The following is a 72,089-nucleotide window of genomic DNA, read 5'->3' as shown; positions in this document are numbered from 1 at the left end:
TGCACAACGCTTTGAAACATGGCATACACAATGCAAGATGGGCTTACACCAATACAAGTGGACCTCAGCCACACTCACATAGGAGGCCATAAGATGAAAATGAAGTGCCTCGAAACGCGTGCACACGGGCACGCAAACTGAGGCAATGGCATATGCAATGCAATGGCATGGAAAATGATATGCAAACATGCTAATGGGATTTCAGCACTGGAATGTGGGGGAAAACAGCCCCGAAATGAGGCGAAAGCACACCCGATGCATGGAATAGTCCCGAAACATGAATTAGGCGCATAGAATGAACTACAGCTATACAAAGCATGCATAATTGGTACATGGAATGAAAATACAGAAGCAAGGCAGCCCCAAAATTAGCATTTTACTAGTACAAATCATGGCCAAACAGCAAGCAAAGATAGGGCAACAATGGCATGCAAAAATGGCCCTAAACATGAGATTATGAAGCAACTCACAGCTGCTGACTCCAAATGGGTTAGGGCCCTTCAACAACATTGAAGAGGGGCCCAAAATATGCACATTTACAGAACTGTAAAAACCCTAAAAACAAACATAGATATTGCTAAGCTCTTATGCAAGAAAAAGGGCCAAAAGGTGGCCAAAGAGGCAAGTGGTATATGCAAAGCCCAAACTGAAAAATTCCCTTCTACAACATTGAAGAGGGACCAAAAATAAGCATATTTACAGAACTGTAAAAAACCCAAAATAGTATACAAACATGCTAGAAATGCAATGCAAAATGAGGCTCAAAAGAGGCTATAACACAAAGTATACAAAATGTTCATCAAACAGCCAAAGACCCTTAATGAAACATAAATAATGGGCCAAAATAAGACTATTTCTAGGCCTGTAAAAAGACCAAAAACAGAAGCATAATAGGCTGCCAAAGCATGCAAGAAAATGGCATTCAAGAGGGGTAATGAAGCAAGTGCAAGCTACTATCCTCAAATAGCAAGAGGTCCTCAATCAAACATGAAGAGGACCTCAAAATATGATGATTTACAGTTTGGGTCGGAGCCCAAAACAGCAAGCAAAAGGGGCTAATAAAACTTGCAAAAAAGAGCTAGAAAGAGGGTAAAGTGTACTCACCCTTGCAGCTTAGCAAAACAGCCCCTTTTCTGGACCAAAACCAGCTCCTTTAGCCTCTGAAAATGGCCTCCAAGATCCTTAGAGTGATGGTGGAGTTGTTAGGATAGGAGGTGGTGTGTAATGGAGCAAGAACAAGACCCTTTTGGACCCTCTAATTCACACAAATGTAGAGAGAGAGGGAGATATAGAGAGGGAGTGATATGTGTCTTCTATATCAGATTTTTCTAACCTCCTAAAGGGGAAGAGAGGCTCTCTTTATATAGAGAAACCAAAGGGGCAAAGCTTCTCTTAGAAGCTTTGACCAAAAAGGCCAAGCTTCTCTTAGAAGCTTGGAGCAAAAGGGTCAAGCTTCTTGGAGAAGCTAGGCAAAGGGGTCAAGAAGTTCAAGCTTCTTGGAGAAGCTAAACAAAAAAGGTTCAAAAGGGTCAAGCTTCTTGGAGAAGCTTTAAAAGGGTCAAAAGGTTCAAGCTTCTTGGAGAAGCTAGAAAAGGTCAAAAGGTTCAAGCTTCTTGGAGAAGCTAAAAAAAGGTCAAGCTTCTTGGAGAAGCTAGAAGGGGTCAAGCTTCTTGGAGAAGCTAAAAAAAAGGTTCAAGAGGGTCAAGCTCCCTCAAGAAAAGGTCTCGGCCAGGACAAGTGGCCGACTGATCTAAAACAGTGGCCGGCCGGCCAAACACAATGCCGACCGGCAACAAAAGGTGCCGACCGGCAGAAAAGATTGCCGATGGCAGTAAAAAACAGCCGGTGGCCTCTAGCCACTGCCGGTGGTGTGTGGGGATGCCTCACAAGGCATTCCCTGCCCCTCCAAGGCAAAACACAAGTGTTTAGTGCAAAACCAGACACAAAACGGTCAAGTTCGGAGATCCTGAGGCAGGGCGCGTAGCCGAGACCTCCGGGAACTCCAAACGAACACAAACAAGGATGATCACCGAGTGTTCAAACGATGACGTCCAAGTCTTAAGGACGGTCAAAAATGGGGTGTCTACAGTAACCAATTACCATAATGATTGTAAATGAATTTCAACCTCATGACCTATCCACCGGTCATTCGATCCCATCAACATGATGAACGAATCCTCAATACTGAGTACACAACTCATTTTCCCAAAACATATACAATGTTTACATTAAATCCATGCTTTCAAAACATACACAATGTTTTCATAGTCTCAAAACATATACAATGCTTTCATCTCACATTAATATAATCAAAATTCCAATACTTGTTCAAACATTAACAAACAAGTCCAGATACTTCTTACGGACTTCCAACTCACGTTCCCAAGTTGCTTTCTCAACCTTGTGATGTTTTCACAATACCTTAACCAAGGGGATCGTCTTGCCTTGCAAGACTTGGTCCCGGGTATCCAAGACTCTTACCGGTCTCTGCTCATACGAGGCATCCTCATCTACCTCTAAGTTGGTCTAATCTAACACGTGCGATGGGTTCGGTTCATACTTTCAAAGCATGCTAATATGAAACACATCACGAATGCCAGAAAGTCGTGGCTGCAAGGCCAAACGATAAGTTACCTCCCCAATCTGCTCAAGGATCTCAAAAGGCCCAATGAATTAAGAGGATAACTTCACACTCTTTCCAAACCTCATCAAACCCCTCCTAGGTGATATCTTTAAAAAGACATGATCTCCCACCTTAAAAGACAAAGGTCTCCTTCCATAGTCGGCATAACTTTTCTAGCAACTCTGAGCCGTAACCAACCTCTTACGAATAAGTGCAACTTTTTCCATCGTCTCCCGAGCTAACTCTAGACCCAACATAAGTGCATCACCTACCTTAGCCCAACACACAAGAGATCTACACGGTCAATACAAGACCTCAAATGGTGCCATGCCAATACTCGATTAGAAACTATTATTATAAGCAAATTCCACTAAGGGAAAATGTCTCTCTTATGAACCCTTAAAGTCAATGACATATTCTCGAAGCATATTCTCAAGGATTTGAATAGTGCGCTTGGACTGCCCGTCAGTCTGAGGATGATACGCATTGCTAAAGGTCAATGTAATGCTCAAGGCACTCTGTAAGCTCTGCCACAATCGAGCCGTGAAACGTGAATCTCTATCCGAAACAATCGTTACTAGGACCCCATGCAATCTTACTATGTCCCTAATGTAAAGGTCAGTAAGATAATCTATTGAGTCATTTACGCACATAGGTATAAAGTGCGTTGACTTAGTCAATCGATCAACTACCACCCAAATAGAATCACTACCCCATTGCGTCCTCGGAAGGCCCACAACAAAATCCATTATGACATACTCCCACTTTTACTCGACCATAAGCAAAGGTTGTAACAAACCCACTGGCCTCTAATGCTCAGCTTTCACTTATTGATAAGTAAGGCATTTTGACACAAACACGGCCATATCCTTCTTTATTCTCCTCCACCAAAATTGGCGACAAAGGTCGTGATACATCTTTGTGCCTCCTGGATGCACCACAAGGCGTGAATGGTAGAACTCTCAGAGTACTTCCTCTCGACAAGACTTTGGCACGAAAAGATGATCAAGGTATCTAACAATCGAGTCGGAGTATATGTTCAAGCCTCTTTCTAACTTCCCACTGGAGATCTTTTCTTGGAGGGATTCTCCCTCAAGGTCACTCTCTTGTGCTTCCATCACTCGGTTCACAAGTGTAGGTTGTGCAACTATCTAAAACAAAGCTGCAGACTCAACAGACTCGCCAAGATGTAAGTCAAACTCCCCAATAGCACCCAACATCTCCCATTCCTAGAAGGCAATACAAGCTACACTGCTAATAGACTTTCTACTCAAGGCATTGGCCACAACATTGGCCTTCTCCAGATGGTAATGTAATTCAAAATCATAATCATCTATGAACTCCATCAACCTCCTATGCCTCAAATTCAAGTCTTTCTGTGTAAATAGATATTTCAAACTCTTGTGATTAGAAAACACTTTAAACTTCTCACCGTATAGATAATGCCTCCAAATCTTTAAAACAAAGATCATCACCGCTAACTCTAGGTCATGAGTAAGGTAGTTTCTTTCATTTGTTTTCAACTGCCGTGAGCCATAGGCCACTACCTTTCTCTCTTATATCAAAACACAACCCAAACCTTTCCGTGAGGCATCACAATACACCGAATAGCCCAAACTCCTCTCCAGAATAATCAATACTGGAGCAGTGGTAAGTTTGACCTTAAACTCTTGGAACGACTTCTCACAAGTCTCATTCCACACAAACTTAACTCCTTTCCTCGTCAGTCTAGTCAATGGTGAGGCTAGCCTAGAGAAGTCCTTCGCAAATCTACGATAATACCCGGCCAACCCTAAAAAACTACAGATCTCGAAAGCATTCTTAGGTTGTTCCCAATCTTGAACTGTCTTTATTTTGGATGAATCTACAGTCACCCATTCCTCAGATACCAAATAACCTAAGAACTTAACTTTTTTCAACCAGAACTCACATTTTTCAAACTTAACATACAGTTTGTGGGCTCTAAGCAACTCAAGTACTATCCGCAAATGTTCTTCGTTCTCTTTCTTGGAGAGTGAGTAAATCAAGATGTCTTCTACAAAAACGACCACAAAACAGTCTAAAAACTCATAGAAGATCCGGTTCATTAAATCTATAAACACAGCCAGTGCATTGGTTAGCCCAAAGGGCATCACTAGGAACTCATAATGGCCATACCGCGTATGGAATGCCGTCTTCGGGATATCCTCCTCCCTTACTCTCAACTGGTGATAACCTAATCTCAGGTCTATCTTAGAGAAACAACATGACCCCTTTAATTGATCAAACAAATCATTTATACGAGGCATTGGGTTCTTATTCTTAACAGTTACCCGGTTCAGCTTTCGATAATCTATATAAAGTCGCAACACACCATATTTCTTTTTAGCAAAGAGAGTCGGTGCTTCCCAATATGAAGTATTAGGGTGAATAAAACCCTTTATCCAACAATTCTTGGAGTTGAATCTTCACCTCACTCAACTCAGTAGGTGCAAACCTATACGGTGCCATGGAAATCGGTGCCATGCCAGGCACTAAATCAATAGAGAACACGATCTCTCTATAAGGCAGAAAACTAATAAGATCCTCGGAGAAAACATCTAGATATTCACAAAACCACCTTTGGCAACTCAATTTGGACTTCATTACACTCACTACCCAAGAAATTGGCAAGAAGGCAACTAAGTTCACTCCACCCATGCGGATCATACACCGGTGATAAGACTCTATCAACCCGGTCCCCCAAGAAATAAAAGCAATCACCGCTTAAGTTACATACAATAACCTTCTTCAAAATCTATGACAACCCGATATGAAGACAACTAGTCCATACCCAAAATAACATTAAAGCTAGACATGTCAATCAACACAAATGAAAAAGGAAGTCAGTGACCAATAACCTCTATATCACAACCCCGACACCCCTGCTTCAAAATTATCTCACTACCAATAGGTGACTCTACACAGATAGAAGATGCTAACCGAGCCAACTCTAATCCCAAAACTGATGCAAATGCAGACGAGATAAATGAATGGGATGCACTCGTATCAATCAACAAATTAGCAACTGAATTGCAAAACAAAAAGGTACCCCTCACTATTGAAGGGGCCGGTATAAGATCTAGCAGGGTAACAGCATACACACGCTCTGAAGGTCTCTACTCTACCTGCTCACGCCTCGGAGTATAAGCCTGATGCACTGACTGAACCGAGGCTCCCTAGTTGGCCCTTGAGGCTTGTGCTGACTGTGCCAGTTTATGTCTGTCTCGAACTAGAAGCACCGAGTGTGCCACCCAACTGAGGGCAAAATCTCTTCATATACACCGCTTGCCCACACTGATAACAAGTGAGCAGTCGTCCTCTCCCCTAACTTTGGCTCTGAGAGCGAGTCGAAGACGGTGCAGATTGTTGCCCTTCTCCTCTCTACAGGCAAGCTGGAGACTTGTGGCTGTAATAACTCCGACCTACGATTAATGCTAAACCATGATTATTTATGCCTAACAGTAATTTAGAAGGAATCCGGAACTAGATTGCATATGTATTGCATTATTTTTGTGTTTTTATCTGTTTGCCATAAAATGATCTGTTCATGTTTTGACTTTAAACTGTGAATTGAAGGTCTTATCGGCGTCCGAGTCAGAAATTGACTTGACATATGTGCTAGTTAGGATTTATAAAATTTTATGGTAGGTTTAATTAAAATTCGATTCGGAACGATTAAATTAAATTAAATAATGCTAGGTTAAACATAGGTTAGTTGAATGCAAGTAATTACATTTTTGCCCCTAAGTGGGCCATTTTGTTCAATCTTGATTAGGAGCTTTTGATACATATCTTAGCCATTCTTTCTTAGACCAATTCGAGAGAGAGAGGGAGAATAGGAGAATTTGAGTTCAACAAGAGATTTAGCTTGGAGACTTAGAAGAAATTAAATAAGAATTGCATATTTGAGCTCCTACACCTAGAATTCAAGACCTAAGGTAGAGATTTCATCCCCTTGAACTTGAATTTGAATTGTTTCTTTCATGGTTCATGGTTAATTAGTGTCTAAAGCTAGGAATTGGGTTAAAATGTTGAATTGAGGATTAATTCATGCATGCAAGCATGTTTCATAGCATTTTGAAGGACGGGTTTCAAGAATTTCCTCATGCATGTGTTGAGTCTATTCTGATTTTGGAAACACAATGAGTTTCATGTGATTTGGTAGCATTTGATCATGTTTTGAAGAGCTTTAGCTCAAAAATGTACTTGCATGTGATGTTCATCAATTGATTTTGAATTTAAGTTGAGTTTGTGCGAAATTGGTTTACTCTTGGGCCATGATTTCTTGAAATGATCTTTTAAACATGTTATTCTATGAGTTATTAAGTGTTTTCCAAAGTTTTGGGCCCAGAAAATTGAGTTTGATGCTTCAAGGGTCGAATTTGAGCTTGGTGATCAAATCTGGAATTTCCAGAAATTTGATCCACGCTCGAGCGTGCACTCTGAGTACGTGCACTTCGCTCGAGCGATAATGTTTACGCTCGAGCGTGAAATGCATATACCCAGAAGTTCTTGTGTTTTATAGTCCGCTCGAGCGAGGGAATCCATGCTCGAGCGAGGTTCTGAGTCTCACGCTCGAGCGTAGGTCGAGCGCCCGTCGAGCGTAAAAAACATGCATCCAGTACTTTTGTCAAGGTTTACAGGCCGCTCGAGCGAGGAAGTCCGCTCGAGCGAGGAAGTCCACGCTTGAGCGGGGCTTCATTGTCTGCATGTCCGCTCGAGCAAGGGAAGCCACGCTCGAGCGTGGACCTTATTTTCAGCAAATCTTGAGAAATGTTTTCCAATACATTCTTGCATCCTCATTCCATCCTAGACATTTCTAAGCCATGTTTAAGACTCCATAATGAGGATTAAGGGTTAGAAACACACTAAGAGCAAACGACATAAGTTATGTACAATTCGAACGTGTATTTCAAATGTGTGTTCGTATGTGTGTTCATGTAGGTCACGCGCCTCAGAACAAGTGAAGGAACGCCTTACCATCTAGTTAAGGCTACTAATCATCTGTGAGTAATAACTTTGTAAAGTTATGTTCAATGTTAAGTATTTTCTGAATATTATGATACGAAGCAATTAGTTCTCTGAAATGCTATGCTATGTTTGAAATGAATAAATGGTTGTCCAAGATTCTAAAAGTTATTCATGGCATCCTTAGCATCATATAATATGCGTCCCTTTATGGGTCATCAGGTCCCTTTATGGGTCATCAGAAACGTCTTTATGCACCTGAGTCATCAGAATGCCTTCGAGGCCGTCCCTTTATGGGCCATCAGATTTGCTAACGCTAAGGGATGTACCACGTATGATTATATGCAAAATCTAAATATGGAAATTGTTGTCCCAGATAGGCAACCCAAGATGGGGGGTGAATTGGGTTATTAAAAATTTCACAATATTAAAATTAACACAATATTCAGAATTTTAATAAATAAAAAAAAACAGAATAATAATTATCAATATAAAAGTAAGAGAGATAGGGAGAGAAAATCAAACACTGCGATTTATAGTGGTTCGGCACGCCAGGCCTACATCCACTCCCCAAGGAACCTCCTTGAGAATTTCTTTACTATCAATTGAACAAATACACCACCAAGCTTGTGGATTTGGTACATGACTTATTCTTATCTATTGAGCCTCACTCAACAATAAAAGCCTTACCCTTACAAAATCTCTCACAAAAATAAGGAATAAGAATAAGTGGTACTTAAACCCTCTTTTACAATAACTCTCTCACAAAGAGTAGATATGAAAATGTAAGAACAAAGGCTAGACTTAGATCTGAAAGTGAAAGAGCATAATACAATTTGGAGCTCACAGAAAATTTTCTCTTCAAGTTCTAGATTTTTCTCCACACACAACACTTCTATTGATATACAAAAATATATCCGTTGGACGCTCCTTGCTGACGTCATGGCTTACATAAGCACGCTCTTTAATTTTAAACATTCAGCACATGTTAATAAGGAAAAAGATGAAAATAATTAGTAAGAGTAACTTTTTCTTTTCCCTTTTTGTTTAGTCAAAAATGCAGCCACCGTTTTAGACAATTTTGATATAAAACCCAACTTTCAACCAAGCAAATAATTTGCTTCAACTTTTTTCTTCTTGTTTCATTAGTATATATATATATATGTGTGTGTGTGTGTGTGTGTGTGTGTGTGTGTGTGACATAATATAAATTTCAAATATGAGCCACCGACTTGTAGACAATTTGAATCACATCTTTGAATTCAAATAGGGAATTGATTTTGATCCATCATTATGGACTCCTTGAAGTCAAGACCTACATGATATTGTGTATATTTTCTTATGTAAGCAAAATCAAAGCATTTTGCAATTTTTCTTTTGTATAAAAATTTTTTTGTTCACTTTTTCAAACTTTACAGATAAATCACCAAGGTTTGAATATATAATCTAATCAATCACTTTTGAATATAATATCATGTATATATATATGCATATATATAAGATGCAATAAATTTGTCAAACTTTTACACTTACCTTTTCTTATTTATTATAGTAATATATATATGATACAAAACCTACCGTCAAAAGATTTGCTCATCTTTTTCTTTTTATAATAATATATATACATATATATATATATATATATGAAGGTATGATTTGTTTTCAAACACCACTTGAGTAAGTTTCACTTTGCATGCAAAATAATTTTGCCATATACCATTTATCATATGTGATCTTATCAAAAGAAAACAAATTATCAATATCACATATGTCAAAATAATACAACTAATTGATTTGTCAAAAGATAAATAGTAAAGTTTTCAAAAATATTTTTATTTAAATAATATTTAACAAATATATATATTTTAAAAAGATAATATTTTGTGTCAAATAATATGTATATTAAAAAAATTTAGAGTGTTACAAATAATATTTTAGACATCATCAAAATTAAATAATATGATCAACAGAAATGATTATGAATATGTATATGAATCTGTTTCTGATAAGAATTTGATTTCTAACTTTGTGATGGACATCATTCATTAAATCCTTTACTCTGTTATTATTCACTGGGCTTTAGCTCACAGTTTACATTATGTATATAGGTGAGCCGGCGTGTGACCAGGGTCAGAATTGACGGCCTTCATTACTATTTTTGTCAGCCAACCGTTGTGACTTCTAAGGAGGTTCCGATCGAAATCTAGTTGCATGGCTGTTTTTGTACTTATGCTAGTTTCTGAATATTGTAAATTCAGGTTTTGGGAACTCCACTTATGTAAATGTTTTGTAAATATTGAGGTCCTCCGACCGACACGCTTGTGTATATATATATAAGTTTCGAAATGTTCTGTCCCATGTACGTTATCACAGCTCATTGGACCTTGTCTATGTTGTATTATTGCTTCCACAACCCCTTTTATTTGCTAATCTGTTCAGAGGCCTTTGGTAATCCACGGATTACTAGCCGATTATGGTGCTAAACCTACAGGGGCGGGTTTGGGTCGTGACAGTGGCCCAATTGGCCACACTTGTAACAAGTGAAATCCCCCTGGCTACCTCTCCTAAAACCTAAACTCGGCACTGGAAAAGAGGACCTTGACTGAGCTCCCTATGACTGTTGTAGGTTAGGACCCCCTACATCTTGTTGTCCCCTAAACATCCTGACTCCTCCTAGAGCCCCTCAACCTCTTCTCCTCCATCTACATCACAGTCTCAAAATGAGCCGCTGACTTTATAAGTTGCTCGTAATCTCTAATCATCGAACCGGCTACCTTGAAAAGAAGCTCGTTCCTTAACCTCTTTTCAAACTCCAAGCAACGGTGCTCCTTTATCGCCACTAACTCTAGTGCAAACCTAGAGATGCTAGTAAATGTTGCCTTAAACTTGGCCAGTGGTGTGTTCAATTGCTTGAGCTGAGAAAACTGATCTCTCAACTTCTTCCAAACCGTGAGAGGCAAAAACTTATCCTGGAATGCGTTGACAAAGGCCTCCCAAGTCACTCCAATGCGCCCACGCGCATATTTCCACCACTGACCCGTATCTCCTTTCAACTGGAAGGATGCCAAGGTCCCTCTCAGTCCATCGTCCTCGATGCCAAGCACCTTAAGCATCTTCACTATCTGTTCTAACCACTCATCAGCTTTCAGTAGCTCCTTGGCATCACCCACAAACTTATCTAGATTTGACTAGAAAAACTCTCGCTTCAGAAAAGATGGCCCTGTTTCAGCTACTTGGGCCTAAACTTGATTTTCAGCCCTGAGAATGTCCACGGATTCCTTCAATGCTCCAGTCATTTCACGGACTAAGGTGCCCATGGCCTATTGACCAACCGGTTCGGCCACATTAGCCTGACCAACCCCTTCTTCCTGTACTGGAATCTTATCCAGTAAAGGCACCTTATGCCTTTTAGGCTTACTGCGCCTACCACTACCATGTCCACGTCCTGACATCTTAATGAAGGTAACAAAAGAAATTAGCACATTTATAAATGTGCCGAAACAAAATGTAACTTGACTTTTTTGCGCCCTCTTTCGGAAGTCAAAATAAGCCCTATAGTATCGGACTCCCGCGGTTCTGAATCTGATTTCACAAGTGCAATGTGAAATAGATAATCACCAAAGAGTCCAAATCCGGCAAGTCTTTTAGAAAATCGATTTTGAATCAAATTGCCAAGAATGGACTGCTTTGCCAGATACAGAGTCACCACTTAAATATTTTTGAAAAATTTAGGAAACCCATAACTCATGCTAAAGGCCACGTGTCCGTCATCACCAAGATTGTCTCGGCTTGGGAACTTAGGTACGAGAGAGGAAAGTCATGAATGAATTAAGCACCCCCACTCGCCCGATCAAAGATCGGCCTTTACTAATCATGATATGAATCTTATGTACATTATATGCTCTTGTTCTGATTATTAGGCTAGTATTACTATATGATGTGCACACACAAGTATAGACTAACTTGCAAGAATTGGAACACTTGATTCTTGTTTGTTTTGAAAATTGTTTCGAATATGTACCACTTGAAAAAGTAATCGCATATAAACATTACCAATTCAAGCAATAAGCATTCATCCACAGGCATTCAAGCAATTATAGCAATTAAGCACTCAGCCTCATGGCAAACATGCTAGGCATGGCAACAATCACACTCATGCAATCATGTTAAAGCGAGTAAAGGCTCACCTAGTACTCCAAGCCAAAGAGAGAAATGAGTTAGAAAAATGCATGATTCCTAACTATGCGATATGACTAATGCAACACATGCAATATGCAACTAATAGGCTCGGCTACTAATATGGTATATTAATCAATTTGATAGTATGCAGTCTAAGCACGTATTCAAAGAATGTATTAAACTAACAATGCAGGTTAGAATGATGAACCGAGCCTCGGTGCATGCAATACAAATGGATGCAAACGTGAACTATGCTAAACAAAACATGATGCCCCTAAACTAACCATCATAAGCTAATAAATAAAAGGGAGAAAAACATGGGGTTAGAAGATATACACGTTATTACAACATTGCGCTCTCACGAAGTAGAACCCGAATGAACTAACTAACTAACTAACTAATTAAAGCTAAGATAATTAAGCTAACTATTACAAACTAAAATGAATAATTAGTGAAACTACTTAACTAATTATTACAGCACTTGAATTAACTATTCTAGCTAACTAAAACAATTACAAAACGGAATCAAATAACTAGTTAACTAACTAATTAATTACAACACTTTACAAAATTAACTAGCTACAACTAATTAATTATAACAAATATCTAAACTAAATATTTAAACTTAAACAGGCTCGGTATGCGAGGAATGCTCATGCACATGCTCGGTTTTCACCCGAAAAGGCCATTGTTTTGCTTCCAGAAAACCTCTGTTGTACAGTAGAACACTTACACTTTTGTCCACTTCCAGAATAACTCTGCTCTGCTCAAAAAATACACTGCTGAATTTTGCATCAGTGGTCGGCCGACCAGGAGTGAGGGCCTGCCGGCCACCAGTGATGGCCGGCCGGCCATCAAAGGTGCCCTGTCGGCCACTACTGCCTAGTTCATCTTGCTGCAATAGAGAACAAACAGAGCATACACAGGGTATTCTCAAGGGTTTGTTTGCATAACTCACTCATCCTTTTCATGAACAAATCAAAGGAGAGACAAAACTTGGTCCACAAACCACCAATTCAAGCAATTTCATTGCATGATGGCTCATAAACCAAAGTGTGCAAGTTCAATAAATGCAACAAAATAAGACTCAAACCTCCTCCCTTTCATGAGTTGATCAAGGGAAGTGGTGACTTTGGAAACTTAAATCATTTCATCACTAATGAGTATGAAATACATCAAGCTTCCATGAATTCAATTAATGTCCAATTGAACACAAAACCAAATATTATCTTGCACCATTTTAGTTACTCCATTTTAGATTACCATCTATTCTTTAATTCATTGAGTCCAATGGTGAGTTTAAGTCCTCTAAATGGAAAGAGGGCTCAAACCAAGTGTTGTTTTAGGCATGAAAGAAACATCATACCGTTGGTAATGAACCCCAAAGGGATTAAACCATTAAGCATGACATCTCAATATCATGCTTAAATCAAACAAGTTGTTTGAAACCATTTTCAAAGAAAAACAAAAGCCAAGAAAGGAGGGAGGTTGCAGAGATGATTAAGAGTGATCACAAGTATGGAAAGCCATAAATAAATGTAATCAACTTAAATAAGATGGTGTCTAAGGCCTAGAACACCAAGCTTATGAGGACAATTACACTACAAGTATGCAAAACAAAGCTCAAATGCAACTATCAACCAAAAATAGTGCTAAAATAGTCTAAAATAAGTCCTAAAACATGCTAGAATTAAGACAAAAATAGCTAGATTAATAAGCTAAAACATAGCACAAGTTAGGGAAGGCTAACCCCTCCAAATTTGGACTTCAAAACATGATTTTGGCCACTGAAATAACTCTAAAAAATAGTATTTAAAAGCTCAAAAACAAATGGTAAAAAGATGGGAAACACAAGGGAAAAAGCCTTCAAAACAAGGTGCAAAGAAGGGTGAACAACCCCTCAACCTTTAATGGCCTTAAAACCCAAACTTCAACCCAAAAATACAGAGTTTTTATAGGTAAAAAACAGTCATAAAATAACAAGAAAAAGAATAGATAAAGTTAGAAAAGAGACAAAGCTTTATACCTTTGAAGAGAGAAACACTTCCAAGCAATAAAACAAGGCAAACAACACCCTCTAGAGCTCAAACAAAGCTCACAGAGACCTCAGCTTAAATATGGAGAGGTTTGGTTAAGAGTGTATAGGCAAAGGTTGATGATATGTTGTCAAGAGTGTAGAAATTTGCTAGAGAGAGAGGAAAAATTTTGCTCCAAAATTTTTCTAACCTTAAAACATGAGAGGGAGACACTCTATATATAGAAAACATGAATTCCCCTCAAGAACATCCAGCCCTACACGTGGGAGCAGATGCAAGCATTTGTGCAAATAGCTGGCACAACTATCACAAAATATCTGTAAAAGACCTTGGTAGCCGGCAGCCAAGAGTGATGGCCAGCAGCCTAAAAAGGTGGCTGGCAGGCCACCAAGGGTTGCAGGCTTGAAGAACCAAGGTTTCGTCCAAGAATGAGGAAACAGGGGTGTAGGGTTCGAAAGACTCAAAGCTGTGGCATTCCGCTGAAGACTTCGAGCACTTGACAAGCATATAGACTCATCATCGGGTGTGCAAGTGATGACGTCCAAGTCGTAAGGACCGTAAAAAATGGGATGTCTACACTAACTCACTCGCGTCCTAATGCAGTGGACAACAGTAATTCACTCCACATAAGCACATAGTCACGTAGACACATACGAATTTCATTTTCAGATAATGATCATTCCGCAGCGTTGCCAGAGTTCCGGTTAGAAGCAACAGTGATCAAGTGCTCTTTTGATAGGACTTCTAGAAACTCGTAGACTCAATCAACATCCTAGAAATTAAATCCTATACCCATATAATCACACAAGCATGTTATCATATAAGCACACATCGTTCATACTAAAGTCTCTATAAAGCGAGACAAACTCATTATGGTACTAACCACTTCCCATGTACCCAAAGTATTCAAACCCGGTACGCACTGATACCAAGTTGTAACGCTCCAAAATAATTACAATAATCCATCCATAATATCCAATATAAGACAACAACAATAATAAGGTTATCTTCCATTAGTTCAATATGATATACAAAAGAGAAACATATGCATCATACATTTATAAAGCCTAATTGTGAATCTATAGCATATGTTGCCAGTTAAAGGAAATGAAGGAAAATAAACAGATAAAAGCGCCCTGAGGGCTTACATATTTCCAAGATTGTGCTTGGTTACAACAAAATGAGTCGTCAGCTTAACATAAGTAAAGCCTTAGGCTTAAAAGGAAAGTAAATACAAAATAAACAGAAATTGAGCCTTCAGCTCCACAGTCCTCCCAAACTAAGTCCTTGGCGGAGGCATATCACCAGCACCTGAAAATGATTCTCCCAATTAGGGTGAGCCAAAGCCCAATAGAGACAATCTATCACAATATATGAATCTTAACAAAGATATAAGTATTATGCACATATTTAATGCCCAATGACAAAACTTTTTACAACTCTCTTTTCCAAAACCAAGTTATGCCAAACTTACATCTCAATCCATTTTATCTTAGTTCATTAGTTATCTTAATTCATTAGTTGTACCCACTTCATTTAATCAACCAAATAGAGGATATACCTTATAGGTCTCCAACCAATATAATTATCATATAAATACATTTACTTACCATTTTAAGGAAATTTCGTCCGTGGGAATCGACACCTATGTATACGTACGATTTTTGAGACTTTCACCTTGGACACATTTGTCAACTTAATTTAGTGGAGTCTATCCCCTTTCTTCTCCCAAACATGGAGTACATCCCATTTCTCCTCCCAATATCATACATATACAATATATAGAATTTATAATCATATTCAATGATAACGGCTAGGTATTTAGTTTCAATTTGCCTAATTCTCATGTAATTTCTACAACAATCATAGCTATCCTCCACCGATAGCCCAAGACAGATATTTCTAAACAGATAGACAATCTTCACAACAGATAAATTATCCAAACTTCCATAGGCGAGAGATAATACATATCCGACTATACCATTCATATAAACAACCTCCCAATTTTACACTTTCAATACCAATTTCATTATTTATACAAAATAATCATTTGAGTCGTTTTATGGAAAAACCTCATTTTTCCCGATTTTATCCTAAACACCAAAATACACCATTCTAACCCAACACAAGCTCATAATTACTCCTATAGCCATTTCCATTATGTTTATTCAAAAATCCCTCTTTTGATTTTAAACCAAAACCCTAGGTTTGTTCAAAATTACCTCAAATCCCAATATTTTTTACATACCAACAAATAACTGAGTTAAAACTCATAGAAGATTGCAGAAAGTCCCTACCTCAAAGTTAGGAGACGAACAAAGCAAGGTGGAACCTTCAACAACGCCGAAACCAAGTTTCAATCGGATCAAAACAGAGCTCTTAGAATGCTCTAACTTTTTCTCAAAGACACTAGGGTAGAAAACCCAATAGATCTAGGTTAAAATGTAAAGAGAGAGTGAGTTTTAGAGAAAGAGAGAGTGCCGATCTAGGGTTTTCAGAGAGAAAGATATGAAAAAGTGATAAAAATAAGGCTGATGCGAACTGATATACGCACAGTCCGCTCGAGCGCAAGAGTTGACGCTCGAGCGTCAAACACAACAAGTTGTTCTGCTCGAACGCATAATGCATGCTCCAGTAGTTTTGCAGACAATAGACCAACGCTCGAGCGCCCACCCGCTTGAGAGTAGGAAATGCCGCTCGAGCGTAGAATGCACTTTCTCAGTAGTTTTGCAGACTTGCAAAAGTACTGAGGGTTTACAAAGCCCGCTCGAGCGGAGGGGTAAAATCCTAGGCAACAAGAGTTTGAAAACCAAGCAACCAACTTATTCCAAACACGTTCGATACAACCAAATAGCCAAACTCAAGTAAGAATAAGGGGGAAACGACAATGAACAACATTTTGAAACCATAAAACCCGAATTCGGAATATCAAATGGGTCGGGTCAAAACCCGAATCGTTATTGAATGTTCACATGTTGTGAACGTTTATATCACTACATGTTGTGAATAAGAATGTGTTGTCATTTAAAAATATAATGAACGTTATTTTTAATGTATTGTCAATTAGAAATAAGATGGTTCACATGTTATGAACGTTCACATCCCTACATTAAATAAGAAAGAATTTTTCAGAAAGGTATTATTAACATTCACGTCAGATGAGAGAGAATGTTCACATTATTTTTAATATGTTGTCAATTAAAAATATATTCACATCAGATGAGAGAGAATGTTTACATTATTTTTAATGTGCTGTTAATTAAAAATATATTTACATATATAATAATATAAAATAATAACATCAATGTTATTTAATTTGTGTATGAAATTTCCTATGCCTTGGTCCTTTCCCTTATCTCTTCTCCCCCAACATTAAATATCAATATTAAATATAAGGACATAAGAGTTTAAGAAAATAGTGTAAATCAAGAAAAATGATTTTATGAAATAAATATATAAATACATGAGGCTAAGTGGGTTAAAAAATTCATTCATAGACTTCTTGGGTTAGAACACTTCTAAATGAGATTTATCAATAAAAATTCCTTAAATTTACATTGACCCAAAAACTTTATGAAAATGATTGGTAATTTAAATTTGAGTTTGTCTGAAAGTCTAACGCTCTGTTTGATTTAGTTTTAGAATTATGATGTGAGTGTGGAGTTGTGTTTTGAGTTTTGAGTTTTTGAATCATGATTTGAAAAGAGAAAATTTATTTGGTTATGAATTTTGAAAATAGTTTTGGTATGATTTATACTTTTTTTTTTTGATTGATTGATATATAGAATGTGAGAAGAGAGAGAGATGAGAAAGAAAAAGTGATTGATTGATTGATTAATAATAACAAATAAATAAAAAATAGAAGAAATAAGTTTTGAAAGTAATTTTGAATTATATTTTAAAAATTTATTTAGTTGTAAATTTTAATTCAAATCATAATTTGAAAACAGAATTGAATTTTGAAAATTAAACCAAACGTTACCTATATTTGTACTTGTCAATCGATTGTCTGAACGACCGGTGCAATACTTATTTATCATAATTATCACTTTTGTCAATTATAATTGTCACTTTATTAATGAATGACTAGTCGAATGACCGGTCAAATAACCCAAAAGCTAAAATTAAGGTTTGGTTTGGTATAACCTAAAAAAGTGAAAAAGTCATTATCATATTTAAGTGACATCATCTTATTTAAGTCATATCACTTCTCTACCACATCACTTCAAACCCAACCTATACTCAACCCATATTTAATAAAAAGTTAAAAAATACACTTATTTAGTTTATCTTAAACAACTCCTGAAATGATGTAGCATTGCGTAAAACCTTAAAATTAGGCCTATGACCTAAATGCCATTTAATATGGTGTTGTTTGGTAACACTTATGTTTTCAGTTTTTTGTTTATATTTATAAAAATTTTAAAAATTCAAATAAAAACTTGTTTGGTAAAATTTTAGATTTATAAATCAGTGCTCTCAATTTATAAATTTGGCCAAAAAATGAAAATACAAAAAATATATTTCCATTTTGAGTTTTTTTTTTTTTACCACCCAATACTAGCCACCACCCGCCATCATTTTTCACCACCATCTTTCGCCACCACCCCCCACCCCCCACTACCACTTGCCACCACCACTCACCACCCACCTATCACCACCGCCCACCACCACCCACCTCTCGCCGCAGCCGCCGCCGCCACCACCACCTACCTGCCATCCATCCGCCACCACCCACTACCCGCTACTACCATCCACCGCCCGCCACCTACTTGCCACCAGCACTCACCACCCACCTACCACCGCCATCCGCCACCTGCCACCACCACCCACCACCACTACCATCACCCACCACCCACCTGCTATCACCACCCACCACCCACCACCGACTACCACTACCACCACCACCCACTCGCTACTACCTACCACCCGCCACCGTCACCCACCCATCCACCACCACCACCACCTGCCACCTACAACCACCCGCCATCCGCCACCTACCTGCCACTATCCGCTGCCACCACCACCCACTCACTACCACCTGCCACCGTCACCCACCCACCTACCGTCACCACCCACCCACCACCCCCCACCACTACCACCACTCACTCGTTACCACCCACCATCGTTACCTATCCACCCACCACCACCACCACCCGCTACCACCTACTCGCTACCATCCACCACCCGCCACCGTCACCCACCCGCCACCGTCACCCACCCACCCGTCACCACCCACCACCCACCCGCCACCACTCGCCACCACCAGCTACCTACCACCATCCGTCACTACTTTCCACCACCGTCTTCCGCTACCACTTGCCATTTCTCACTCTTTTTTATATTTTTAAATTTTTTTAAACATTTTGTCAATTACCAAATGCATTTGTAGTTTATGTTTTTCTAAAAATAAACAAAAATTAATTTATAAAATTTTTATAAATATAAATTGAAAACGTAAACGTTACCAAACACACCTAATATGTGAAACCAAAATGGAAGTTATTGCTTAGTTTGGGCATTGTCAGGGTGTCTCAAGGATGTTGGGATTACTGAAGGAGGTGGTGTTTACGATTTGTATTGAACGATTATAGAAGAAACCAAAATGGAAGTTATTGGTTAGTTTGGGCATTGTCAGGGTGCCTCAAGGATGTTGGGATTACTGAAGGAGGTGGTGTTTACGATTTGTATTGAACGATTGAGAACATGAAGGATAGAGAAAGGGCATGAGAATTTGTGATTTGTCAAGAATACCGTCACGTGTCCCAAGAGCACCAAATTATTTTTACTCTCCAACACCTTGCGCGTACATGACACGCACCGTCATAGTTCCCCAATAACGCAACTCCCGCGCCTGCAATATCTGCCGAAAACCAATCTCAACCGCTCATCAATCCAATCCAACAGTTAAATACCCCACAAATGCCAACCGGACGACACGTGTCACATAAAATTCCAAATCGTCACGCGCTCTTCTGGAGAGCCTCAAATTCTATTCGCCCAGCCAATGTGCTTCGATTCGACATTTCCCACTTTTTTTCTTTTCCTTTTTCAAAACCCGAAACCAAAACCATTCATCATCATCGTAGAGAGAGAGAGAGAGAGAATGGAGATAGTTCTTGCAGAATATATGTATGCAACAAGGGCAACATAGATCTGCTTTGTCTGTAAGGTGAGTTATTAGTTTCTATTTTTTTTTTAATTTTTTTAATTTTGTCTTTTATTGTAATGGGTTTTACTCAGTTTTTTGTTTTTTGAAAATTTTGAAAATGGTATTAGTTTGATGCATTTGATTCAGTGATTTAAGTTTAAAGGCTTTAGATGGGTTTGATTTGTTTGAATTTTGTTGTTTTGCTCTGAACATTGTTTAGTAGTAGTTGTTTGTATACTATCTTTGATTAAAAAGGGCACTTATTGGTATTTGATAAGACTAGAGTTTTGTTGGTGCTTCGTATTTGATGATGGGTTTGCATTTGTGGGTTTGGTCTAATTATTTGGTTGTTTCTAAATTCAACTTTTTGGTTGATTTCTGTTTAAATGTTTATGATAGGTTTATTGGGACCTTTTTTGGTTCTAAACTTATATCAATCTCATGGTTCCATGATTCACTGAAACTTTTGTTTTTTTGTCTATTAATTGCTAGTGTTAAATTGAATTTGTGCTTGTTATATTCTGTTATCAGTATGTCCAGGGATGGATAGACTTGACATTTGCCCCAAAAAACGAATATAGCTCTTGATGAACTCCAAAAATTGAAATATTTTCCGTAGAATTTTGTAAGCTGAATTATTAGATATTGCAAAATTTAAATGCCCAATATAGTGGAAAATATTTGATGTCTATATATTTTACTATTCTTATATGTTTACTTGACTGATTATGACCTATATTTTATACATTGTGGCAAGACTTGTCCCTTACATGTGCTTTTCGATTAAAAAGGAAAAAGAAAAAAAAAAAGTGAAGGTTTAGGCTGTATTTGGTGTGGAGTTCAAATCATGACTCCACACCCATATTTGAGTATGATGTTTGGTTACCACTTTCAAAAATTAACTCAACACCACTTTTGAAAACTTGTTTCAGGCAGGATTTGAATTTTGAAATTTGGCCTACCCGATCGTCTGGCCGGTTGACCGAAATAGTGCAATTTTTTTTTTTTTTGGGCAATTGGCACATGTTATTTTTTATATATTAAATAAAAAATATTTTCAATTTTTTTAAAATTTTTTTTTATGAGTTTTGAATAGAATTTTGAGTTGTGTGTTTGGTTATGAGTTGTAAGTTTTTGAATAAAATATCATATGTCACATTAATTATTCCAAACTCAATTCAAAACTCTTTTCAAAACTCGTAACCAAACAAAATTTCCACACTCAAATCATAATTTCAAAACTCACAAATTCAAAATACAACTCTATTCTCAAATCATAATTCTAAAACTCTACTAAACGCAACCTTTATTATCCACTAATGCTAATTTTGTATTTATAATATGTAAACTTGATTTATGATGATATGTATTATGTAGTTTTGCCAAGACTTGGCCATTATAAGTGCTTTTGATTAGAAAGGAAAAAAAAAGAATGTATAGATGTAAGTTGTCACTAGTGCTAATTTTGTATTTATAAACCTTTTTCTAATCATATCCTTTAGGGGTACTAGAATATGGAGTAGCCAGCAGTATCATGCATGTTTGTTTTGTAGGGATGTAAACGAGCTGAGCCCAATCAAGTTTTATTGTGTTCGAGCTCACCTCGATTTGTTTTTCTTGTGTTTTAGATTAGCTCAAACTTGAATTGAGCCATAAAATTGAACTTGACCTCGGGTTGCAAAGTAACTACCAAGCTCGAGCTCGGTTCGAGTTAGCTCGATTTGTTAGTACTAACAATGCCACAGTACGTTCTGCTCCTTCCCTCTGCACATATATAGAAGTTTTGTGTCTATCAAACTCATTAAAAGGCCAATGTGGGACGTAAAGCATTTTAGAACAAGAGGTTCTTACTTGATAATGTCATTTATGACATTTATGAGAGCTAACACGTTCTCTATCCCACATCTGGTGTCTTTATCTTTCTTGAAGGCTTGAAGTGGTCCACTTGGCATCTAGTATTGCCCTCCTCACTTGCACGTGCATGTTAGTAGCTCCTGTGAATATAAATAAATAAATAAAAATGAATATAATATATACAAATACACACACACACACACACATATATATATAATTTAATTAAAAACAATTAACAATTTGGTCGTGTTCATTTGGAAGATAGTGCAAAAACTATTCAGCTTGTTTGGTTCTGATTTTTAGAAAATTCTACTATTTTATTTTCCATGTTTTAATTTTTTCAATGAATTTTTTTAAGGGTAAATTACAGGGACCTCCCATGTAGGTTAAAAAATAATACTGACCTCTCCTATTTTTGAAAATAATATACAGATTCTCCCTTCTCGTTAAAAGAGCATGGACGACGTTAAGTTCACAGTCGAAATGACCATAATACCCTTGATAAAAAAAAACAGAGGAATTAACCCATTTCATCAACATCGTCCATCATCTCGACCAAATCGGTTCTTCCACGATTGTCTCCAACAACCGGTTTCCTCAACCTGCACACAAGCAACCTACACTTCATAAACTCCATTGCCAAGCCATCGCCCACGTCATCCTTCTCCTCCTTCTCCCGCTCCGGTGCCACCTTAACAATTCTGCCGCTGCCGAAGACCTTTTTGGCCACGAGGAAGAGTGGGCCGAAGTCGGCGGCATTGATGACGGAATTGAGTCTCTTCATAGGGAACATGAGGTAAGCGTTGGAATCTCTCTCTCTTCTCGTTGGCGTCGGAATTGAGTCTCTTTATGTTGACCATCAACAAAGAAATAAACCAAATCTAGAGTTGCAGATCTAACAATAAAATCACAAAAAAACTTGAACACAGAGAGAGAGAGATTCAACATATCAAAGAACAAAGCGGTGGCGACGATGCTGCGAGAGAGACGGAAAAAAGAGGAGAGAGAAGAGAAGAGAGAGAGAGAGTCGCCCTCTGCCCCGTCGTCGGTCACGTCATCGGACTCCAGCATCATTGGTCGATCAGTGTCCTCTGTCGCGCCAGCGTCTTCAATTGCGCCGCCGTCGTAGAATCGCGGCCGAAGTAAGGGAGTAGTGGTCAGCGACTTAGTTGCCGCCGTAAAGGGATTGGAATCCGCTGTGGAGGCAGCAGTTGTGATCGAAGAAGACCCCCTCACTCTCTCTCTCTCTCTCGATCATGAGTTCGGTGGCTTTGGTGGGTTGGTGGAATTGTTGGGTTTTGCCATTTGGGAAGATTACTATTGGAGCTTCGCCTGGTGAGGATGATAGGGTGCAAGAGATGCAGTTTCCCATTTTAGAGAGAGAGTGGGTTTAAAGAGAATTGGAAATAGAGAAGATGAAGTGTTCAAAGCTTTTGGAAGATGGAGATGGAGATGGGTAGGCTAGGATTGTGAAATGGATGTGCAATGTGTATAAGGGGACGAAGAGAGGCTGTTTGGAACATCAATGATAGAGACAAAGCTTTTTATTATTATTGTTATTATTATTATAGTTAGAAGTGAGTGTATTGACACGGGTATTTTAGGCATGTATATGTTTATTGTGACTGATATCACTATTTTTGTTACGTTATTAACGTTCTTCTAACAGCAGGGAAAATCTGTGTATTATTTTCAAAATTAAGGGAGGTCAGTGTTATTTTTTAAACTACATGGGAGGTACCTGTATTTAAGGTAAACCTCAGGGGAGGTTAGTGTAATTTACCCTTTTTTTAATATTTTAAGCATTTTTTTTAAAAAAATTTTTAGACACACCTAACATAAATACACTTAAAAAATATAATATTTGTAAAAAAAAAAAAAATCTTTAAAAAATACACTCAATACCAAAAAATACAAAAAAAATACGAAAATTCAGTATATTTTTCATATTTTTGTGTATTTATTAATTTTGTAAAATATTTTTTCACAAATATTCTACTATTTAGATACATTTAAGTAAGGTACATCTAAAAAAGTAAAAAAATTGCTTAAAATTTAGAAAATATTCTCTAAAAATAAAAAAACACGAAAAACAAAAAATTCAATTTTCAGAAAACTGAATTCAAGAAACTGAAACTGAACACACTGATTAATATTATTTACATTATTATTAGAAAATTTGAGCTAAGCCTAACCAAGTCGAGCTTATTTGAGCTTGGGCTTGACTTGTTTAATAATCGAGCGTGATGTTATGTCTCGAGTTCGGTTCATTTTGTAATCAATGAGTTTAAACAAGCTATAAACGAGCCGAACATCGAGCTTTTCACTAACTCGGCTGGTTTGCAACCCCATTGTTAGGTATATTATTGGTTCATCGATATACCTATTTCCATTGGTGAAGTTGGGGGAGAAGTCTCAAAATTGTTCCATTTTAGTTTTTTCTTGAGCAAAACTTGGATGTTGAATGGTCATTCAATGATGTAATCCAGATTTAATGATTTCCTTGAAAGATGTGGTGGGCAAACAGATTACGCTGATTGTTTTTATTTTGTAATGTGAAACAGAGAGAAGAAAGAGGTTGAAGAGAGAGGGAGGGGATGGAGGGTACAAAGCAGCTCTTGATCCTTTTGTTCTTTGTAAAAGAAAGGGAAGTAAAAGAGCCAAGAGAGTGGATAGAAGGGTGTGGGGGTGCATGAAAAGACTTTTGTGCCTCTTGGATATAAGGGGTGTGTGGGTCCAGGGGTGTGGGTGTGTGTGTGTGTGTGTGTGAGAGAGAGAGAGAGAGAGAGAGAGTCACCAAATTCTAAATCACAAAGCTACATTTATTTAATATTTTAAAATTTCAATAAAAAATGGAAATATAGTTGTTATTGATGAAATACTCCTTTTCAATATCCAAACCATATTAGTTGCCATATTATCTTTCCGTTAGTCCTACGTAAAATACTTACATTTGGTAATAAGGTGGAATCTACCATGATCAAAGGTCTGTTATTAAGGTGCACAATTTACCCACCACTTCCTTATGAATAAAAGAACTTTGTGTTTGTGATATCATATTGTTCTCACGGTTGAGAGTTGCAGAGCTCTTAATTTTTGGGTTGGGGTTGGGGGCGGGGGCGGGGTTATAGAGTTGCATGAGTGATGACACTATCGAGCTGAATTAGCTTGTTCTTGATATGTGGTTTTCCACCCGTAACAAGAAAACCAAGAAAAGAGACATGTTATTTTTAAGCTAAAGAGTTGTGCATTGGAATTTGTTCTCTTTTTAATATCTTGGTTTCTACTAGTTGGACGACTAACCTGTTTCTTAAAAGGAAAAAAGAAAAATATTCCAAAAGAAAAGGAAAGGAGGATAAGTTACTCTTGAACAAACCATTTAGTGGCTTTGCAGAGTCCTTTGAGTAAGAATTGATGTATACATACATCTTTTATTTTATTTTATTTTATTTTTTTCTGTCTCCTTATAATGCATATGGGTGGCACCCCTTTTGGTGCCTTTACATATATTATATTCCCTCCATGCCAAATTGTTGGCATTCCTTTCCATTTTGGGATTGTCCCAAAATACTAGGCCACTTTGAAAAGTCAAAGCATAAATTTCATGACTTTCCCAAATTATACTTTATAAATAAGTGTAATGAGTGTGAATGTAGGTAGTTTTGATGAGTAGTGTAATAGTATTACATTGTATTTGAATGTGAAAGCATTTATTGCTTGTTCCCTTAAATAGTTGGAGTTTTTAAGGAAGGAAAAACAAATTGGGACGGAGGGAGTGTAATATAGCTATTACCTTGAATGGTATCTCCTGCTTCCCTGCAGGGAAAGGAAGGTTGCAAGTCACTAGTGGGATACATCATGGATGTTTTTGTGTCTCACTTGCTAATATATAATGTAAAATATGAATTTCTACTACCACATAATTCCTTAGGGTGGGTTTCTTGTATGGTTCTGACGGGGGTCGTGTTTTATTTCCATAACGATAGTTTAATAACTGATGTTAGATACTATGAATTTTCAAGTCTGTATATACACATGCTGAGATAAGTGGACCTTTGATTCTTTCTTTTCTCTGTCTCTTTATGTTTTTTGATACTGTAGCAGAGATCCCTTGTGTTTGAAAGCTTGATAATTTTAATAAAATATGAATTCTGTTGGGATATTCCGTGATAGATTACTTCACTCGCTTTATTTGGAAAATCATATTTAATATAAGTTGGACTTGCCGTTTGTTCCATGAATATGCTTCCATGCCCAAACTCTGTGCAACAAATATATTCTTGTTAATTGTGTCATCGAAGGATGACCATGTACCATTCTGGAATTCCACATGGTGTCTAGTGTGTTGTACTGCTTCTTTGTGTTGTATTGATTTGTTTTCAATGTCCAGAACATATGCATATGCTATATGGGTTTAATACAGCTTATGCGGCTAATGGTACATAAATTCGGTTTTTGCTATTGTCCCACGTTAAATGTGTGCTATTTTTGATTGGCTTTTCCTAATTTATTTTGGTTTATGTTTTTATTTGTATAACATAGACCCCAAAGGATTCAACACTTTGGAAATTTCAGTAAACTGATCTCTATTTATCTTGGAAGCATTACATAGCAATATAAGGATGCATAGGAAATCATAACTCTGGTACTTGGAATCGATACTAGACTTTGACTACTGAAACCATAAAATCTAAGGACCAAACTATGAGCTATTATCATTATAGCTAGAAATGACAAGAATACCCAAAATAATGTTATCGACTTTTTTTTCTTTTATTTTTATTTTGTAAAGTTGGTTGAAATTATCATCTGGTAGTAAGCCAAATTATTTCTTACTCAGTCATAAAGATTTGGTTTTCTATGAAGTGTTCCTCTCCCCTCCACACCCCCCCCCCCCCCCCCCCAAAAAAAAAAAAAAAAAAAAAAAAAAACTACTAATTGATTAATCCATTTTACTTCTCATGTGGCTTTTACAGGTACATAAATTCCGGTTTCTGTGCGTCCAAAGTGACATCTTGACACTAGCTGTTCCAGTTGTACAATATTGTTCTCTAGGGATATATATTCAAGTATGGCAGGTGGAATATCAAGCTTTTGGGGTCCTGTTACGTCCACCACTGATTGGTGTGAGCAGAATTACGCCTACTCTTCTTATATTGCAGAGCTTTTCAACACTATGTCAAATATCCCAGGCATTATCTTGGCACTCTTTGGTCTTGTGAATGCCTTGAGGCAACGCTTTGAGAAAAGATTTACTGTCTTACACATATCAAATATGATTCTTGATATTGGGAGCATGTTATTCCATGCCACACTGCAGAAAGTGTTAGTATTCTTGTCTGATGGCCTCTAGTTTCGGTTTTATTTTTCTTTTTTTAATTATTAGTATTTTTTTTTTGTGGGTCAGCAGTAAAAAGAAATTTTATTAAATAAGGGAAAGAAGAGATACAATGACAGATATAGATGCTAATTTAGACAACAAAACCCTTAACCACTATTTAAACCAGCTGAAATATGGGTTAAATAAGGGAAAGAAGAGATGCTTCTTATTATATATACTGAGGGCCTTTTATACAGTAGATCCTTAGAGTGAGTGAGGAACAGAGAATACTTATAGGTACTACCCTGCATCCTGACACGTATTGGTGTTTTTTACTACTTAGGTGTTTGAAGGCTTGTAACATGAGTTATATGAGCATTCTATATGATATGTTATCCAGTATAGTACATACACACTTGCCCACAATCAGAGACTGCTGCATTAATAGTAATTTGCTGTTTTTAGACTTACTAAGGAAAAACTCTGTTGTTAGAGTAATATTCTTGCAGACTTTGTTCTGATATAAAGTTTTCATAGAATACTTGGGGGATATTTCATTGAGATTGTGCCTACTCTTTACTGATGGGACACTTGGTTTCCCATTCTTGCAAAATGTATGATTTTGATTCAGTGCATCATGGATGAAGAGGTCTTTAGAAAAGCAAAAAGGCACACAGTATTTTTTGTTTTTGTGTAGGAGCATTTTGTTTTCTAAATGGTGGTTAGCTTTAGAACTGGTCCTTTGAACATTATGAATGAACAAAATTTAAAGACATTCTTATCACATCAAGTTTATAACCTTAATGTGATATTAATATTATACATACCTCCTTATGTGTCCTGTTTGGTTTCAAGTAGAGCACCACCAAATTTGGTCCACTTAGGGATGATTTAAAATTCGATCTCATGTAGTATTGTTTTATTTTGATTTGTTATTTATCTGGCTCAGTAAGCTTCTCAATATTATTAAGGTCTGACTAAATCTACATGCATTCTCGATTATGTTATCATTTTTAATAGGCTAGGTTCAGGATATTTCTGAACTTGGTTCATTATCAGGTATGTAGATGTAAATTGTAAAGTGGTCTGTCAAATAAGGAACTGCTGTTTGAGCTGTGCAATCATGCCATAGTTTGATTTATTTACAAGTCCAGGCAGTGGGTTTATGTCATTATAATTGAGGATTATGGTGCGGTGGTGATTGGGAAGTGGTTGTAGTGTGGTAGTTTTGAATTTGGGGGCTGTGATGCTGTGGCAATGATGGCTGTTGAGATGGTGACGGTATTAGTACCGGGATCTGGGAGTATTCATGCATATTAATTGTTAATTGAATCCAACTGCTTTTGAATTTGGTTTCATGAGATTGAACCCCAGGTCACCCCTGTTCCCAAGTGCAGGTGTTCAGTCTATATTCAAAAATGCAGTTTCAGTGTACCATATGAGTTATGAACTTATGATATCATTTTGGTTTGATTTAGACCATAATCTAGCAGTTGAATTTGGTTTATAAGGTATACATAACATTATTCTTTATTTTTAAGCATTGTAAATATAGGAGCCATTTCTTTAGTGTAATTTGTAAGTATGGCTTGATGACCAAAGATGAAACAATCATCATCCTTAGTGTAAGTATAATTCTTCCAGTGGGGGAGTTCCCTACGAATTATTTAGTTGTCAAGTTCTTACAATTAAATTTATGAAATTAGGTCAGGTTAGTCCCTGGCTTTAAATCATCCTGGAGTGTATCATTTTCTTGATGTAATCAGAGTTATATTCAAACATGACATGCTCCAAATGGTGTTTTCATGTTAGCTTCTTACTTGTTGGCAAATTTCTTGGACTTGTCTACTCCACCTTTTCAAGTATCTTGGAAGTCCATAAGCTTGAAAACTGCAATCATGTTTGATAATGTGCTTTGATTATTCAAGTCACCTTGATCAGGTTAAACTAGTGTTCTCCAAATGTATCTCTTTTCTTTAATCAAGTATTGTGGGGTCCAATATATGGGCTCCGTATGTTAATACCAATGTATTACCAGTGAACTACATATTAGGAAATTGCAGGGCACTTAACTATCATATATATATATGTATATATAATTCAGGCACTTTTCTAAAAATTTTGCCACTTGCTTATTAGTCTAGATTTTGAGAATTTTTATTATATTGCCATATTGGGCTGTCAATCTGGGATGCTTGAATGGCATGAAGTGTCTGACAGCCTTGCACTTAAACCCAGGGTTGCATGCTCTTAATAGCCCAAGCTATACAAAATTTCATGAAGTAAATAGAATTGAAAGTTCAGAGACTTGCCTTGTAAAAAAGATTTAGTAATGTAAATATTTTTAAAGAGAATGTTTCAGTAGCATGGCTAGTGTAGATGAAAGTGAGCAGAATATTTCTGTTATTGTACCTGGATATGCAATAACATTACTCATATATGGGGACAGTAGTTATAGTTACCACCAGATCATATACTTTTTCTGTTGTTGGATTGGAGTGATCTCCCTGCTTTCTTGGATTTATTTGGGCTTGTCAGATTACTTGGATGTAATCTGTAAAATAGTGTGTCCAAAAATAACCTCATTGCTCTCATGTTTTCAGATATAGTTGTCACCACTATATTCAGGCAATCAAATGAGTACTAGAACTGAAAAATGATATCCAAAAGTAACCTCGTTGACTTTGTGTTTTCAAATATTGTTGTCACTGGTTCATTCAGATCATTGTTTAGCCCATGCCAGGCTAAAATAGCCAATAGAACAAAACACCCCATTACATCACTCTCTCTTCTTTTTTACACGTCCTTTCGTAAAAAGTCAAATAGCCAACTAAAATAGTCTATTCCCAAACGGGGCCGTGTAAAAAACTCAAATTGAGCTGCTTGTGAGTTACTTGATGATTGACTTGATTGTACCCTAAGTTTAGATGCCAACTTGGTCAAGATGTCAAGTCAAAGCAAATGCTCGATTATATTGAGTTGACACACAACTTCGATTGTGCATTAAAATCACAATTGTAGTATTTGATGCTTATCATTCAAAGTTTAAACCTGATTTAAATTACTATCTAAAGACATAATTGATTGTGACTTGTGTTTTTGTGTTCCTTTTTTCCCTGGTAAGTTTATTGTTTTTTTTATTTCTTTTTGGGCAAGTCTGGTGGATAAGTGTATTATTGATTGACCTGGATTTTGAATTTTATACTTATGAACAATAATATAGTCAATTTGGCAGTTTGAATTAGGTCTGAGCTCTGAACATAAAGTTATGAAAAAGAAAATCTGTTGAACGTAAACACACATGCTTATGCATACACGCACACACACCTACATGTGTCCATATCTATACATAAATACATATGTGTAAAAAAAATCTAACTTGGTTTTTGACTCAATCAAGTCTGTTAAATGTTAACCCTACTTGCTGACATTTGAGCCTGAGTTTTGAGTTTTTCTACATTGATCTGACTACTCAATAAATCAGGAACTTTCCAGCAAGAATAGACGGCAACAATGAAGGATTGAATTTCATTTCTTACTCTGCCACCCTTAAATTTCTCATTTCGCTTTTGGCAATATTTGTGACAGTGATGATGATTCCAAAGAATCAAATATCAGATAGTACTAGGAAACTCAATGATGGTTATTGTAAGCAACTAAGGATATTCTAGACTTAGTAAAGACCACTAAAAGGACTGACTAACAAGAGCTGAAATAAGATCCATGGGACACTAGTCCAGTCTTTCTCTTCAGTGAAATTGCAGAAAAATTACCCTTGGCTCCAAAAAATTAATAAGCATAATAGAACTGGCTAGCATTGTACTAAGCTAAACATTTGATGAATGAAACCAAAACTTAAGCAATGTCCATTCTCTTAATGGATGTTATACGAAATTAAAAATTGCCCATTCTCTTTGTGATCTTTGTGATCATGAGCATAAGTTCTGATTCAATTTCAGGCAACAGCAAGGTGATGAAACCCCAATGGTATGGGAATTGCTCCTCTATATCTACATCTTGTACTCACCGGATTGGCATTACAGGAGTACAATGCCTACCTTCGTTTTCATCTATGGTGCAGTATTTGCCCTTGTGCATTCACTGGTCCATTTTGAAATTGGCTTTAAGGTGCATTACGTGGTACTCTGTCTTCTCTGCATTCCCCGGATGTACAAATACTACATTCACACACAAGATAGATCTGCAAAGCGTCTTGCGAAGTTATGTCTCATCACCTTTTTGCTAGGGAGTATTTGCTGGCTTTGTGATAGTCTGCTCTGTGAGGAGATTTCTCGCTGGTACTTCAATCCACAAGGTCATGCTTTATGGCACACCTTAATGTGTTTTAACTCCTATTTTGCAAACACGTTCTTGATGTTCTGTCGTGCTCAGCAACTGGGATGGAATCCACAAGTTCTCCACTTCATGGGGCTATTGCCCTACGTGAAGATTGAAAAACCGAAGGCCCAGTGAAAGAAGTTACCAGGTGAGAAAACTGAGTCTCTCAAGCGAGGTAGGCATAGTGTTTTGGCATGTGAACTTTAGCAAGTAACCACAGTTCATTCTTTTTTTCTTATTTGTTTTGATTTCCCCTCACTTTGACCAATGTAATGTAAATGATATGATTTATTAATTTTGGTGATTGTGATAGTGTTTAAATCTTCAGTTGAAAACTAGTGGTCGGTCATCCCAATGTAACATAGTTTTGTGTGCTTCAACTGCTAGAATTTGTGGATAAGGTTGTTACTGGGACGTTGTTTGTCGTTTCAGATTCAGTTTTGTGGCTGTGTAATCAGTTACATTATAATCTCTATGCTTAGTCTTTTGAATTGAGGGTTTTAACAGCAATGGTATTATTGAGGATTTGATTGTTATTAATGTCAGTTTCTCATATTTCACATTTACCTACTCTATTTGTTTACCTTTTGCTGGGTGCATTTTTAGACAATTTCAATGTTGTTTGGTTATTAGCTTGGCATTCCCCATTTTACTCGGAGAAATCTCATATCGTGTAAACTTGAGCATGTTTAGTTGTGTTTTCGCTCTTGTTTTCTTTATTTTTGTTTTTTATGTTTTCAAAAACAAAAAACAATAAGTTCAAAAGATACTATAATTTTTTATTTTTTTTTTGCGTGAAAGTAATTTTCATGAAATCATGTTTCTTATAAAGTCTCATGTTTTCAAAAATTTCTTGTAAACCAATTTTCATTGTCGATGTGGAACAGCTTTCACTGGCTGGCAGAGTGCAGTACCACACTCTACAGGTCCTTTTGTAAAATGAAAAATGAGTGAGATCACTAAAAAAAGGAGCACTAATAGTTATAAAGTGGTGTGGATTTTTGTAAAATGAAAAATGAGTGAGATCACTAAAAAAAGGAGCACTAATAGTTATAAAGTGGTGTGGGTTTTATATGATGGGATGTTTTGCTCTCTTTTTTTTTTTTTTTTTTTTTTTTGAATTTTCACCTCATTAGTGGTCAATTAGTGTTCCCAAATTAGTAGGATGAATCATTGTTGTTGTAAAATACACCCTCTTGTTAACTATTGTGGTATCTGTCACACTGATCAAGATCAAGATCAATGGAGGGGCAATGTAACCTTTTCTTTTTCAATAAGATATCAAAGTAGATGATTGACTCATTCCATACTAAAAACAGGAAATCCTTTGATATGTGGATTCCTATTTGTCAACGATATTCCACAATCAATAAAATTGACTGAATCCCGTGAAACTATTTCATAGAAGTTTTTGACTTCAATTCTTGAGATACTGAATAGTAGGAGGGCACAGTTGGTGCAACTTCAGTTTTGTTCAACTTTCATGGCTCTAACAAGATGAATTTCATTATGGTCAGGAAACCAAAACTTCTTTAAAAACACAAAAATGTGCAAAACTAGCCTCACAATCCTGAGCCACCCCCACAGCCCCTCCGTTAGCCACAGCTCACAAGTCATTGATGTCAACTCCCACCCTTCCTCAATCACCGCTGCTACCACCTCCCGTCCCACCACCTCAATACACAACTTCATCACCCAGCACTGTCAACGCCACCAGTCACTAGCAGCCAATCACAGTAACAACACACATAACTGAAAGGAATGATCTGCAATGGTGATGGCTGGTTATTCTCAAAGCATTATATTGTCAATTAGTGCATAAATAAATGGTTCAGGTGTTCAGATGGAGACCATGGCCAATTTTGGTGTTTTGATGGTGGTGGGATGGAAATGGAGGCACTATTTATCTACTGGGATATTCGTTGCCAATGTGCTTTGTAGGTTGGGCAAAGGTGGAGGTGGTGATTGGCTCTGATGGGGTGGGCATGGGCAGTGGGTGTCAAGTAAGAAGAGAGTGAGTTGACGACTCAGTTGAAAAGTGTAACCGAGTAATTGGTAATACGAATATAACTAAAGGGTAAAAGGATAATCTTGTCATGTCCATTGAGTAGTAAAAACATAACCCTATCATCGCAATGAATACTCAAGAAAAGGTGGGGGAAAAATGGCATTCATCATGTTACTGAAAACGATTACAAACAAAATGGGAAGAAAAGGTTGCCTCTAACAGACATTTTTTTGAAAAATGGATAGTGTTGTGTCCTAGTAATTTGATTTGATGTAAGCTTCCTAGTACTCAAAGGGGAGTAGTATCAACAATGGCTTCTAGTACCTTCTTCACCAATTCAGCTTCATCTATCCACATGGAACTTTGCCAACGCACAAGTTCATTCTTATCTTACTTCTTCTCCTCGATTTTCATTTTCTTCATGATCCAATATTCAGGCTTCCCTGCTCTTTCTTTCGACTGTATCCATACAAAATTGAAACACATCAGGATATGGTAAAGGTGACCCCTATCAATAAACAAACAGTGCGAACAAAACCATGAAGAAGGCATGACAAAGCAAATTAAGAAAACATGAACAGTGCAAGAGCTATTATTACAGGATAAATATATCTGCATAACCGAAAACATTAGTTTATGCACAACGGAACAGGATAATAACCTATGAATTTTGATTCAGATATGCTCGGTAGTTGGTACTGGTACATTCTGTAGCAGATTTACTGCAGCTATCCCACAGAATTTCGCTAAATCTGTTATCCAGAAAAATATGCTATTACATAGAAGACTTATGATACAACTACGTTGCAACAATTTTTGTGTTCTCAGATTCAGGACAAGATACCATAACAATATACAAGCAGATTTGTCCACATGCAGACAAGACTGGGTATTGATATTCACTTGTCATATGGTCCGAATCCAACATACATAAAATGATTACATATCAATTTTTATCTGATATAATCAAAAGACTATCAACTGTGGGTTTATATATGTTTGAGTACTATCAAGTTTGTAGGTTACCAATTGGATTGTGGTTTGAGTTCATAAGAAAACCAAGAAAAAAAAATCCACGAACTTGTTCACATTAGAAGTTTGAATCCCTACAGTTATAGATGAGCTCTAATCTAACAGTGTAAGAGAAACATGAAATGCATAAACAGGTGTGGCTCTATCACCAATGTCCATGAAATCCTGCACCAATGCCAAATGAGAATGAAAGGGAGCACCATTTGTTTTGCATGATTCTTTATTCCTGTCCTGCCTCAGTTGCAGCCAAAACCAAATCGAAAATGTTATGGCCCTTAAGAAAAGCTCGCTTTGAAATAGAAATAGAGAATCTCCCAAAACTGCTCTCAGTTTTCTGGCCAACACTTTCGCGAAAATCTTGTACAACCATATAACCAAAGTAATATAGGACTCAAAATCCCAATTTTCAAAGAACTCACACCTTCTTAGAGATCAAATAGTTAAAAGAATCATTGGTCAATCCATTAACAATCCCACTCTTAAAAAGCTTCAATCAAATCCTTAACCACCTCCCAACCATCTTGGAAACTAGCAATGGTAAAGGCATCCGAGCTTAGTGATTTCTCTCTCTTAGAATAAAAAAATAACTTCTATAATTTCCAACTCCTCAAATGGTCTTCAAGCCAAGAGAACCTCCCCTGACTAATTGGAAACCACTCCAGACCCCAAATTCCCAATCTCACAAATCTAACCCAAAGAGTTTATTTATTTATTTATTTTATTTATTATTATTATTTTTAAGTTCAAGGGAAAAAGTCAATACAATTTGATCTTCCCTCTCAGTGATCCTTCAAGAATCAAACTCCAATTTCTTAATGAACTTCTTTTTCTTATTTTCATTTACTCCTTATGAAATCATTTGAAATTAGTATCCCCTTCTTTTAACTACTTTATCTAAGCATTTTCATTCCAAAAAAATGTTTCTCTAAATATTTTTCTTAAACTCAATTTTCATCCTTGATCCCTCCTTTCTAAGCACTTCATCCATCTCCCCGCAAAACCTTTAATCTATAAAATTCATCAATTCCTTTCACCAACTCATTTTTCACTTCCCTCAAATCTCTAAAATTCCTCTTATTCCACACTCAAGCTTTCCCATAGCCATTCTCAACTTCTTTGTAAATTTAAAACCCTCCTACCCATGGACTCCAGATTCTTCTCACCACTATCTAAAATCTCTCAAAAACAAAGAATGATCCAATCTCGTATTATCAAACCTAATAGGAGGACCCCAGTTACATGTTCAAGTTTCTGACACCACTGGACAATAATCAGACAGTGCTCTTGGAAGTGCTTCATGCCTTGCACTTGACAACCTATTCTCCAATCTTAAAGAGAGAAGAAATCTATCCAGCTTTTTACAGACCAAATTTTCTTGAAAGTCAAACCAAGTAAATCTAACATTAAATAAATGAGGATCAAGTAAATCATCCCTCATACTCCCAGTGACTCTAATCCTATTGGACTTTTTTGACAAAATCCTAATGACATTAAAGCCCCCGCCCAAAGATCAATTAGCAGAACACAACCCAAGAAGACAACCTGACTCATCCCAAAAGGTGCTCAACCTCGAACTATTCGGACCACCGTCCGCATTGGTTAACCACCATTATGATCCATCAAGGTCTACAAACCTCACCAAAACTGAAAAATCTCCTATCAACACTTCTTTTTGTAAGACTACCCCTCATCGCAACAATTAACAACCCCACCCACCAACAAAAAAAAAAAACTCCTAACTAGCCTTATATCGAACTCTTCAATTTTTTGTTTCTTGAAGTAGAACAATATCAAGAAACTATTGTTTTTAGACCTCCAATAGAATGCTCCTTGCAATGGACCTAGGTCCTCTCACATTCCAATTAACTATCTTGATCAAGCATTGGGAATGTCCCTAGCCACCATAGGATGAACATCATAATTGACCCCTGACTATGATATTTAATTCCCTCAAACCTCTCCTATTACTGTTTTCCCCTTTTCAGCCCATACTTCTTGCATTACCAAAAACTCTATACCTTCTCGTATCCCTTTTGACCAATAACATCCCATATTTTCAGGGGAAAAAAAAAAAAAAAAAAAAAACCTTTGAGTTAAACTACTGTCATCAATGGGAAAGGGAAGTGATTTTTTTAATTCTGCACCCAACATTCATCAACATTGTTTCAAATTAAAAAGGGTAAATTATATTTTTAGTCCTAAACTAGGTTGTTTGTGACATTTTGGTAATCTAAATTGAGTAAATTTAGTCCCAATGTATAAAATATTTCAATTTGATCTTCTAATCTAGCTTTGTAACGGGTAAGTGGAAATTCACTTAAAAAATTGCAATGATTTGTAATTAATATAAGAACACTTTAAAAAATGGGCAAATCATGACAATAGTCCCTATATTTGGTCTGTGTCATTTTTGTTCATATAATTTCAATTACTCTGATTTTGACACTAAATTTATGACTCTGTCTCAATTTGGTAAAATTGATTACAATTCTTAACATTTTTTTGGATAAAAAATACGCACATAAATGGCATGTATTGGTAAAAATTATAAACTTACTCAACTGCCTCAACCAATTTAGTCATAATTAACGGCATTATTAGACCAAATTGATACAAAATCTAAAATTAAGAGTCAAAATTGAATTAATTGAAAAGTGTAAGAAACGCAAGAGGCAAAATGTAGGAACCGCTGATGTAATTTTCCCTTTATAAATTTACATTTTGGTCTATATAAGGCTATCTCCCATCCTTCTATCAAATGTTTCATCAAATTCAAATTTGATGAAAAATGCATTAAAACCCATCCCTAACCATTTCATCAAATTGATATCAAAGAGTTAAATTTTTCATCAAATCAAGCAAATTATATCCTTTCATCAAATTTTGTAGGTGTCAGTTGGGTCAACCGGGATTGTAACAAGATTTGATAAAAATTTTAAGTTTATCATTGGATGCATCATATCATATCATATCAAACTTTTCATCAAATTTTTACTTTTGATGAAGCCTCGGAGATGCTCTAATATGTCAATCTCTATCATTTTTATCTTCAAAATCACAAATTTTCGGAGATCAAATTGAAATATTTTTATATTAAATTGAAACAATTTGAACATTATTAGGATCAGAATAACACAAAACTCATACTTGGGAAAAAAGGTAATTAACCAACAAATGAGGAAGTGGGGGTTAAGGGAGACATACTTGGGTTTGGCGAAACTCTTGGTCTCAGCAAGCTGACGTTGGGCAGCTTTGGCCATCTTGGAGGCGGCCTTAGTGGCCTTGCGCTCCGCTCTCAGCAACTCCATTTCCTCCATATAATCCTTTCGCAACTCCTTTACCTTCTTCGCGTATTCTCTTCTCAACTACCTCAGCTTCGCCTCCGCCTCTTTCGGAGGTACTGGTGGTGGTCCACGGCGGTGGAGTTGGTGGTGGAGAGGGATAGAAGGGTTTGGATTCGGAGGAGGCTACTTGTTGCCGCCATTGTTGTACGGAAGAGAGAGAGAGAGAGAGAGAACAAATTTCATAAATTTGGCATAGTTAAATTATTGGTTAATGCTTCAGCCTCGACAGCTTCAGCGCGAATCGCGTGAATTTGTGATCAGCGGTTGACCGGTCGGACGACCGGAGAAATCCTTGTCTACTACCACAGTTGTTCTTGTCAATCGCGTTGTCCTTGACAGCAGTTGTACTTGTCAATTGCGTTGTCCTTGTCAATCGTGCTGTTAGTCGCTTAGTCGGACGATTAACCGGCTAATCGGCACCGGTTAAACAAATTTGATATAAATTCGCACCTCAATATTAGTGGGTTGTAGCACAACCTAAATTATTATTTTTTTAAATTCTAATTTATAAGTGTGTGTTTGGCATATATAAATAAATAAATAATAAATGACCAGAATTAAGTTATTTATACATATTGTTTTAGGCAGACTTCTTTCCATTCGTAATCAGATTGGAAGATACTGTTTGACTTATTGAAATTTATTATGAATCCCGTTTCGATAATCTGAACTGTTCAATGTGTTGAATTCGTTGAGTATTACATACCTGTAAAAAATCACGTTGATTGGATATCGATAATTATGTGATCAAATCAGTTTGTATAAAAAAAAAAAAAAATGAACCGTAAAAAAATAAACGGCTGACAGAAATCTGATCTGATGAGATAGCTATTGATATCCGATCAACGTGATTTTTCACAAGCATATAGTACTCGATGATTTCTACACATTGAACGGTTCAGATTATCGAAACGGGACCCATAGTAGCCTCCACTAGCCCAACATTACCCTACAGTCCGATCACGGACGAGAGGGAAGCCCAGCCTTTTTATTTTTATTATCTCATTTCATATATAAATAATATATTTATTTTATTATTTAAATAAATAATAAATGACCTGAGCTTATTCAAATTTGAGTTTATATATGTACTTAATGAATTGAGTTGAGTCGAGTTAAACTCGTGAATAACTCAATTCATTTGTAGCCCTAGATTATAAGGATAAAAAGGTTGGGTTTGATCGAGATTGAAAGATATTTTAACAATGTTAAACTTTGCAATTTCATTGGCTAAAGAATTGAAACAGATCACATTTTGTGATTCAGTTTTGTCAATTTATTCAATTTGATGTCAATGAGAGATTTATACGAGTTTTTAGAGTCTTATAAAAATTTATAGATTCCTCCCTACCAAATTAGGAATAAATAAAGAAAATGGGTGAAAGTTATTCTATAAATGCCTTCATACCAAATTTTTGTTACCAAATATGTATTATTAGTGACTTATCTTCTGATGCTCAAAAGATTTAAATACAATATTTTGGTTGGTTAGGGGGGAAATAAAAATCGAACAAATAGGATATTATAAAAAAAATAGATTAAAAAAAATCCAATTTTGATTGGTCTTTAGCGGTAGGTTCGATTTCATCAGTTTTTCTTCCGCGTCTAATTTTGATAATTCAATTTACCACTAAAAACTAAATGTATTAAATAAAAATTAATTCAAAGGTTAAAAGCCATTTTTTTTACTTTTAATCTATTTTGAATCACATCACCTCTCTTTTTTTTTAAAACATTTTTTAAAAAAGTCAAAAAATTAGCTTTTAATCTACTTTCCAAAACAAGCTACAATTAGTGTTATTTAAAAGTTTAAGTGATTCTTAAAATGGGAACCACATGCAAATGGAAGGAGAAGAAAAAAATTACAAGCACATGGGGGTGCAAGTGTATTTATGGTGGGATGCAAATGAAAGGATGTGGGGGTGCAAATGTCACTCGTACCCCTCTATGTGTTGGTAAATATTTTTTCCCTTCTCCCACCTACATGTAGTTCCCCCTTCTTAAATATATATTTAAAATTTGGATAAATTACAACTATACTCTCTAAAATTTGCTTAAAATACAGATTGTCCACTATAGTTCCGAAAATAACAATATCCTATTCTCATAATTTGTCTTAATTGTTTATTAATAAAAATGGACATTTGTTATGTAATTAGAAATTTGAAAAGATAAGACGTAATTTTCAAAACTATAAGGGACATTTATATTTAAAGCAAATATTGATAGATGTATTTGTAATTTATCCTTAAATTTTTAAGTAATTGAATTTACTACAAAATGAAGGATTAAAATTATTTTTTTTAAATATACATTGTTTATATAATTTAATATATATACTTATATTATGGATTTATTTTTAATTTATTAATTTTAAACATTTTTATGTATTAGTTGCTAATTGACTTGTAAGAGTCAAAAAAATAAAAAATGAATAAATAAAATATATCATATAATATTTAAAAGGACAAATTATAAATATACCCTGAGATTTGTTTAAAATAAGAATCACCCCCTATGTTTTTGGAAATTATATTCCGCCTGTTGAAAATTTTAATTTCATAACAAATAACCTCTTTTATTAATAAATCATTATGTTAATTAACAATTTTTAATAATGTGACGCCCCAAAAATCGAGAACATCAGATAATATATGAATAATTAAATACAGGATTTATCTAAGGTTACAAGAGTAAAAAATGTCACTAATGAGTCCTTTGGCTAATAACCAAGCAAGATCCCAAGAAGGTCGGAGGAGTCAAAATAGCCTCCCTTCTAAGTCCAACCACTTTAGATAACAAAGCTACATTTTTGACAGATCTTAACAAGGTATTAACACAAGACCTACATGAATTGACAAAGTATAAGGATGGGTTACAAACGTTATATATAATAATTACAAAATCATGTTTCAAATATAACAAGCAATTAATCACTTACAATCTTATAATCGTGTTTACAAAACTAGTTTCTAACTCTCATACGATAGTCATACATCTTCAAATACTTCAGCTTTGCCTTCAATTGGTCTAATAGTCCTCAATACCTAGTATGAAACGTCGTGAGCTTTGAATACCCAGTAAACACACACGCACCCCATCCATTTTTTCCAATCCAATACACCATTACAATTATAACAAGCAAATAATTAAGCATGATAATCATTCAATAATAAAGGATTATAAGGTTAGATGTTAGTAAACTAAAAATCCCCCAAGAGATTTCATCCTCTCAACCCCAAGAATCGGACGGGGATTATTCGGTATGTTCCCTCTTTTGCTACTTTATTGCAAAATTAACCTGGGATGCCTACCAACGGTTATCTACGGCGTAGTGCAAACTGCAGGGCCTCAAAAAAGACAGTAATAATGGGCCTTGCCCATAACCTCCTCTAACCTTATCCACCATAAACACCTAGGGTTCGAATACAACCACTCCGTTCAAGGATTCCGAAACAACTACTTGCGTAAGACTTTACTTTCAAGGGGAACATGTCCCGCTAATCAATTCAATTGGAACATAACTTTATCTCATAACAATACTTATGTGATCGAAACTCCATTAGCCATCCCATTAAGGTTCTCGTTGAAATTCACATTTTAATTAGTTAGTACAAGCGAAAAGGAAAATAAATTTGCATAAATGTGAGCATCTTCAAAGGACAAAAAAAATACATAACCATGACATATATAATATCATACCAAGACATGATTATATATAAGTAAACACATTCATAAAGTCAAGAGCACAAAACATCAATGTAAACAACATTTTCAGATTTAGAGTCACTTAAAGATCAAGATTAAAAGAACTATTTCAGATTTTTTCCAAATCCGGCCTTCCTATGGTTCGTAGATAATTTTATTTAGTTTTCAGAACATTTTCGGAAACGGAATGGCTTTTCTAGATTTTTAGTTACTTCAGAAATACTCCAGCTCTGTCCAAATTTGTCGACCGTTACAAAAATCAAGTTTTCTCACAAACCGCTCACTCTTTTTCAATGAAACCAATTTTACTTGAAAGTTATCTCCTTAAGGAAGATTCTGACATAAAATTAAGGTCCAGAAGATTTTTTGACATTTTTCTATAATTTTAAAAAGTTGGCTGTAAAATAGATTGTTCTGGCACAGTTCGTGAAATAAGAAAATTGGTGAGAAAAGAGGTCAACTAGGAGAAATTTTATACTTATCTTGTGATGAAAACATGATAAATAATATGTAATAAACTCAGAAATTTAAGGTGAAGGTGTGCCTTTGGAAATTTTGAGAGTTTGATATGGAAAAAAGGTAGTCTTATACCAATTAAACGAAATGTGAGAAGGGTAGAACCAAGGCTCAACTCCTTTCATTTTTAACACAAAAGTACCATCAAAACACATCTGAATGAATGTTTAAAACTTCTAAGAGCATGTATTTGAAAGGAAAAATAAGAGAGAGTTGTATTGTGGTTTACTTGATTGCCTAATGAAGTGTTTGCACAATTTCTTCTCTTTTTCCTTTCCTCTACCACCAAAACTCTCTTCCTCTCTTTTTCTCTCAGCTGAATATAGTGTGTATGTGTGTGCTCTTGCATGTAAAATGCTATGGGAGGGGTTGTTTTTATAATGAATTTGGTGCAAAAGGTCATAAATGCCCATTGGTTGGAATTGAATAGGATAGTTTGGATTTAGTTTGAATTCAATAGAATAGTGAAGGATTAGAAGCCTTAATTAGATTCCTAAACATGATCTAGTTAGGGTTTCCTTCTAATCAAACCAACCTAATTGCATATATACATATATATATATATATATATATATAAGTTTGTACCAAGTTAAAGATTTTCTTTCTTAAATCATTCAAAATTGTCTCAAAGTACACTCATTACACCTACAATGGTGATGGATGGCTAATGATGGTGAATTGATGGACTTGTTATATATATATATATATATATATATTTTGTACAATTGTTGGAATTTGTAAAATATAATGTTTAAAAAAAAGATTTTAAGGTACAAGTGTATAAAAATATATAATGTTACTTGTTTGGGGTCAATTTGTGATTTAATTTGTGAGTTGGAACATTTATTTTAGTGTAGAATTAAATTAAATTAGGATTAGAGAGTTTAACTCGGTTTGGATTTCTTGTTTCGAATAAAAAGGCGATCAACCGACGAATGTGATAAAACCGGAAAAGCCTAGGGTTTTTGAGTGGTAATTCCATATTTAGGGAGCCAATTAGCCAGTATTAGAATATTAGAAATGATTCCTAAGTTACTGAAATCGATTAAGGTTTGTTAGTTTTCAGTTAGCGCATATATTTTGATCATAGGGTTAAAATTACAATTAATTCAAAAACTAAGGGCCTTCAAGGAAATAATTTAAAAGTAAGGGACTTAATAGGTTTAACAAAAGTTAGGGGTCTCACAAATAATGTGAGAATTATATTTTAATTAATAATTCAAGTAATTCCATTATTGTATAGGAGAGCAGTTAAGAATTTCATATTTTCAGTTAATTCTGTTAAATAAAAAATTATGACAATGGGATATTTATAATTTTTCAAATTACATGGAATAATTTGTATTTTAAACAAATCTCAGGAGGTGTATTTATAATTTATCTTATTTAAAAAAGTGAAGCTAATCTAGGGATGAGAGGCTTGAGGATCTCACATAAAGTTAAGGTCCGATTCTCTTTAGTGTCTATTTTAGGTTGTGTTTGATTAGAAGATTTGAGGAAGAATTTGAAAAGGAAAGTGAAAATAGAAAGAAAAAGATAAAGAATTGCTAGGATTCCAATTCTAAACTATGTTGGTTGAGTTTGAAAAATAAAAAAAGAAAAGACATAATGAGAGCAATTTAATTAATTAAAATTTTATTTTACTGAATTTTCCGGATACTTTTTTCCTAATACAATTATCTTGTTTGGTTTCCAGTTTTTCAAAACACTTTTCAGAAAATTCTACTTTCTTATTTTCCGTGTTTTTTTGTTTTTACTGAATTTTTTTAATATTTTAAGCAATTTTTTTACTTTTTAGACACACCTAACATAAATACACCATAAAAGTAAAAATATTGTAAAAAAAATCTTTTAAAAATTCACTAAATATCAAAAATATAAAAAAAATACAAGAATTCAGTACATTTTTTGTATTTTTATGTATTTATTAATTTGTTAAAACATTTTTTCACAATTTTTTTTACTTTTTAGGCATATCTACGTAAGGTGCATCTAAAAAAGTAAAAAAAAAATGTTTAAAATTTAAAAAATATTCACTAAAAACAAAAAAATACAAAAATCAAAAAAGTTAATTTTCAAAAAACTTAATTCAAAAAACTCAAACCAAAGACAGTGATTAATATTTGATTTCAAATATTTCTGATGGCAAGATCATCACCGAGTACCAAAAAAATTAAGTTGTACTTTTACATAATTGAACATCTCAGAAAGTTTATTTATGAGACTAGTAGATTTAACTTTTAAAAAAAAAAGAAGGAAAAAAAAAATGAGGCAGCAGTTGTTTTCTTTTCTTTTTTTTTCACCTTTAAAAACAAAAATAAAGGATTGTGGTTAGGTTTTGAAAAAATTCAAGAATCAAAGGGCTTGTTTAGGCATTATTTGGTATCCCTATATTAACACATTCTTTTATCTTTTTCAAGTCATATCATATTTTTATTTTTTTATATATTTTTTTGTAAATTTTTTTAAAATATACTTATTTAAATCATTCTAAATGCTTTTAATTTGTTTTTCAAAAAAAGAATTCATAATTTTTTTAAAAAATATTTAAAATTATTTTAATCAAAATCAAAATAAAAAAAATTAAAATTTTTATTTATAACCACCCAAAACATAAAGTTATATAAAAATAGTAAGTATTTTTATTTTTTTTTATTCCTGTCCCCATATTAATATTTTAGAAAAAAATTCTGAAACAAGTTTTTGCAAACCAAATTAAACAATCTACCGATTTTGTGATTTCGAGAATCAAACCGAACAATTAACACCTATAAAATTGGACCAAAACCAAAACAAAGAAACAGTTTTGTTTCAGATTAGCTCATGATTCCAAGAATTCCTACTTACAAGAATAAATTGTAACTATACCAAAATTATTATTCAGTAAAATGACAACATTTAATTAATGATGATCAAATTAATATTATTAAAGCATTAATCCATATTACAGATCCATAGTATCCTAATATCGTAAGCATTTAAAAAATAAAAAAAAATAAAAAAAAAACTTGATGAACAATACATAACATTCACATCCACAACATCATAAAAAAGGGCAAAAAGGGCCATCATGCAACAGAGATTATTTGGAACCTCAAGGACACATACATGCCCTAAATCTACCATACAAGTGCAGCAAGTAACTAAGAAAGTCCATATACAGAAAACATATTAAATCCAAGCGCAATGATATTTTCATAGGTTCACCAAAATCGCTGAAAGCTTCAAATAAAAAAGTTTCAAAGAAAAAAAAAAATAGTACTATGCATCAAAGATTGAAGATCCAAATTTAACAGGCAACCAAAGACCACGGCGTTCACTAGGGCAAGCTAGGTATGCTCGAGCATGACTCACTTCTTTAGTAAGAACTTGATACACCTTCATTCGAGAAGCATCAGTCAATGCCACTAACCTTCTCAATCTCCTCAAATAATTGTTCATCTGTCTAGTTCCGAAGGTTACCACGATCAAGTGCTATTGCAACTGCATGTAGACCATCCGTAATTGACCTTATTTCCTCATTCAGAGTATCATGTGATTTGTCCTTTCTCTTCTTTGAGTTTAGAGGAAGAAGATATTTCAGTAGTTTGGTCATCTTGTTGAGTTCCAATCACATCAAAATTCTCTGAGAGTGACTCTATCTAATTGGTTTTGTCATGTCACTTTTCTTTTGGACCTACAGCGAAACTCCCAGTTGCTCGATCCTCTTCAAAGAGTTGACACAACTTTTGAAAGTTTTGAATCGGAGCATGTTGAAAATGAGAAGCTTTAGGCTTTGCCTATAGAGAATAGCATATATAATATTATATTAAATAATGACGAACAAATATTTTAAGTTTGTAGTACACAACACAACTACATCAATCTTACAATTAGATATACCTTGAGGTAAGCTGCCCAAACACCTGTTGTAGCTTCAATCAGTTGTGTTGAATGATTATACCTGAATCCACTATCAGTTGCTAACATATCTTTAGCCATTGCAAGATTACTTTTTAAAGTCTTCAACCGATTCCTTACATGATTGGAATCACAATGTACGCTAAACTTGGTACTCACCGCTTTGCTTGCAGCTCCATACGCAGATGATGTAAAACTACCACCAATTTTTTGCCCTCCGAGCATTTGGTCCAAGAGTGAGTCGATAAGAACAAGATCCTTTTCATTATTCCATGTCAAATGTTTCTTGTCAATTTCTACCAAGCACCTTTGGTCACCTTCCACCTATGTGCAAAAATGCCATTAACATATTGGAAGAAGTGCATAACTAGTAGCAAATTATCACCCAAACAAATGCAATGTTTCGCATAATACAATAACAAATTAAAATCTAATTCACTCCAAAAGATAACATTCAAATAATAATAATTAACTTGTCAATTTTTTGTTTTATCAACAACAGAAAAAGATTATATTGATGCAAAGCAAATGAGTCAAATAACCCTTACAGCCTCTCTCTGTTTTCCAGGATCCATATTACAATTTGATTGTCATTGAAGATTTATATTATAATCTCTCCACATGTGAGTAGTTATTCGTTCCCTTAACAATTCTCTTTCCCTACATTCTTCAGCTAAACTTGATCTAACCAAGGGTGTGGTGATAATCACCCACCAAATGTGGTACAAAAGGATTCGGAAGTCTAGTGTAGTAGTGTGTTGTGAATGGTGTACTGTAGAGATTGAAATGAGTGAGTGATGTCACTTGGTGAGAGTTTAACACGCGAGTAAAGATTGAAATACATGAGTGATGTTGCGTGGTGAGAGTTTAACATGCAAGTAATTCAAGGTGAGAAAATGATGTCCTGTATAGTAAAACAATGTCTTTTGTGCCTTGTGATAAGTCTAGTGCACTTTGTTATTCCACGACTTGTACGAGTAGTTTGTTGGCAGTTGGAAATATAATTTTAGAGTTTTGTGTGTATAATTTTTAGACCTAAACAAGTGTTGAAATCAGCAGGTGGTACGAAAGTGACTCCATTCCTGAACAAGTGAGTAGAGGAGGTTTGGGACATGCTGTAGTGAGTGGTTATCAGCACCATTGTCAGAAAGGGTTGATCCTCAAATTCTTCATCATTAGATGATGAGTCTATGGTCATGAAATGTATATCATATAGGCTAGGTATCTCACTCTCTGGTGTTGCCCATTAAGAGAGTGTCTGCATTGATAGTAAATTAAAATGTCTTAGAGGGGGGCTAAGAATCATGGATATGAACACGCTGACAAGTAAATTTTTAAAAAATGTTGAACATGATGCATGGGGAACATGTGCAAAAGATATAATTTTATATATTTATTATATGTCATACATAAGAACAAGTAATTATTATATGCTATATATGTGAATATTTAAGTCAAACAAAAAAAAATTCAAGACTAAAGGAGGAGAAGAAGTTTAAAATTACATATTTGTTTTTGTTTTATCATTGAATTCTAAATTATTTTATTCACTTATAATTTGTTTCATGTGTGTCTAAAAGTGTTGGGAAGTATCCGAAGAGTGTCATGTTGTGTCGATATCGGACACGACACGTTACCTTCTTAGAAGTGTCCGTACTTCATAGGACGGGGTGAATAGGACTACTATTATTTTTTATTTTTTTATATCTTTTATGTTGTAAATATCCCAAGTCCACAATCTTTATAAATTTGCTCAAGTTTTATTTTTATGTTGTTTTTGATAAATGTATTGCATGTAATGGACTTTTTTTTTTTTTTTTCTTTTTTTTGATAAATAAATTTGATCAAATTTTTATATTGCTTTCTTACAAGTTACCACAAGTAGTAAGTCTAAGAGAATGGTCTATATTGATTTCAACTAATTGACAATTTCAGTAAATTTAGTTTCAAATGTTCGATTTGTTTTGTGTCGCTCATTGTGATCCAAGCTAAAATGCAAATTCTTTAAGCAAATTCTTAACGAAAACACAAGTTCTTAACACTTAAACTTGGGATGCTCACCTAGAGTTCCAACGGTGTATGTGAGACCAAAATATAAGCATGTGATGGCAAATAGTGTATGCAAACTAGCATGACACTAGGACGAGAAACATCACCTTCCACAATGTGAGAACTTGAAGGCTCTAAGAAGTAAGTTCTTCAACACTTGTGTTGAGGACCGTCAAGCATACACCCACTCACACAAGGTTAGAGAACTCTTGGAAATCTGACTTTTGAAAATACATATTTGCTACTTATTTAGTTTAAAATTTGAATTATATGCTTAGGCAGTTGTACTGGGTTTTGGAAATTCTTTTTAAATTTTCAGCTCAAAATAAGCTTTAAAAACTAGGTTGTTTAACCCCATGTTTGAGGAAAACAAATTTAACCATCTTTTCTTAAGCTGAAGATAAGTGTTTCCAAACAACCACATAGAATGTATAGGAGTTGCTAAGGCACTCACACAGCTTTTTATCATCAAAGAATACCAAATGCGGGCATTTGGCACAAATAGCCGAGCCTTTGTAACGGCTAATAACGGCTAGTTTTTTTAAATTTTACCAAGTTGGTTGACCATAGCTTTGGTTGGTCATGATGACCAAGTTGGTCGACCAAGCTGCAATGGGCATCTCAAAACTTCCACTATTTTTTTTGGATAAATCTCTCAAAACTTCCACTATGATCAACCACAACTTTAAAATTGATCTACCAAACTATGAGAAGAAAATTTCACCTACTCTTAGGATCTTGACGTGGTCGAGACTTGGGCCTTGTTTGGGGAGTGGCTAACATAGCCAAAAAAACACTATAAGTTATCACATCACTCTCTTTACTTTTCTGCACATTTTTCATGAAAAATCAAAGAGCCAACTAATATAGCCAATTCCCAAACAAGCCTTAAACTTTGGCTTTTTAGTTTTCAATCCTTTGCTTGGTTTTTCTTGGTTCACACCTTGTCGAAAACTCTCTTCATGTCGGGGAAGCTCCTTCATGACACTTCTTACAAACTATTCCTAGCACTAACAATAATGAGTCATTAAAAATTGCATAAAGAGAATGGCCCTAGTATAAAAAAATAAAAGGAACCAAAAAACAAAAAAAAAAGAAAAAAGAAAAAACATAACCACCTATCAATCTATTTGGTTTAAGAGTTTTCAAAAACAGTTTTCAAATTTTCAATCCGTATTTTTTTTATTTTTAGTATTTTTTTGATATTTTAATTAATTGTTTTTTTACTTTTTGGATTCAATTAATATAAATACATTTAAAAAGTACAAAATTTATCAAAAAAATCATTTAAAAATTCACTAAATACAAAAAAAAAAAAAAAAAAGATACAAAAAATCTACGGTGCTCAGGTTACAGGTCCAAATTTGGATTTCATTCGTCTAAAAGTCCATGCGCGAAACTATTAAGTTCATAAGGACACTTCCGATATCTATAATATAAAAACCATTCGCTTCTCACAATCCCACTTCTCTCTTTCTCTCTGTATTTGTCTCTCTTTCTCTCTCACTCCTACGACTCTTCTTCGTCTCCTCTCTCAGACATTAGTTAACAATGGTGGGCGTAGTTCACTACAAGCTCCTCTCTCTCTCTCTCTCTCTCTCTCTCTCTCTCTCCATAAACAAACCCACTTTTCTCTCTAAAACCCATAAGTAGATATGAGTAGAGAATTAAGCCCCATCGATTGTCTTCTTCATCGACCATGGAAGTTTTCAGACGGAGAGATGGAGACTGGTGTTAACGACGATGACGCCAGAAGTTCGGATTGAGCCCGATCAGAGGAAAGCGACGACGGTGCGGCGAGGATGAAGACGCCAACATTGAACTCGCAATGTGGTTTGGATCTAAGCTGAAACCAAAGGTATTAGCAGATGAAACCCCATAGAAGTTGGTTCTCTCCATAGCAGATGATGGTGATGATGATCTTGTTGCTGCTCTCTCCCTCTCTCTCTCTCTCCCTTTGCTTGGATCTGGTAGCACTTATCAAGGTCGGTGAGAGAGATCACAACGGTGATGGTGGCAACCGAGCTACCATCGAATCGTCGATGATGGCAAAGCAGAGTAGAAGAAGCGGTGAGGGGCTTTGGAATCGGAAAACAACGGTGCGGCGAAGATGAGGATGGAGAAGGCAGCAGAGACACTATCAGAGATGGAAAGGAGAAAGGGGTGGTGCAGCGGCGGCGGCGGAGGCGGAGGCAGAGGCAGAGGCAGCGATTGTGGTGGCGAGAAGGCATGGTGGTGGGTAATGGGAAAGATGAGAGATAAAGAGAAAGGGTGTAAATGCTGAAAGATAGAGAGAGAAATAAAGAGAGAGAGAGAGACACACACACACAGAGAAAGAGTGGTTCAAAAAAAGACTTTGACAAATAGACCTCTCTCTATATATTTGTGTGTGTGTATGAGAATTGGAACAGATAGAACAAAAAATTGAATAGATAGAAAAAAATAAGCTTGGTTAATTTCAACAGATAAATACAAATTTGAATAGATAGATTCAAAAATTAAATAGATAAAAAAAGATTTCAACATTTAGGTTAAAAATAAAAATTTCAACACATGGGTGGTAATGTCCTTTTGACCAACAAATTTCTAACAAATGTCCTTATGGCCCAATAGTTTCACTATTGTCCTTAATAACTTATAGGGGTGGGAATATGAATTTATAACTAATTTTCTCAAAAATCTATACATTTTATTATTTTTTGTATTTATTGAATTTTTTTAAAGATTTCTTTACAAATATTTTACTGTTTAAGTACATTTAGATTATATGCATCTAAAAAACAAAAAATAAAAATCAACTGAAATACAAAAAAAAAAGTTCACTATAGACAACAAAACACAAAAAGCAAAAATTTCAAAAATTGTTTTAAGAAACTCAAAACGAAACAGAGTATAGAATACAAGTCCACATTCAATCTCCAATTTTAGATCTGGTAATCTTTTAAAGCCAAGGTTGAGCAACCCTAGGGTGAACTTGTTTAAAGCCCTATTGATTTCAAGATGACCTGCAGGAAGGTTTTAGAAAGCTTTGGTTAAATATTCCTTCCTTTCCTTGTGTTAGATTAAGAACACAATTCATAGCAACAAGTTATGCATGCGGTGTGTTTTCATGGTGTACATTTTCTAGAGATTCACCAACACAGTTTGGTTTGGGGATTAAAAATGTAATGTAATGAACCAAAAAATGAACAATGACATACTAGGGTTTGGTCAGCAAGCTGAGGTTGGGCCTCCTTCTCGTCCTCGTCTTCTAGCTTATGCAGCAAATCCCTTTTCCGAGCCCATCTCCTTAAAAGCCAGTTATTAGACTCATCGATCTCTCTCATCAGCTGCTCCAGCTTGGCATCGTCCTTCCTCTGCGTCTGCAGTATCTCCAACTCGATTTTGTCATTCAATTTCTGCTCCATTGTCATCGAAGACTCGTCAATCGCTACCATCCACTGCTTCACCTTAGCCGCCCTCTCTTTGGGGTCCTTTGGCAAATTCCATCTGGGGCGATCGGCGATGACCTTGACCGCAGCCTTCTGAATGGCGTTTATCATGGCATTGTTCTCCTTACACCATCTCCGTATTTCCTCATATTCTTTTCTCGCAGGCTTCACTCTCTCCTCGTGCTCGATGTCGATCTCAATCTCTCTTTGCAACTGCGGCATCTTCGCCTCCGCGGCGGAGTTGGTGGAGAGGGATCGAAGGGTTTGGAATCGTCGGAGGAGGAGAAGGCGGCTACGTGTTGCCGCCATTGTTGTACGGAAGAGAGAGAGAGAGAGAGATGGTAAATTACAGTCACCTCCGGAGTATGGAGAAAACATACCGGCTTGAACAAATTTCTTATCAAATTTAAAGATAAAATTAAGGCTATGTTTGGTATGAGCCCTTTTTTTTTTTTTCTCTCTCTCTTTTTTTTTTTTTTTTTTTTTTTTTTTTTTTTTTTTTGTGTCTATTTTAACTAAAAATAAATAAAATAGGTAAAAAGGTTAATTATTTTATTTTTTCTTTCATAAAAATTTAAAAAAAACCCATCTCAAACGAAACTTTTTTAACCCCACACTAAGATAGTTAAAAAATTAAAAAGTCAACTCATATCCTAAATGAAGACTAAATGATTGATTTAAAATATAAAATAATTTATTAATCTATATCTATCAAATATATATATATATATATATCTAAAAAATTTACTTTGATTTAGTCTTTTTTTTTTTTTTTTGAGTGATTTTATTTACACACCGACACCATTAAGGCCATCTCCAACCGTTCATCAAATCTATCATCAAATTCAAATTTGGTAAAAATAAGGTACTTTTTGTGCCCTAAAATTTTCACCAAACTAATAATTTACTGTGTATAGAGTGTGGACCCACCAAACGACTGACCGGGCACCCTCTGGAATAACCACCTCAAGCAAAATTTTATAAAAATTTTACACTGAAAGATTGACCCCTAGTCAACCACCTCTTTAACAAAATTCGCGAATCCTAAGCCATGGTCCCTGCTCTTCAGAGCCGTGACAAACACCAAGTCACAACCTTCACAGTCCCAAAACAAAATAAGACACAAATTCAATCATTTCCAACGCAACTAAGTTGAGCTCTTCATTCAAAACTCATAGTAATCAATTTTGAAAATTAGTAGAAGTAAAATAAAAAATTGTCAAGACTTAAAATTTATGATTTCTTTTAATTTTCCTTTTGATTTCTCAGTAACCGAACAGTGCGAAATTCTATTATTTATCTTGTCAATCAATCCAACTAAACGTAAAATTCTAAACAGAACACAAACCTTTTATCTATGATGCAATTAAGAAGTACAACACCAACAAAATGCTTCCCAAAAACAGTTGGAGAAGTGAAACTGATCTACAAAAATGGTGTTTTTGCTTACAGTAAGTGAAAATTTAAGTGCTACTGGGACTATATATGAAGACGTCAATTTGAAGCGAACGATAGAGAAAAAGAAAATTGGTGGTGGACGGAGCTTCGGAGGGTCGGCAATGGATTTTCAGGGAGAATTGGGAAAATGTGAAGAGTGTATTTATTGGGTATAACTTCAGTTTGGCCTTCTACAAGAAAATCATCTGTGTATATCCTCTTTTTTGATCTGGGTTTTGTTGAAGAGATAGGTTGCAAAAATAGGTGGTTGTATCAGCAAGAAACATGTTTCAGAACCAGGTGTTAATGGGTATAGATTAGGAAGAGGTAGTGGTACTGGGCATCACCAAAGCTACCAACAACAACCAATTGTTTCACAACCAGGTTTTTCATTTTTTTACAATGACTGGTCGACTGGCCGGTCATCTGCCCAGTCGACCAGTGGTTTAATGAAAAGTCAAATTCTTCTGTTGGAGCAGGCGATATTAAATAGAGGAATTCGTCTTTTTTTGTTTTTTACTCATATTTAATGAAAATTCTGATAAACCGTTGGAGATGCCCTAATATTCTCTCAATACACACCATAATAGATTAAATTTATATTTTAATAATATATTTCAATGAAATGACCATTAAAGATAACATGGGGTGTATTCTATCCATTCAAAAATTTCATATTTAAAAATACAAAATACTCTTCACATACAATTAGCTCACTTCATTATCTTCTCCATTATACTTATTTTTTAAACTCAAAGCAAATTTGAAAATTTAGGGTTTAAGAACATTGAAATCAATTAATTTTGAAGATTTGCGTACCATGGATGACACTAAGATGATTGGTTCCTATATAAATATTGAAAATGTTGATTTGAACATTGAAAAGGTTAGTTTATGACTTAGCTTTTTTATTTTTTATTTATCTGATTCGTATGTTGGGAAGATGAGTTTGTTTGTTGTGTTCGGATAAGTTTGTTTGTTGTGTTCGGATAACCACAGTTAAACTTTTACACATTGTTTGATTATTTATTAAGATTGACCAAATATTAAATATTCATAGATAAAAAATTGAACATTTTAAGTTAGTTCGATTAAAATAAATTAAACTTTTATTTGTTGTTTAGATTTAAATTTTTAAACCCATTAAGTTTGTTCAACTCTATATTCTTGAACATGACTAATTTGATGGATTTGTTAAATTTTTTACAAAATTTTATAGCCACCCAACGTCCCAATGTTGAAATTGATTGTGGGAATGGAAAGTGTAAATGACAATTTATACCCACCCAATGTACCAAGGATGAGAATGACAATCTAAAACGACAACGAAAGATAAGATTTCAACAATAACAATAAAGATCAATACCAGCAAAGATGGAGACCGAATGAAATACTCCGCCGACAATATGAAACAACAAGATGATGAGATGAGACACGACGAAAGTTCAACATAAATTATGGAGGCCAACAGCATCGAAGATGGAAGCCGAATGAACCTCCACCAGGGATGGAGATCAAGACCAACAAAAATGGTCTCTGTTCTGAAAATTATGGGGTTTTTGTTGTGTGTAGTGGTGAAGATGAAGAGTTTTTGGTGTGTGTAATGGTGTGTATTCAAATAATTAGTGTTGTGTTAATGTAGGGTTAGTAATGGAAAGTCAAGGTTTGAAATAAGATATTTTTAAGAGTACTGCTATTAGCACCCCATAAATTATTTTGGACCCCTCAATTTTTAGCTTTTCTTTATTACAATAATAACCTCAAATAAAATTACTGCGAAGGACATCATTAATTTTGGGACACTCTATCTCACAATTAAACCTACACACCCACTACATCATAAATCAGGGTTTATGAGAGCACTCACTTCCATCACCACCCAATCTTCCCCATATCCCACCTTTAAAACCTTGAAAACCCTTTGGAGGCAATATTACGGCGATAACGGTGGCAACTATTTGATTAACTACACTTCTCCGGCAATGACAATAACTGGAAGTTTTTCTGGCAATCACAACTCCATAAGACGAGAGGAGTACAATAATAAAAACTTAGAGGAGGTTCATAGCTTTGATGTTGTTCTTAGCTCAGAAGAAATTGGCATTGTAAGGATAAGTTTCTTGAAAAAAATGATAAAAATAATAAAATATGTTCGCTATTTTTTCAAACTGAACTCCCGAACAAATGACCGAAATTCGGGAACATAAGCCCAAACATTGTTTATTTGTTCAGAAACAGGTAACCGAACATTATTCATAGGTTTTGACCTATTTTACTGATCACATTTTGAAATTTAATTTGTATTGTTATTTATTTCAGGATGATGGCGAGTTAACAGTTAAAATTCTTAACACTCTCAGAAATTTTCTTTTTTCAAGTTTGGGAATACAGGCTCGAACATTATTTATTTGTTCGGGAACACATTTACGAACATAACTTATTTGTTCGGGAATACAGGTCCAAACATGAAGGAAACTCGCCATTTTTGGGTACACTACAAATGTGTTTTGTTTATGGCTTTCCCTCAATTCTCACCACATACACACCCACCCACCCACACTACCATAGTTTGAAGATAGAGATAGAGAGAAGAAATGAAGGATATGTTATGGTAAAAACGAAAGCTCATCAAAAGGCTATACCATGTTAAGCTGTTGATCAACAAGTCAGCATATCAGATAGCCCAAATGAGATTAAAAACAAAAAAATAAAGATATCTATCTCTCTCTCTCTCTCTCTCTCTCTCTCTGTAGTAGTTAGTCAAAAGGCTATACCATGTTGTAGCTTATATGAACATAGACAAGATTCTTCTTCTTCTTCTTCTTCTTCTTCTTTGTAACGCCCTGAAATAATTATATAATGATCTAACCCAAGACAACTAATACAAGGTAACATAAATGAAACGATAAGCTTCTATTAATCAGAGTTAATAAACAAAAGGTGACACATGCGATATACATTCATAAATAGCTCATCCTGAATCTACAGTATGTGTTACACGTAATAAAAGGGACGAAGGCTAAACAGATATTCATATGCCCTAAAAGCTTATATCTTTCCAAGTCACTGCTTGGTTATAACAAAATGAGTCTAACTCAACACAATTAAAGCCCTTGGCTATACAAATTAAATATAACAAAAGAGAAGCTCTTGCTCCAAATCCATCCAAGCTACTACCTTGGCGGAGGCATATCACCAACACCTAAAAATGATTTTTCCCAAATAGGGTAAGCCAAAACCCAGTAGAAACAATCTAACACAATGTATGAATCTTAACAAAGATATAAGTATGATAAGCATATCCAATGCCCATGATAAAATCATTTATAACCTTTTCACAAAACCATGCCATATCGAGCTTTATATCTTAATTCATTTTATCTCAATTCGTAAGACATTTACCATTTCATTCAGACAACCAAACTCAGGGTACAACTCAGTGGGTCTATAACCGATACAATCATTATACAAATACTTCCATTTTACAGATATTTCGTCCGCAGAAATCGGCACCCATGTACACGCGCGATTTTTGAGACTTTCACCCTAGACACATAGGCCAACTTAATTCAATGGAGTCCATCCCCTTTCTTCTCCCAAACATGGAGTACATCCCATTTCTTCTCCCAAACGTCATACATTTACAATGTATCAAAGGCATAGTCATATTCAATGACAACGGATAAGTGATTAGTTTCAATTCACCTAATCCTCATGCAATTTCTATAACAATCATAGCTATCCTCCACCAATAGCCCAAAATAGATATTTCTAAACAGATATACAATCTCCATGACAAATAAATTATTCAAATTTCTATAGGTAAGAAGTAACACATATCCAACTCCATCATTTATATAAACAGTCATCCAATTTCATATTCCCAAAACCAATTTTACTTATTTATACAAAATAACTATTTGAGACATTTTAGGGCAAAACTCAATTTTCTTTCAAAATCCACCCCGGGTATCAAAATCAACAAATTTATCACAATACAACCTCATATTTGCTCCCATAACCATTTTTAATACATACATTTGAAAACCCTTTTTTGATTTTAAACCAAAACCCTAGGTTTGTTCAAAATCATCCCAAAGTTCCAATATTCTTTACACATCAACAAATAACTAAGTTAAAACTCATAGAAGAGTGTAGAAAATTCCTACCTTGAAGCTAGAGATCAAGGAAACAAATGGAGGAACTTCAAAGATGCTGAAACCAAGTTTTGTTCGGACCAAAATAGAGCTCTTGAGACACTCTACCTTTTTCCCAAAGACACTAGGGTCAAGAACCTAACAAATCTAGGTGTTTTAGAAGAGAGAAGATGAGTTTTAGAGAGAGAAACTCTAGATCAAGGGTTTTTGAAATGTTTAAAGAGAGAAAGAGGTGAAAAAACAATGTAAAAAGTGACATTTACGAACTAATATACGCACAGTCCGCTCGAGCATCAGACACAATAAGTTGTTCCGCTCGAGCGCAAGAAGTGACGCTCGAGCGCAGAATGCATACTCCCAGTAGTTTTGCAGACAACAGACCAAGGCTCGAGCGCAAGAAAGGCTGCTCGAGCTAAGATCGCTAGAGCATAAAAAGCACCGCTCGAGCGTAGAATACACTCTCTCAGTAGTTTTACAGACCTGCAAAAGTACTGAGAGCTCACAAAGCTCGCTCAAGCTCAAGAAGTGTCGCTCGAGTGGAGGAGTAAAATTCTGGGCAACAAAAGTTTGAGAACCAAGCAACTAATCTGTTCCAAACACAACCATTGCAATCCAATAGCCAAACTCAAGGAAATATGAGGGGAAAAAGACATGAACAACAATACGAAACCCCAAAACTCTAATCCAAGATACAGAAGGGTCAGGTTAAAATTGGAATCGCTATATTCTTCTTCTTCATAGGTTTTGAAAATGATGAGACTCGTATTCTTCTTAGTGGGTTTTGCTAGGATTTTTTGGAAGAGGAGTTTTTTATGGAGGTGTGGGGGGGTGTACATTCAATGGGTAAAATATTTAAGGATAATTTTGGTATTATTTAGGGGGAGAAAAGAAATTTGAATAGTTTCAAAATTTATAAATAAGAGGTCCAAAGAAATGGGGAGTCCAAAATAATTCATAGGGTACTAATAATACCACTCATTTTTAAACTCTAAAAATTATTTTGTATATGTTCTAAATAATGATGTGTACTGAGAGTATTAGTGGTGTGTAAATAGATCATCCATTTTCTTTTCTCCTTCTATCACATTAGGAAGAAGCTATTTTGGCTTTTTGGGCTAAAATAGACTAAAATAACTAATAAAATAAAATGTTACATCTATTTCATAATTATTTCACTTTTTCTCTCACAAATATCACATTCAACTATAAAAAAAATCCAACTATCTTTCCAAACACAACTATTTTGGGGCTTTTCCCAAACTAAGCCCCTATACTAATTTATTTCCCAAACTAAGCCTAGTTTGGTCGAATTTTCCAAACTAAGCTGAAAACACGCTTTCAACATGTTTCTGGCCCAAGCAGTGGAATTATGAAAGCGTGGTTTGAAAACACGCCTTTACTTAAGAAAGCACTGTTACTATTAGCGCTTTCAGCATGTTTCTGGCCCAGGCAGTGGAATTATGAAAGCGTGGTTAGAAAACACGCCTTTACTTAAGAAAGCACTGTTACTATTAGCGCTTTCAGGTAATGATCGCGTGATTTGGAAACACGCTTTTAACAAAAACCCGTTATGAAATGGCCCACCCTCCCTCATTTACAACCACGCTCTCTCCCTCCTCTCTTTCTTTTTTTCCAAAACCCCAACCAGAGACAACCTTCCTCCCTCTCTTTGTCGCTCTCGGCTCTCTCTCTCTCTCTGGGTCGCTCACAGTCACTCTCTCTCTCTCTGTCGCTCTCTGCTCTCTGTCTCTGGGTTGCTCACAGTGACTCTCACTCTCTCTGTCGCTCGCTGCACCTTCCTCCCTCTCTCTGAGCTTCTCTCTCTCTCTCTCTCTCTCTCTCTCTCTCTCAATTTGAATTTTATTTATGTTGATTTTGTTTGTGAAAATGTGAATGTGGGTAGAATAGTGAGAGAGGAAGTTTGGAAGATACCAATGTGGGTTAGGGCTAGGGTTCTGTGAATTCAAATTGGGGTTTTGAGAGGGTTAGGGCTAGGGTTCTGTGAATTCAATCCAGTGGTATATAGCTTTTGCCAAAGTGATAATCAATTTTTTCCAAAGGAATATGAATTCAATCTAGTGGTACCCCATTTTTTTGAGATGTATTATAGAACTTTTCTAAATTATTTATATATTATACTTTCATCATGCAAATCTTTCATAACAACTAAATGATGATGGTGAGATTTAAATGAGGAAGAACCCAATCTAAGGTAATGAGAGGATTTGATAATAAATTGGAAAATATGAGCACCTTTGTAAGGTGACAATGTAAACAAAAGTAGGGTGATAATGGATTGAAAAAATCATAATATTTGGAATATGACAATGGGATGAGTAAGAAAAAAATATTTTTGAAGGTAACAATAGAAGTAAGGTTTAGTGTTTTTCTTATAATAGATGTGTATTGAGATTTTTTTTTTTCTTTAAAAGATATATACTAAGAAAATATGAATCTCAAATGAAATGTGCACCCTAATACTTATATTAATAATTTTGCTTAAAATTAAAATTGTATAAAAATATTTTTCATTAAATATCTGCATAGAATGAAAATAATGTGTAAAAATAGAAGCTCCCCCTTAATGACCAAAAATACCCTTCCACCACAAGCCTCTTGCCTTCCAGGCTCAACATGTAAAAAAAAGCTTAAACATGGATGAAAAATAAACCCAAAACCCTACAAAGAAAGGGGGCATTGGAGACACAAATTAAGCTAGGAGATTGAAACCCAGATAATGAAATGAGGTTTCTTTTAATCAAAGAGATGGGAAGTTTCTGGGGGGTTTTCCCAAACTAAGCCCCTATAAAAACATCATCATTTCTTCCAATATTTTATACTCTAATATTTTGCTTGATTATAACAAAGGCCCAAAGAGATTCAAGTGCCATTTTTTGGGGTATTGTCACAGCAAATACCAAAGTTTCTCTTAACTCACAAATGAACATAAATTAAGAGATCAAATCCCTTAATTACGGACATACATTGTCTTAGCCCATAAGTAGCATTTGATTTTTCCTTTTGTTAACTTTGAAAGTTTGGAAATAATTAGGCTTATTAATTTTATTGTATGTGTTGTTTAAGTGGTTGAACCGTAAATTTCATAGGTTTACTTGTATTTAAATTATTTTTTTGGGGGTGCTACAGGACATCAACTCTTGTATTAACTCATTAATTATTTAGGTTTACTTAAAAAATTCTTTTTAAGTAATCATTATTATTTATTAAGACATGCACAAAATGGATGAACAAATCAAATGACATTAACATTTGATATGTTATCACATGTAATCTAAATTAATTTTTTGAGAAATTGATACATAAATTCTGAAAATTGCACAAACAAACTTGTTAGTCACCAGGAAGATTGGCGAATCAGTGAAATGAAATCTAAAAATTCCATAAACCAAACATTATGTAGAAAACAAAAATCAAATTAATAAAATGTAACAACCTGTATATATAATTTCACTTTCACTAAACCTGAAACACACTTATGTATATATAATTTAGACACACACATCACACTTATATTGCAATAACAAAGTATTAATCACACAAACTAATCAATCCAATGTTATTGTAATAAAATCAATGCATTTGATTTGAAGAGTAAGCCAAAAAATAAAAAGACCAAAAACCACACTCACAAACATCTAAACACACAAAAAGAAGTAAGATCAAATTGACCCATTTCAGTAAACCCAAAACACGCGTAAGAATAATGAGTTAATATTGTTCATTAACAATATTATTTAATGAGCTAAGTAACAATATGAAATAATATTAACTCATTAATATTATTGTTAATTTTATTAATATTAACTCATTAATTTTTAACTCATTTAATAAGTTAACAATATTAAGAACAATATTATCTAATGAGTCAATTAAAAAATTAATCATTAATTAACAATATTAATTGTATTAACTCTTGTATTAACTCATTAATTAATTATTTAGGACATCAACAATGATTACTTAAAAAATTATTCTTTTGTTAATTATTTAGGTTTGCTTGTATTATTGTTGGATTACAATTAATGATTACTTAAATAAAATTCTTGACTCACAAGTAATTGTAATTGAATGAGTTAAAATCTATATAATTCTTTTAGAAGTAAAATCCAATATAAGTATATTGTTGATATTTTAAGTTTTTTTGTTTCATTGAAGCGAATGTATGGAGAGCGTTCCAATTATCTTCTACTGGAGGGGGGGGGGGAAACATAATTCGGGATCCTGATGAAGGTGTGTCATATGATGTTGAGCTGAAAGGGATATATGGGGTGCAACTTGGCACCACGCTTAACAATTTGGGGAAGATGTTCATGTCCAAGGTGGCAAGTTACGGCGAAAGTGTCCAATTGAACTTCAGCAGATATAAGACATTACCGATCAATGACGATAAGACGTTGAACACCATATTAAGTATCGATACAAGTTTCCAACCACCAAATTGTTTGGAAGTGTACATTGATAAAGAGGTTGTACGCAATGTCCCGAATATGAGACAGATGGATTCTTATCCCTTCACTACATTGCCTACACAGGGGATTGACACGACAGCATTTCGGTCTCCTATGTATACATCAGATCAACGTTATTCAGTGGTCTACACACAACAGACATTTGAGGGCCATGGTGTGGAATCAAGTTCGTGTGGTGGATATGATTATGAATTTCACAATAACACAGAAGATGTACCCACCTGCAGCCATCATACCACTCCAGTTGAAGTTGATGGGAGTATAGTGGAAACGGTGAACTATGTACGGTTTGTTGACACTATTGTTGACAATGACATGTATGGTCCTGATGTCGCCCTAGACGATGATGAAAATGAAATGTTTGATGAAGAAAATTTATTGGCCGGATTAGATGATGATGATGAAGAAGATGATGCCGACGGCCCTGTTGACCCCGAAAATGTCCGCATCCCACCTAGACTTGAAATCCCTTTCTATGAGAACATTTACATGGGTGGTGATTTTGACATGAGTAGCTATGATGTCGTTCCACGTAACCAGATCTGGAACGCTGAAAATGCAGAGTTAGACAAAGGGATGGTTTTTGTCGATAAGAAACAACTTGTACATGCTGTGAAATTGTACCACGCAAGAAATAATCGAGAGTATAAGGTCGTAACCTCCAAGCGAGACCTTTAGGTGTCTACTTGCAAGCACGATTGCAGTTGGTGGTTGTGTTCATCTCTTAACAAGAAACATGGTCTTTTTGAAATAAAGCAGCATAGGGGTCTGCACCATTGTTTATACCCAAGGATGAACAGGGACCACATTAATATTGACTCCAGTTACATTGCTTCTCATCTTTTGGGACAAGTTGCAGTGAGTATAAAAAATAAATATATATATATATATATATATGTTTGTTTATAGTGTTGACACCCAAATAATCTAACTCATATTTGATTGTCGTATGCAGAATGGCAACCTCATATGCCAATTAAGAATGTCATCGAAGATATCAAAAAGACCATGAACTACAGTATATCATACAAGAAGGTGTGGCATGCAAGGTCAAAGGCAATTAGAATAGTATTCGGGGATTGGAATGAATCGTATAGGTAGTTGCCTAAATTCATATATGCATTACAGACATCTAATCCTGCCACCATCGTAAAATGGAAGCGTAGATATACCGAAGGTACAACCATCATGCTCGTCTTCTACTTTGTTTTCTGGTCTTTCAAACCCGTTATCGATGGATTCAGATATTGTAGGCATGTTATAACCATAGCTGGTACATTCTTATGCGACAAATACACTGGTGTGTTGCTTGGAGCAACGATCATCACCGCCAATGGCAAAGTATTACCGCTTGCATTCGCTGTTATCGACACGAAGAGTTTGGAGTCTTGGTCGTTCTTCATTTCAAATATCAGGGAACATATTGTCATAGACCGACAATGAGTGACTTTAATATCTGATCGAGTTGAGAGTATTTTAGTTGCTGTGAGGCGGCATTGGCTGAATCCCTCGCTCTAATTAGTTGGATATCATCGGCACTGCCTTCGACATGTTTGTAGTAACTTCAACACAAAGTTCAAAAATAAGGAGCTGAAACAACTTATATGGAAAGTAGGGAGTGCTCATCAACGACGAAAGTGTAATGGCTACTTAGAACAGATACAGACCATTAACCAAGATGCCATCGATTGGGCCCGCAAGATGAATCCTGTGGAGTGGGCTCTTGCGTATAACGGTGGATATCAGTGGGGGGTATTGACTAGCAATGATGCAAAGAGCTTCAACAGTGTCTTGAAAGGTGTAATGAACCTACTTATCTAAGTTTTGGTTGAGTTTACATTTCGATGGCTCGTAAAATATTTTGACGAGATAGGAACCCAAGCAGAAATAGATGCGCGAAATGAGTTCCAATACCCTAGAGAGATGCAAAAAACTATCGAGGAGGGCATCGCAAGGGGAAATACTTTCCAGTTTATATCATATGACAGGTTAGGTTGTAATGTAAACTAAATTGTGCTTATTATGTTGTGAAGTTAATTACACCTATAAACATGACAATTAGTTTGTATCAATAATGTTTGATAGCCCCGCCTCATCTTTGAGGTGCAAACATCTTTTCGCCATGGACGAGGTCGCAATACACAGATTGTGCGCATGAATCAACCCACGTGCAGTTGTGACAAATACAAGATAAGACACTATCCATGTTCCCATATGCTCGCTATTATGTCTGAATACAGTGACAATCCATTCGAGTACGTTGATCCAGTATATAGGCCTCCTATATACATGAGGGTTTGGGAAACTAAATTCAACCCAATACCGCATCAAGATTATTGGGATAATCCGCAGTGGACCTTAATGCCTAATGCATCTCGTCTGCGAGAAGTAAAACGGGGTCGTAAATCTATGTCCCGTATTCTGAATAAGATGGATATATCAGATAGGCGTTTGATCGCTCGTTGCAGTGAATGCCAGCAGACAGGTCATGATAGGCGGACATGTCCGGTGGGGCTTGGTCGATGAAGATTATGTAATGCTTACCTGAGTTTCGTGAATTGTGAAATTGTAAAATGGTCGCCCTTTTTAATTGTGATATTGTAATTGGACAATCCATGTGAATTCTTAGCTTGTAATGCAAATGACCCCATGTTAAACTATTAATTAATTATATTTACTAATGTTTTAGAGGTTAGACCAATTGAACATTTTACAAACCCTAAAGCCATTTTCTTAATTTAAACTCTAAATAGATCATTTTTAATTTTTTTTATATATTTTAATTGTTTTATATTAAAAAAATTTTACAACTAATATACTAAACAAATAAATTAAACTGAATATGCATGTAAAACAATTTAACTCTAGCACATAGGCCTAAGTTTTTTATTGTGTATTTGATTGAAAATGTGTATTAAAAAATTCTATACTTAATCAAATAGTTCTTCTACCATTTGAAAATTTAATATTTATGAATAAATTTAATATTTTCAAATACTCCAAGCATTTTTCACATTTAAAATTTATGAATAAATTTATGTAATTTAAAAAAATTATACTTTATTGAAACTTTTATCATTACAAAATCAATAATTAAATTTTGTCAAATATGCTATAAATCTAATCATCAACCTTTTTTTTTTTAAAAAAAAATTCTCATTCAAAATTTTGGCAAATATTTATGTAAGAAAACTATCCACATGTTACTGCACTATGTTCATGGTCATTATTAAGCTTATGTAACTTAGGTCCTAAAATAATTTTGAAAAAGATTTCTATATTAGTTATAGGATAGATAATGTGACCATTTGAAAGGTTTTTATAAATTTTGAGATTCTGTTGAATTGTTTATCATATTTAATGACACATAATTTTAAATCTTCAAATAGAAATATATATATATATATATATATATTAAAATCATAAATTATAGAATAATAGAGTTTTTTTATGATTATAATTAGATTTTAGTGAATTGCTTCCATATTAGTGGCTCACAAATTTATAATTTTAAAATAACTAAGCATATTTTTCTTTTAGAAGTCGTAAATTATGGAATAATTAGAGTTTAATTGTTATAGTTAAATTAGAGTTAACCAATAGACTTTTTTTAAATAAAAAATAATTAAATTTAGTGAATTGCTTCCATATATAGTATCACATAAATTTAAATTTTGAAATAGCTGATCATACTTTCCTTTTAAAAATCGTAATTTATGGAATAATTAGAGTTTTATTGTTATGATTAAATGAGAGTTTTATTGTTATGATGTAGTATTTCACTTGTATAGGCTTCATGGCACATCTACCTGAGGAGGTCCCACTTCTCATTCATCCACATCGGGCTGACAATATATGGGCGCATCCGGTATGCAATGTTTGTTGCACTTTACGCTTACAATTAAAATACCCTTCATTTTGCTCTATCTTACGTGATAATACTATTATTTAAACTATTCATTCTATTATGCAAGAGAAGGCACAGGCAGTGTTGACATGCCACCAGGCAGATTCTGGCCTATGAGAGCATCTGTTGGACCATAGAGTCCTTCAATATATATTATGCGCAGGATTCTATGGTGTGTACTGTATCCGTCCTATTAGACTGGACCACTCACTGATCACAGCTCTGGCCGAGAGGTGGCGCATGGAGACTCATACATTCGATTTTCCGATAGGAGAGGCCATAGTGACATTGCAGGACGTATCTGCCCTATATGGTCTACGGATTGACGGCCGAGCAGTTACTGGTATTGACCCAGCATTTACGAGGGACCAGTGGATAGCACTATGTGGTGTGCTATTGGGAGTAGCACCTACACCTGCAGACTTAAAGGTAGGTAAACTGAGGGTGAGGTGGCTAGCCAAGCATTTTGGTCCTCTTTCGGAGCACGCGACAGATAAGTTGGTATGGCAGCATGCCCGAGCATGTATTCTGCGACTTATTGGGGGGGTACTTCTTCTTAATAAGTCACAAAACTTGATCAAGCTCAAGTACTTGCCACTGCTGAGAGACACCGACGAGATCGGCGAGTACAGCTGGGGTGGCGCAGCTTTGGCATGCTTGTATAGGATGCTGTGTCGAGCGGCTTAGGTGGGTGCGAAGGAGATCGGAGGACCACTTGTATTGCTACAGGTTAGTAAGAATTTTAGTACATGTCAATTCATGTTGTATGACATATATTAGTATTGTAATTGGGTCCAAACTATTGCAGATTTGGGCGTGGGAGAGATTCATTCGCATTGCCCCATCTAGGTGGCAAATGGTTGCACCTAGGGAGCTTCTCATGGGGCAAGGAGAGCAGTAGTTGCCACCCGGACCTCGAGACAGCCGGTGGAGGGTTGACTTCGGCCATGAGGTCGTATCAACCTATGTAGTCGTTGTTTATAGAGACCAGTTCGACCAGATAATCGAATGCAAGGTTTGAAATTTATTGCATTGAATGTCTTGTTCATTGTATATGTTTTGAGTTCACGAGTGAATTTTAATATACTTGTCGTTGTTGTAGTTTATATGGCAGCCGTATGCTGGGGTTCTCAGTATGCTGCCAGACTACTGCCGACTAGGCCGAGAGATATGAATGGTGAGAGTGCCACTTATTTGTTTTGACATGGTTGAGTGGCATCTCCCTAATTGTGTCCTCAGACAGTTTGGTCGAGTCCAGTCCGTACCGAACCGGTTTGACACTGACTGGCGGTTGTATTCGACTGATAGGTGTGGCCGAGCTGGCATTGACTGGAGTCAGTTTTACATGCGGTATATATAGAAATGGGATGCCCGTCGGGACACAATCGTACAGGCTGATCAGAGCGATGAGGTACTCCCGTCATCCGATCCTTTCATGTTGTGGTATCGGCGACATACACGTCTACTAGTTGGTAATCCGAGCCACCTGTCAGAGTCCGGATATCAGGGAGTTAGGCCTTCTCTTGAGGCATTGGTGAGTATCATAGTATGTGTCAGATAATTATTAAGATTATAATTGATTTACTTTCAATCAATTGTAGCCTAATACGTCCGAATTTTTGTTCAGGTGGTTCGAGCTGGGAGGTCATATCACTTGGCAGATAACGCCCTATTGAGACGTGATGGACAACATGCCTTACAGGCTGTTGAAGAGATCCGAGACTTATTATATGAGGTGATCTAGCATGCACATCGGGGGGGGATCGTGTACATTTTGTCCACTACGGTGTACAAAGTACAACAACTACTCCAGACACATCAATGCCCAGAAATTATAGACTGCCCCGAACTCCGCTCCGCGTGCGAGGGCGCGAATTGTAGTTCTAGCTACTACAGTTCGGACTTCTGTCACGGTTCTGAATCTAGTCTCACGAAGTGCAATGTAAGACTGATAAATCACCAAAGAGTCCAAATCCGGCAAATCGTTTTGGAAAATCGATTTTAATCAAAAAGCGCCAAACATGGACTGCTTTGTCAGATTTCAGAGTCGCCACCTAAATATTTTGTTTTGGAAAATTTAGGAAACCCTGACTCGTGCCTAAGGCCACGTGTCCGTCATTACCAAAGTTACCTCGGCTCGGGAACTTGGATACGAGGGGGGAAGGTCATGAAATGAGCACCCCCGCTCGCCCGCCCGATCAAAGGATCGGCCTTTACTAACATGATATGTTGTTTTTGAAAACACATGCGTTCTTATTCCGGTTATTAATCTATCATTACTACGTGATGCGCACAGCATACAAGTATAGACTAGATCGCCTAAATTGGAACAAAACATCTCATGTTTGTTTGTTTGAAAATGGTTTGAAGGTGCTACTCGCAAGTAGGCTAAGCCGTGGATTTTTCCACCCTCAAGTGGGCTTAGAAAACAACATGATTTGCCACTTCAAGTGGGCTTAAAACTTACATTTCGATGACTTGTTCTAATTCAAACAATGAAGCCTTCATCCACAGGCATTCAAGCAGTTAAACACTTAAGCACATAGCCTCATGGCAAGCATGCTGACATGGCAACATACACATCTCATGCAGTATACTAAAGTGTAAACACTCACAGTGTACTCCGAGCCAAAAAAGAAGCTAGTTAGTAATCGATGCATGATCCTAGCTATGTTAAGATGCCTAATGCAACACATGCAAAAATGCGACTAAAATAGGCTCGGCTATCTAGAATGGCATATGAATGCAACACTTGATAACATGCTGTTAAACACGTATTCAAGAAAGTGTTTTGAAGTACAATGCAGTTTGAATGATGCGCCGAGCCCAGTACATGCAAAACAGATGAATGAATGCAAACATGCGAAGCATAAGTATGCTAATTGAAACATGCCCTAAAACTAACCATCAAATGCTGGTAAATAAAAGGGAGAAAGACGTGGGGTTGGAAGACATGCATCACACACACGCACACTTATTACAAAATTCGCCCTCTCGACGGAGGGTCCGAATGATAAGCTAAGCTATATCTAAGCTAAGCTAGCTAACTAATCTAATAAAGCTAATTAGACTAGTTATTACACAACAAAATGAATGACTAGCTACAACTAGTTATTACAACACCTTAACTAATCAACAAATTAATTAAGTTACAAATTCAAGCTAGACAAATAAGCATTAAACTACACTACGCAACTCTGCTTTGGAAAGTTGAACAATGCATGCATTTGGTTCCTCGCTCGGAAATCCGTCGCTATGCCCCAACTTGCCTCTGTTTGCATTTGATCTCAGGACACTGCACAAAGCTCCAGATAGCTTCTACTCCATAATGGGAACCTCCAGGAAGGCTGCCGACCACTTATTGGTGTTATAGACCACCTATAAACCACTTACATTTGCTGCAGACCAGAAAAAAGTAGTCAGCCAGCCACTTTTACTGGTCGGCCGACCAGAAAATGCTGCCCAACTCCAGTTTGCTGCAATAGAGAACAAGAAGGGGCACAGCAGTGTATTTGTAAGGTATGTGTGCACAACCACTCTCCCTATCATTTCTTAAGCTCAAGGGAGTGCGGTTCTCGACTCTCGGGCCACCAACCGAGCATCGCAATGCACGGTGGCCGAGAAGCCAAGATTGCACAATTCAATGTAAATGAATGCACAAATAACACATAAGGGCCTTAACCTCTATCATGCGTGATCAAGAGGGTCGATGACCGAGAAATGAGGCACGTTTCATCACTTCAAGTATGAAACGTCCCTCGTTTCTCGTGTTTAGATTGACGTCCAATCCAAACACATGCAATGCAACTCAAGCATGCCAATCATAATGCAAACAACAAGCATGCAAACATAATGCAATGCAACAAGCATGCAAACACAATGCAAACAACAACATTCAAACAACATGCTCAATGGACTTAAACTGAATATGGACAGACCTCAATCATGCCCAAAACAGTGGCCAAAATGCTATGAAAGGATGGCATGAAATGCAAGATAATACATGCACATGCAGTGGCTCATCAACTAAGCATAAGAGCACAACTCTCAAACATGATGAAGAAGTGACAAATGTGAGAGTGTAGCTACACTATATGCACTAAAATCATGTATGAAATGATGCCAAACCATTTAAACAACACAAGCATAGCATGCAAGAGGGCCTAAGGCACAAGGCCACCAAGAGGGACTACACAAGAGGCATGCAATACATGGCATAAATGACTGAACCAGCCATAGACAGAGCTCAAATAGGTCAAAACAAAGACCAAAACATGCTGAGATGAGAGCTCAAAAGTCTAGGCATGCATACGCATTGATCCACAAACAAAGCAATAATGCACAACCCTTAAAGGCACTCAAAGAGTGAAAGAAGTGAGAATATGGCAATGCTATATGCTCGGAAATATCATGTTAAATGATGCCAAATCATGTACATGTCACAAATGAAGCATGCTATGGTGCTCAAAACTCAAGGCTAGCAAGGCCAATTGCACTACAACTATGCAATACATGAACCATATGGCCAAGACAACCCAAAGCAGTCCTAGAGCATGCCAAAATGATGCTAAAACATGTATGGACTAGAGCTAACACCTGCTAGCATGAGGGGCATGAAGCATGAAGTATGTAAGGCCAATAAGGAAGATTACACTATACCTACCAAAACCAAGCATGAGATGACTTCACCAACAAAAATTAGAGTTATATTATGGAAAAACAAGACCAAAAACACACTGATATGGCAACCCAAAAGCTTAGGCAAGAGGGCATACACAATGGCTCATTTTAAAGCATAAAGAACCAACCCTCCAAAGCATTGAATGAGTGAAAGATGTGAGGGCATGACCACACTACATGCACTGAAATCATATACCAAATGATGCCAAATCATGCAAATAGCCCAAGCAATGCATGCTAGTGACTTGGAAACACAAAGCTAGTGAGCCAGAATGCACTACGACTACATAAAGCAAGGCATGCATGACCAAAACAACATAAAATAGAGCTTAAGCATGGTAAAACATGAACAAAAGCTTCTGGAGTTGAGCCAAAAACATGCTAGAATGATGGTCAAAAGCATGATGCATGTTAGGCTAGTGAATGGAATTGCACTATAAGTGTAAGGAGCATGCAAGAGGCTATCAAACCAACCATTGACAGAGTTAAGGAATGCTAAAATAACACCAAAAACTTGCTGAGATCGGACCAAAACATGCTAGAAAGATGAGCTATCAACACAAGCATGTAAGGCTAGTATGCAAAATTTACATTACAAGTGTATAAAGCATGCAATGGGTGACTCAACCAAGCTAAAACAGAGGTATGCCATGTCAAAATGACACCAAAAACAAGTTGAAAACAAGCCAACACATGCTAGAAAACCAAGCTCAAACATGAGACCAATAAGGCAAGCATCCAAGATACAAGGAGAGAGGATGACCCCCTCCTATTTGGGACCTCAAAATACACTTTCCACCACTAAAATTCCTCTGAGTTTCAGTGGTGAGAAGGCCCAAAAGAGGTGGTCCCAATAGCTTAAAAGGATAGCACAAAACAAGGCCAAACAAGGCACAAGAAGGGGTAGACCACCCCCAACACCAAAGAAGCCTTAAACAAACATTTTAAACACTTATAATCAAAGATTTTTGCAGTTTAAAGTTAGGCCTAAATCAGCATGAAAATAGGGCCAAAGACTTAAACAAAAACAAAGCTTTAAGGGGTTAGGAACTCACCCTTGTAGAACAACTTCAAAGCTGTAACCCCAACAACTTTTTTGGATCAAAAGCAGTCCAAAAACACCAAAAACAGCTTCAATGTGCCTTAGCAACAAGAGTATGGTGTTTGAGTAGGTGTTTGTGTGCAAAAATGTGAAGAAACTACACTTTCAAGCACAAATATGAGACAAAAGGAGAAATATAGAGATAGATGATATATATATATAGCTTCTAGGCAAAATTCTCAACCTGAGACAAGAGGGAGGAGGCTCCCTCTTATAGAAAAACATGCAACAAGCTTGTTGAACAAGCTTTAGGCTCCAAGCAATCCCTCCATACACGTGTATGAAGGATACCTTCTGTGCCCAACAGCTGGCACAGCTGGCAAGAAAATATCTGCAGGAAACTGTAGGAAAACTGCCGACCAATTGAAGTGGTCGGCCAACTACTTGCACTGGTCAGCCGACCAGCACAAGTGGTCTACAAGGAGACCAAGTGGTCGGCAAGGAGGGGGAGGTGGTCTGCACAAAGAAAGCATGGTGGTGGCATGGCTGTTGACCACTTTTGGTGGTCCAAAGACCACCAAGACCAGCTGGCCGACCAGAAAACTAGCTGGCGGGGAAGAAAAGTGGTCTACGGGGAGAGAAACTGGTCTACAACCCTTATTCCACCCTCCAAGCAAGGAAAACAAGGTTTGTGCCAAAAACAAACCAAAAAGGATGAAAGACGAAAGTTCGCGGGGCAAGGCGCGCGGCCGGAAGCCTCGAAAACTAGTCTACGGGCACCAAAAGTGGTCTACGACCACAAAAAGTGGTCTACAAGACCTCAGTGTCCCTCTAGACCAAGGCAACAAAGCATGGTCCGAAAACCAAGCCAAGAGGAGAACGATAAGAGGTCCCGAGA

The 72,089-nt window shown here is 35.9% G+C and overlaps 2 protein-coding genes and 1 long non-coding RNA gene across 7 annotated transcripts; 1 reads left to right on the top strand and 2 right to left on the bottom strand.

Annotated features, from left to right (window-relative positions):
• Positions 1-19,568: 19,568 nt before the first annotated feature.
• LOC114300984 (alkaline ceramidase) lies at positions 19,569-32,030 on the top strand. 2 transcript variants are annotated; one of them, XM_082877933.1, is made up of 4 exons: positions 19,844-19,999; positions 21,607-21,722; positions 26,809-27,157; positions 31,112-32,030. In XM_082877933.1, the coding sequence occupies exons 3-4, from the start codon at positions 26,904-26,906 to the stop codon at positions 31,623-31,625; spliced, it is 768 nt and encodes a 255-aa protein (XP_082734059.1). In that variant the 5' UTR covers positions 19,844-19,999; positions 21,607-21,722; positions 26,809-26,903; the 3' UTR covers positions 31,626-32,030. The 2 variants fall into 2 exon arrangements, with proteins under 2 accessions (XP_028101670.2, XP_082734059.1); XM_028245869.2 differs by lacking the exon at positions 21,607-21,722 and having other exon boundaries at positions 19,569-19,999.
• Positions 32,031-32,887: 857 nt separating this feature from the next.
• On the bottom strand, positions 32,888-38,412 carry LOC145795100 (uncharacterized). Its single transcript, XR_014335325.1, has 2 exons — positions 37,735-38,412; positions 32,888-33,957 (listed from the first exon to the last, which is right to left on the bottom strand). It is a non-coding gene; the product is annotated as an uncharacterized LOC145795100 (long non-coding RNA).
• A 6,739-nt stretch (positions 38,413-45,151) lies between these two features.
• Positions 45,152-51,882, bottom strand: LOC114300985 (uncharacterized). Of its 4 annotated transcripts, none has more exons than XR_014335323.1 (4): positions 51,248-51,882; positions 46,158-46,322; positions 45,981-46,050; positions 45,152-45,877 (listed from the first exon to the last, which is right to left on the bottom strand). XR_014335323.1 is itself a non-coding variant. In XM_028245871.2 (3 exons), exons 1-3 carry the CDS (start codon positions 51,854-51,856, stop codon positions 45,758-45,760), a joined length of 1,071 nt encoding a protein of 356 aa, XP_028101672.2. In that variant the 5' UTR covers positions 51,857-51,882; the 3' UTR covers positions 45,152-45,757. The 4 variants fall into 4 exon arrangements, 2 of the variants coding, with proteins under 2 accessions (XP_028101672.2, XP_028101673.2); XR_014335324.1 differs by having other exon boundaries at positions 45,686-45,823; XM_028245871.2 differs by having other exon boundaries at positions 45,981-46,322.
• Between the last annotated feature and the right edge of the window lie 20,207 nt (positions 51,883-72,089).

Source organism: Camellia sinensis, chromosome 7 (genome assembly GCF_055761805.1).
Source record: "Camellia sinensis isolate YWXY chromosome 7, ASM5576180v1, whole genome shotgun sequence".
Lineage (NCBI taxonomy): Eukaryota > Viridiplantae > Streptophyta > Magnoliopsida > Ericales > Theaceae > Camellia > Camellia sinensis.
The sequence above is the reverse complement of the archived record's forward strand: the minus strand, read 5'-3'. Positions and strand labels throughout refer to the sequence as shown.

Coding starts and splice junctions, on each gene's coding strand:
- LOC114300984 (XM_028245869.2), top strand. CDS start 26,904: ATGGCAGGTGGAATATCAAGCTTTTGGGGTCCTGTTACGTCCACCACT. Junction 27,158..31,111: donor CATGCCACACTGCAGAAAGT/GTTAGTATTCTT, acceptor ATTCAATTTCAG/GCAACAGCAAGGTGATGAAA.
- LOC114300985 (XM_028245871.2), bottom strand. CDS start 51,856: ATGTTTTCTCCATACTCCGGAGGTGACTGTAATTTACCATCTCTCTCT. Junction 46,323..51,247: donor AGCTTGCTGACCAAACCCTA/GTATGTCATTGT, acceptor TTTTGCACATAG/GTGGAAGGTGACCAAAGGTG. Junction 45,878..45,980: donor TTTGGGCAGCTTACCTCAAG/GTATATCTAATT, acceptor TATTCTCTATAG/GCAAAGCCTAAAGCTTCTCA.